Here is a 72,089-nt window from a genome sequence, read left to right as displayed (position 1 = left end):
TTGTATTCAAACAAATTAATGTGAAATATCATAATAAGTGTAATAATTTTAAATTACAAAAGTATTGAGAAAAATATTTAAAAACAGGTTAGCATGATAAAGAATAAACTTAAAGAAAATGCTAAAGTATGAATAAAATAAATAAATAAGTATAAAATATTAAATCATGAAAACGATTTCTAGAGTAAATTTCTTAGGGGTTGAAATTTAAAAAATACAGTAGAAATGAGAAGAGAATTTAGATCTCTTTCATATCATAAGTTTATTAAGCATTATATACCCTACACGGAGCACGCATTCCTTGAAACTGAAATATGGACATAGCGGCACAGAAAAATATTTTCTGAAAAGAACTATGTATTAATGCATAAATGAAAGAAATTAAAAAAAAACTATCAAAGAAAATATATAAGAATTATTACATCAAACACTCTCTTGACCGCAAGTGATAGAATTTTGTTTTCTCGTTTATCTTTCAGCAAAGCTTATACAATTAAATAATCACTTTCATTCGCGTAAAATTATAAACAAATGTAAATTATTATAGAAAACGCATAAACAGTATGAAACTTTGAATTCAGTATGAAATTAAAACAGTATGAAAGGAAAATTCTGGAATAAAAATGTTAAGAAAATTAGATGAGAAATAATTCATAATTTATTGATATCCATATAAACTCAATGCTTTTGGAAAAGGTTACACATAATTTGCAACGAGGTATCAGTCACCGAAACCAAGTTAATTTCTTTTCTTACTTTTTCTTATCAGAGGCATTTTTAAAAAGATAAGATAAGGTGAAAAATTTTGCAATATTTTTAAAGAATAAATTTTAAAAGTATTTTTACTTCATGAACTGAAATTTTTACTATACATTTTGACACAGTAAATAAGTACAAAAAAAGAAAGAGCTAGGGGATCACTGGGACTAGAAACTCGGGTCGAACTACCAATGTTTAGTGACTTTTCCGCTTGATCATAAGACCTTTTGAAATTAGGCTGAACAATATATTAAAGGAAATAGAAGATACAACACACGTAAGAACAAAAGTGGGCTGAATTAGAGATTTACATATTTAATGAATAAGTTAAACTTACCTGTATGCCATTGTGAAATATTAGGAAGTAGCATAAAAGCATGAGTGAAGAAGGCAATGGCAATCTAAATCATTGTAATCTAAATGCATAACATTATCAGTATCTGCTATTAATGTCAATACTGCTGAAAAATTATAGATGAATTATATTATAAATCGTATGAACTCGTTGCATTATAAATTACAACAGTTAGAAATATTATTAGCGTGATTTAGCGATTATCTTTGTTAAATAATTTCAAGTAACTAATTTTACAAATAATTCAGCCTGAAACTAGGTTAGAAAATAAGCTACATGCTGAAGATTAAGCTTTGCAAGGTGTTAGAATCATCTTCTGTTAACTAGAGCTATGAAGCAAGAATTTGTAAAAATTATCATTTAAATATAAATTGGCATAAATACAATACAAATTATATAAATTTTACATACATGAAAACTTGAGTACAGTGCAACAATATATTAAAAAGGAATGGATTAAAAGGGAGACTGAAAATCCCAGGATATGAATATAAGGGAGTTTGAATTTTTTTTGGGGGGGGGTTAATTATAAAATTTCTGATGACGCTCATAATTATCAATTTATTAATTAAATGTGTATTAGAAATTAAATGTATGCCAAAGTACATCAGGTGGAAAACAGAATAAATATTTAAACGTTTCTAGTATTAAAATATGGAATTTGTAACAAAGTTAAATAACCTTAAAATAACTTCAATGATTAAAAATGGAAAGCTTAATACGGGAATATATTGCAATAATATTAGTGTGAATTTAGAACGACTTGAGAAGTCCAATTTTTAGATTTAATGAAGAGAATTTTTTTAATTAAATTAGAACTGTTTACCTAAAATGGTAAATTTGAAAGTGAAAAACCATTCTGCTATCTAGAAGATTTGTTAATATTTATCTAGACAAGAAACTTATTTAAGGTGAGCTACAAATCCGATATTTGATATGTTGATTATGTATCAGTTTTGTGTATGTCATTAATCTATCAATTTTACTATTAAAACTGATATATATATATATATATATCAGCGACTAAAATCGGAAACGTCGCGCAGTTCGTGGATTAAAAAAGAGGGGGACGGGGATTTTCGATCAAATTTGGCGCAGTTCGTACCCTACCCCCTTTCTTTTACTTTTCGAATGCAACAGCAGTCTAACCTGGGGGGAACATTCTCGATGAAAAGACGGTTAAATACTCGATGGACTCAACCATTCTTATTCATGACATGAATTCTCTTGAAACTAGTGGATGGAGGACTGCAATAAACTTTAGACTTTGCTATAAACTCTTCTGGAGTATGAGCTTAACGAGTTCTTGATTAATGTATTATAAACTGAGACTGACCGCAGCGGATTGTAAGAAAGGCAGTATGTAGAAACTACAAGTATTGAGGAATAACGAACTGCCTTAATATAGAGAGACTCAGTTAGTCACCCCATAATTATGTCATTTGTTCAGACTGTAAAAAAAGTGATTTGGCTCAGTCGGAGAATATGTCGCACGCGGATTACAAGCAGAAACTTTCGACGAACTTCTGGAATTTTAATATCAGTGTGTTCTCAATGAAACTAACTTTATCAACGCCATTAAGCCTGGCACATCTAGTTATTCTAGAGGGCACTATTGGAAAAAAAATTTCCTTCTCTACAGTTAAGTAAAATAGCCATTAAACAGCTAGGATTTTTTTTTTTTTTTTTTTTTTAACTGGACTTATGTCGACAAGACTTATGTCGGTCATTTCTGAGAAGAATCATTGCCTCTTAAAGGAGACTTAAACCGTAAAAAAATACTCTGTGGGTGTGGGTGCGTCAGTTCCATTGTCCGACCCTGTTTTATCAGAAACGGTAGGGTACGAACTGTGCCAAATTTGATCGAAAATCCTCGTCCCCCTCTTTTCTAATCCACGAACTGCGCGACGTTTCCTGTCCCCCATTTCTTTCCAATAAGATTGGGTGCTACAAAAAGTCGTTTATCGCCATTAATGGGACATTGTATTGAGACTGCAAGCCTTTATTTTCGTTTATCAATATTGTAAAAATTGTGCATGTAAAACAAATATTAATTTAAAGTCTGGCGTGTGCTAAAAAATAAATTTCTTTTACACTCATTTTAAAGTTTTATGATGCTTAAAGGAATGATGAGGCATATCTTTTTTATTCTATATAAGAATTTAAAACTTTCCAAGTTGTAGATTTTAGTCGCTGATATATATATCAGTTTTGAATAGTAAAATTGATAGATTAATGACATACATAAAACTGATACATAATCAACGTATCAAATATTGGATTCGTAGCTCACCTTAAATAAGTTTCTTCTTTAGATAAATATTAACAAATCTTCTTAGATAGCAGAATGGTTTTAACTTTCAAATTTACCATTTTTGGTAAACAGTTCTAATTTAATTAAAAACATTCTCTTCATTAAATCTAAAAATTGGACTTCTCAAGTAGTTCTAAATTCACACTAATATTATTGCAATATATTCCCGTATTAAGCTTTCCATTTTTAATCATTGAAGTTATTTTAAGGTTATTTAACTTTGTTACAAATTCCATATTTTAATACTAGAAACGTTTAAATATTTATTCTGTTTTCCACCTGATGTACTTTGGAATACATTTAATTTCTAATACACATTTAATTAATAAATTAATAATTATGAGCGTCAGCAGAATTTTCATAATTAACAATAAATAAATAAATAAAATAAATAATAAACTCCCTTATATTCATATCCTGGGATTTTCAGTTCCCTTTTAATCCATTCCTTTTTCACATATTGTTGCACTGTACTAAAGTTTTCACGTACGTAGAATTTATACACTTTGTATTGTATTTATGCCAATTCATATTTAAATGATAATTTTTACAAATTCTTGCATCACAACTCTAGTTAACAGAAGATGTTTCTAACACCTTGGCAAAGCTTAATCTTCCGCATGTAGCTTATTTTCCAACCTAGCTTCAGGCTGAATTATTTGTAAAATTAATTACTTGAAATTATTTGTTAACAAAAATGGTCTCTAAATCACGCTAATAATTTTTCTAACTGCTGTAATTTATAATGCAAAGAGTTCATTTGATTTATAATATAATTCATTTATAATTTTTGAGCAGTATTGAAATTAATAGCAGATACTGATAATGATATACATTTAGATTACAATGATTTAGATTGCCATTGCCTTCTTCACTCATGCTTTTATGCTACATTCCTAATATTTCATAATGGCATACAGGTAAGTTTAACTCATTCACCAAACATGTAAATCTCAAATTCAGCCCACTTTTGTTCTTACGTGTGTTGTATCTTCTATTTTCTTTAATATATTGTTCAGCCTAATTTCAAAAGGTCTTGTGGAAAAGTCACTAAACATTGGTATTTCGAATCGAGTTTCTAGTCCCAGTGAACCTCAGTTCTTTCTTTTTTTGTACTTATTTACTGTATAAAAATGTAGCGTAAAAATTTCAGTTCATGAAGTAAAAATACTTTTTAAATTTATTCTTTAAAAATATTGCAAAAAATTTCACCTTAGCATATCTTTTTACAAATCCCTCTAATAAGAAAAAATAAGGAAAGAAATTAACTCAGTTTCGGTGATTGATACCTCGGTGCAAATTATATGTAACATTTTTCGAAAAGCATAGAGTTTATATGGATATCAATAAATTAAGGATTATTTCTCCATCTAACTTTCTTAACATGTTTGTTCCAGAATTTTCTTTTCACACTGTAGCGCTTAACTTTATGAGTTTTCTATAATCATTCAATTTCTCTAGCCATGGCAACTTTGTATACCTTCTGGCAAGTAGTTATATTTTTAACCACTGTATTTTAATTCCTGTTGACTATCAGTACATTATTCACTTGTTTCAGAAGTGCAACTTTTATTTTATACGCAAATCTACGTAAAACAGCATTAAAACTTCAGTTATGCGGAGCTCCTGATCGATTGCTTGTTTTAGATTGAATGAAATTAAGCTTAATGTTACTGTTAATTAGCTTGTTATTAATTTAATTATACTTTTCTAATTAATTACATGTTCAGATGTTTCCAAGTACATAACTCAAACTTTTGCATCCCAATTTTTAATTTTTGGTTAAAAAAATAAACTTTTATTTATTGAGAGGCCTGATTGATTATATTAATTTGCAGTACTGTTTATCTAATTCTTTTCTTCTTGATAAATTTTAGAAAAACTTCTTAGCATAATAATTTAAATTTATTTACAATTTATACGTCAGTGATCCAAACGCATAGTAATGTTGTTATAATAGATTTCATGCTAAGCTTTTTTTTTAAATTTAACTATTATTTTCTGCAAACATTTACATGATTGCTTTAATTAACGAAAAATATTTCTAGCACACTTTAACGCACTTTGATATGGAATAATTTTTTGCACTCTATTAAATTTTCCAGTCTAGTTCAGACATCTTGACTATTATTGATGTAATTTATTAAAAATATCATTTGTATGCTTTATAATTATTTAATTTATGATATTATTATCATAAATGAAAGGTGTTTGTAATGCTAATACGTATGTTTACCAATACCTTTTATTTTCTTTGATAGCTCTCGCATTTATTACTGTTATTCAAGTAATTAGCCTGCTTGTTAGATATTTTTTACTTGTTCTTATTTTTTACTTGTTATTCTAATAATAATAATAATTATGAACTGTATATTATGCATAAAATATTTTCTGAAATACCATAAAGAAATATAACAGAACTCGTCAAAAGGTTTTTCACAGTTAATCCAAGACTAGATTAATGTTTCCACTGTCATAGATGTGTATCGAGAACATTGTTTGTGAAAGCTAAGAAAAGACAAATTCAAAGCTTACATACAGCTTCCACAGGCTGAAAAACATGAAACTGAAAAATCGAATTATGGTGAATGAATTACGTTCAATTAAAGAAAGAATGAGAATTATTTTCAATTAAAATCAGCTTTCCGAGGTATCTAATGAAAATAAACGCACCTTAAAATTTATAATAATTCGACGTCTCCCAGCAGGCAAATTTATTGCCAAATTGGAAAAACTGACAATTCTGTTTTCAGCTAGAAGTTAACCAGTTGATTGTGCCATGACGCAGTATTTAACACGAAACGTATTGAACTTTCCAAAATCTCTTTCTACAATATTTTGTTTTTACTTTTCTTAAATGCATAAGAAATATCAACTGGAAGATATCCACCTGTTCAATCTTCATAACCAGCTGCGTAAATCCAGTGTGTATGCGACATACCCTCATAAGGGATTTTACTTCTAAGGCGTTGTTAAGAGCAGGTTGCATTGACTTTGATTAGACACACAAAATATAAAGTTTTATCAAGATCTCGACGATTATTCAGTTTTACCATGGAGAATTAAAAGAAACATTAATCATCAAGTGATCTTCGAAACGTACATTTGCTAATCAAAATAAACATACGTGCAAAAATGTTATAGAGTTTTTTATCTTTCGAACTTGTTTACATTATGATAATGAATCCACAGTGTCCTAATAAATTTATCAACTTACACAGACACTGAAATACAGAAAGAAATTTATGACGAATCCACGTCGACATTTAAGCGAACATAAACACAATTTAGAATTTCATGCAACACAAGCTTTCGTCCGCAATGCTCTATGACACTAAGTGCAGTTTACCACTAATTTCAACTCAGTAAAAACAAAAAAAGTGCCATTTATCTTGTTACATCTCCCTCACCAGCTGCCGAGCTATAAAATCGCTGACCATGATGGTTCGACATGGGTGCTACACCAGGCGAACCGGCTAGCTGTATAGGCGCTTTCGTGACTTGCCCACACGTAACGTAGATACGAGCCCAGTTTCCCTGATAAAGTCCTACACGAAGGCATCCCTTCTCTTAGGCAAATAACCCTCGCGCGCTTTGCCATAATCAAATAGACCAAACCAAACTTATTGCATCTATCACTTCTAGAAAGCGCGTTCGATTCAGTTCTCTATTTACGGAAATTAATTGCCATTGTATTCTAGATCAGCATAGTACAATACAAATATTACACTAGCCAGTATGTATAAAAATTTTGTAATAATGTCATGCTGCTAATAAAGAAACGAATGAAATATTTTAAGAGTATATTTTCACAAATTGTTATATTTTAATAAGTACCAAACAAGTAACTTTTTCCTTACGTTCCTACAACAAATTATAATTGTTATTCGAGATGAAATCTATGACACATTTTCGAAACTTTGTTTTCATTTGCTCTTCGTTTGAAGTACTAGACCAGGGGTTCTCAGCCACGGCAAATTTACCCTAGAGGCGACATAATTATTTTTTCCATATTGGCAGTTAAGTACTACTTTTTCTATATAGTAGAGTCTCGCAAACTCGACATAATGTGGACTAAGAGACTGTCGAGTTTTACGGAATAAGAAGTGGGCTTTTCAGAAATCTTAATATTTAACTGTGAATTACTCTAGGCATTTGTAGCACAATATTGGACACGGAAAAGTACAGCATACAATTAAATAATGTTGATTTTTTATGTCAAGTTCTAGCACAATAGGAGTTATAAAAAGAACAAATACCCTAAGATAATTGAGTAAAAATTCTTACCTACAAAAATAAAGAAAAATGATTAGTAATTCTAGGTAGAAAAATATCGTGTGATGGTAGATTGTCTCTCATACTTATTCCGTCGTCTTGCAGCTTCATCCCGTCGGCGGCGGAGGAAAAAATATCCATACCATATTTTGCACCTTGCTCCTCCATGTAAAGGAACATTCTTTCAGCGACCCTTCAGCCCTTCACTATGGATCATCATTTTAGCATTTCCGCTGTCCTCGGTCTCTTCGTTGCCTGAGTCATTTTCATTTTTATCCACATTTCTTTCACCAGTGCAAATATTTCTGCAGATCCTAAAATTTCACAATTTTCATCTTATCCCAGCCATTCTTCAACATCACCATCAGTAACTTCTTCGCAGTCTGGAATTTTCTGAAGTAAGTCAACTATTTCCGAATTTTCTGTCTCTTCCCTGCTTTCGTGAAATTCATTTCCTGAATGATCCAGCGACTTTCTACAGGAACAAACGATCTCCTCGATTTCATATCTTATCTCCTCGATTTCACTCCAAGAATGAGCTATCCATCCAACAATATCCAAGATATCTATTTTCTTCAGTTCCTCGATCATATCACACCCTTCCTCCATGGCTAGAACAAGAGATGAAAAGAACTGTATTTTTTCTGCCCGGTGCCCCCAAAAAGCAGTGATCCATCGGCTGACACACTGAAGTTACGTTAAAAGGGAAGATATATGGCTCTTATATCTTCGTCTCGTAACTGTTCCCTATCAGGATGGTATAAGCATTGTCTACAGTGAGAATCGCCTTCCTTGGTGGATTTTTTTATCTAAAAAACTCTTCCACCGATGGAACGAACTGCTGATGAAAGCAATTCATTAAATATTGCTCCGGTGTTCCATGCGTTTGACTGATTCCGGTACCAAGCAGGAAGATCATAGTTGGTTTCAGTCCCATTAGCGTACATTTTTACGCTTTTAAACGCCGGGGATTTTTTATTTGCCTATAAGCGCTAGTTTGAGCTTACAGCTGCCTGCTGCATTGCTGCATGGCAAGATTGTGACTCTCTCCTTGCTTCTTTTGTAACCAGGTGCCGATATTTCTTCCCTGGAATTCCTCCACTTTCTTATTATTATTCCCTGGATAATAATAAGAAAGGGGAGGAATATTCCCTGGATATTCCTCCACTTTCTTATTATTATTCCCTGGATAATAATAAGAAAGGGGAGGAATATTCCCTGGATATTCCTCCCCTTTCTTCTTTTGTTTCCAAAGGTAGCATTCGAAAATTCAAACCGGTCTCATTACAATTATATAAATTTGATCTCAGATATACCCTCCCTTTCAATTACACTGCTGGCTACCGTAAACGCAATACCCTGAAGAAAGAATGCAAATAACATTAAATTTACCACATGCATTAGCGGAGGTGAGATATGCAAATGGTTAGAATTTCAGCGCAGACGAACATCACGCGCGCCTGTGGCACCACTTCAAACCGCTATTTAAGGCTTGGAGTTTTCGACGATTTCAAGTTTGGTAATTGTGTTTTTCTTGTAGTAAAAAAAAAAAAAAAAAAAAAAAAAAATCAATTATGCCTCGTAGTAAACAGCGATCATCGTTTGATCAAGTATCCGAGTTCGACAGAGGAAGGATGGAAGGATAATGGCCTACCGAGAGTGTGGATTATCTTTCAAGGAAATCGGTAGTCGTGTTGGACGAAACCAAACAACTGTAATGCGGATATGTGACCGTTGGATGCAGGAGGGTACGACAGACCGACGTGTTCAATCGTATCCACCTCAGTGCACCACTTCATGTGCTGACAGGAACATTGTGCGCATGGCAGTAACGGATCGCTCAGTCACATCACGAACCATAGCACAGCACAATCATTCTGTAACGCATCATCCAGTGTCTGCGCGTACCATTCGACGCCGTTTACAGCAGAGTGGTCTGTCCGCAAGACGTCTATCGCTTCGTCTACCCTTGACGCAGAACATCAGACGTCTCCGCCGCCAATGGTGCGATGAAAGAAGGATGTGGACGGCAGAATGGAATGAAATTGCCTTTACTGACGAGTAACGCTTCTGTATGCAACACCACGATGGTCGGATTCGAGTCTGAAGACACCGTGGAGAGAGGATGCTGAACAGTTGCGTTAAGCACCGCCACAACTGGTCCTGCACCAAGTATTATGGTATGGGACGGTATTGGATATCACTTTCGCACTCCTCTAATACGCATTGCCAGTACTTTAAATAGCCAGCGCTACATCTCCGAGGTGTTGGAGCCAGTTGTCCTTCCCTACCTTCAGGGCTTGCCCACAGCCATATTTCAACAGGATAATGCGCGACCATACGTGGCACGCATTGTCCAAGGGTTCTTCGTCAATCGACAGATTGAATTGCTTCCCTGTCTGGCTCGCTCTCCGGATCTTTCGCCGATAGAAAACATGTGGTGCATGGTTGCTGAATGATTGACCCAGATAACATCCCAAGGTGCCACACCAGATTGACTTTGGCAACGTGTGGAAGCTGCTTGGTCTGTTGCACCCCAAGAACACATCCAAATTCTCTTTGAATCAATGCCAAGACGTGTGGCAGCGGTGATCTCCAACAATGGCGGCTACTCTGGCTACTGATTCTGAAAAAAACCACACTTCACAGAAGTCTGTAAATTTAATCATTTGATACTTAGTCAACATGCTATTTACTAAATAAATTTTGTTGTGATATCTGTTGTCTTTCTTGGTATTGCAATTTGCGTGGCCAGCAGTGTAGTTTGTGGAAATTATCCTTGAATACTGCAGCATTTTCTAAGTTAGCAGATAGCTTTTCCTCACAAATGTTTAACTGCCTGATGCCGTATCGCTTTTTCCATTCGTCGAGTCAGCCACCACTAACAGTAAAACCAGGCTCTCCTTCTTGAAATTCATCATAAAATTTTAGCGCTTTCTCTCGTAAAATTGGTCCTGAAATGAGTGTGCCCTGTTTCCTTTGCTTCCTGAACCGCAAATAAAGCGCCCCGCTCACTTTTTCTTATTTAACACGTTTCCTTTCTTTTAAACTATCCGCACATGCTCTTTTGCTCACCAAGACTCGAATTCGGTTATCTTCTTTTTCCACAATATCAAAGTAGTCCGTCCACCATTTAAATCATGGTAATTTCGTTTACACTTTCCACTTTGTCCAGTCTCTTAAGGCATCTAGTTTCATTTCCATTGTCAGGTTAATCTGTTTTCTTTTCTTTTCGAACGACATTTTCACTTCACAGAATATCAAAAGATACCACTTATAAGCCTGGACGTTAACTGAGGAACGATACCTGCGATGAATTGGTGTGAGTTAAGTTTGCAATAAGATACAGTTACAAAACTTCAGACAACTCTTCTAATGTTTCGCAAAAACAGAAAGAAATGCGAGCCAGAAGCCAGCTGTTACCTGACTTTCTTCGTATCCTAGAAAGAAGCAAATATCGTTGCCAAGTATTACAACATATCTTGAAATTTGTTAGGCAGTTCCAAGAATTAAAGGCACAATGCGAAAACGGCAAAAATTACAGAAAAAGAACACTCAAATGTTTAAAGAGAACAGGACAGACATACGCATAAATAATAATTATATGTACTATATGTAATATTTGCTTTGTTTGGCCTAGAAATATCTTAAAAAGTTCCTAAAAAGTTGTCGAGATATCGGGAGTCGAGTTTGCGGGGCTGTACTATAGTATCCATTTTATTCCCAGAGAATGTAATTAATCTTTTAATTTCAGACGTTTATATCGGAACATCTAGAAATTTCACGTTGCTTATAGAAATAACATTGCACATTGCTGTAGTACTAATTGCGTTTACCTTTATTTACATTAACGTCAACAGTCTATTTCTCTTCTTTGTTATCCGAATTAAGGTTTAAAAATTCTAACTCTTCCTCAGAGTCATGATTTAGTAATTTAATGTGTTTCTCTTTTTTGTTTATATTGATAGTTTCATTTTTTACTTTATTTCTTTTACACTGATTCGCGAAATGATTTGCCTTTCTACATTTATCACAGATTTTTTTTCCATACGCTGGACATTTTCGATATTCCACATTTAGAACAAACTTTTGTCGCTTGTTTCTCAGTCTTTTAATTTTGTGTATATATTCTTATTATTTTTACTTAGTTTTTCTTCACTAAGATTACAACAGTTTCATCTTTTTATTATTTTCATTTAATGTGCACTTACTTCTGCAGATCTGTATAGATCAAGAGCTTTTTATAATGATAATTATGTTTCATGTAATAATCTCGCTCTCACTACATCATCTTTAATACCACAAACAGTTTTATCCTTTATTAGATTATCCGTTAACTGTGTAAACTCGTATGTTCTAGCTTTATTTCGAAGGTCAGTTACATACTCATCTACGATTTTCGATGCGGTTTGATTTCTAGTAAAGAATAAATGTCTTTCATATGTTATATTTTTCTTAGGTGTACGATAGGCTTAGCGTTGTAAATATAATAAACCACTTTCTGCTGAAATGGAGCATTAATCAACTAAAACTGCACATAAAACAGAACATCAAATGTTGCGTTGTAAGAACAATATCTAAACTAAGAATGACTGTTGCCATTCCATGTAATATAATTTTAGTGCTGCCAATAATATTAAATATTATACCACATTCACTCTTCCCTAAGATTATTAATAAGTTACATAGTCTGCCAGATAATAAGGCTGACGTCTCTGCCTTTTGGAATGCAAGCATTCATTCTCATGCAAGTTATCATTTGAAGTCTTTTCAAAATCCTCATGTCTGCTAGAGCACGGTAAATCACTACCTTGGGGATTCTCTTTTGTCGATCTTCTTACAGTTTTCGATACGGGTTCAAGAGCTTCATTGGCCAAATCTTCACTCTATTGAGCAAAAGAATCTGAAAGTTGTTGGTTTACAGCCAACTCGATATCATGGGCGTGTATAGGAGTATATCCTCTGGGTGCTAAATATAGTATTGCAGAATTGGTTTCACAACCATCTGTAAGTTTAACGCAAGCGTAAATCTGGGTTAGCCTCAATGAGCTCCACTTCCTGCAAAATAGGCTCATATTTATTAGCTCGTTGTTTGTTTCTTCATTAATACCGTTACGGGTTGTGCTAACTACGTAGGTAAACAACGTCCATTATATGATATTCTAGCATGGATGAACATACGTTCATATGGTGTGGCATTTGTTGCTGTACATAAGAGTGACCGGATCGAATGCAAAACAGGCTGCAGAACACCTTCCCAACGTTCGATAGCCATTTTCTTTTATTTTAGTGCCAGCCGGATGGTTTTCCATATGATTCCATTACACCTCTCTACTTGGCCATTTCCTTGAGGATTATATGCAGTTGTGCGACTTGTTGCTATACCAAGTGAAGTTAAGAAGCATTTTAATTCACGAGACATAAATAAAGAACCTCTATCAGAATGTATGTAGACTGGCGTCTTCAAAATTGAGAAAATATTTTGCAGATGAACAATAACAGTAGCAGATGACATATGAGGGCAAGGTATTGAAAAAGGGAATCTTGAAAACTTGTCTACAATAGTAAGAAGGAAACGATTCCTGGAAGCCGTAGGCAAAGATCCTTTGAAATCTAGATTTAGTCTTTCAAAAGGTGCAGTTGCTTTAATTAAGTGACCTTCAGATCTATAGAAGCGAGGTTTTACATCACTGCAGCATACACATAAATTAAAAGTTCTTTTAATTTCTTCTAGTAAAAAAGGGCAAATGTTTAGATCTTATCCAGTAATACATTCGAGTTATTCCGGGATGACAAAGTTCATCATGTAGTGCCTTTAGATCTATTTGTAGTTTTATAGCTGCATTTATTCTTGATAAAGTGTCTGCAGTTTCATTTTTATTTCCAGGGCGATATATAATATCAAATTTGAAATAAGCAAGTTCAAACCGCCAACGCATAATTTTCTCATTTTTAAATTTACTGGAGTGCTGTTGATAAACATAAATGTCACGGATCTTTGATCGGTAAAAACTTGGAAGTGCCTTCCAATTAAATAGTGTATACAGTTTCGTAAAGATTCAACAATAGCATATACTTCTTCTGCAACAGAAGAGTGTTTTAATTCTGAAGAGTTTAATGTTCTAGACAAACAAGCTATAGGACGACCAGCTTGACTCAGGATTGCTCCTATTGCAAATTCAGAAGGGTCAATTTCAACTCTGAATGGCATATTATTCTCAATTGCAGCTAAAGAAGCTTTGGCGATATCTCTCTTAAGAGAACTGAAGGCTTTTGTGGCATATTTAATAAGAGGAAAAGATCCTTTAGACAAAAGAGTGCGAATCTTTTCAGAAAAATTGGGAATCCAAGGGCAATAATGAGCAAACGTTTCTAGTGCTCGCTGCAGAGATCCTAAATCTTTAGAAATTCGTAAATTCATTAACGATTTCAGTCTATCAGGATCAGGTTTTATTATATTAAGTCATTGTTCGGTAGCAAATGCCATCTTTTCTAGTGTATCTCTACCTGCCAATATCCACTCTTTAAATCACATGTGGAAAACCACTTGCTTCCTGAAACAGCGTCCAGATTTCTTCTATTCTAGGGAGGGAGTAGCTGTCTTTGTTCGTGCCGTCGTTTAACCGGCGATAGTCAACGCACAATCTAGTTGAACAGACTTTCTTTCTGACCAGGACAATGGGAGAAACCCAATCTCTTGCTGAAGGCTTGTTAACACCGCTTCCTTACATGTTTTTTTTAGAAGTTTTCCTGTTCAGCAAACGGTAGACATCTTGAATATTGCTTGACTAGCGTATGATCTTCCGTATCATTTCTATGCAGAGCCAAACTGGTTCGACTTGCGTTAAAAAATGTGCGGGAGAAAACAACTTTAAATCCTTGAATGACACGTTCTGTAGCACTCCTGTCTTCATCACTTAGTTGTGCATTCCGTAATAACTCCGACAAAGACACAGAGAATGAAGGATAAATGGTTTCTGGACTACATGCTGCAACCACTTCGCCTTAAGCAAATCTCACAGAAATGACGGTTCTCGGTAAGTCGACGAGTGCCCAGGATACTAGTACTGCTTTCGGGCTGTTACAGTTGGAACAGCCCGAAACAGCTTGGGAAATTCCTTTATGCCGTATCGGAATTTTTTTTGTATGGATATAGGCAGCGAAAATTATTTTCTTGCTCGTATTATGCATTAGCTATTTGTCTTGAGCTATTATTTGGTGGACGGATTTCACTCCTTTAATTTTGAACAAGTTTATATCCTCAGAGCCAAAATATAGTTTATTAAAGTTCAAGGAAAAATTGTATTTTCCTTATAAATTTTAATCCTAGTATGCAAGGGTCTGTAATATCTGCCACATATGCCGTGTGATGATAAATGACATTTCCAGATGTGATGTTAAACTTTCCATCGATGTCGATTTTATTACCGAATATAATCTGCAGGGTTACGCAGGGCGGCTTCCTGATGAACTTACCTTCAAGTATTTGAACTAATCTTTTCGGATGAAGGTAACATTGGCTGTATCCACGGTCATGGTACAATGAACTCCAGGTATAAAGTTTCCGTTCACCCACTAAGTGTACAAAAGCGCTGCCGACTTTTCAATAGTTTTGGAGCAATCTATGAATATAAAAATAAATGTGTATTGCATAATAAGATAACTTTGCATATTGTTGATTAGAATGTGCATGCCTGATCAGTCCAAGATGCGTCAGTAGCTCGTATATGAAGCGGGACCAGTCCTGCTAAGAACTATTGTTGCGTTGGTGAACATGGAAAGAACCTTTATACCTGGAAAGGACATCTCAAAGAACAGACTATTGTTTTTCAAGGTGAAGCATTAGCTATTACAACACACATCCAATATATAATTGAAATAGCATCAGGAAATGCAATTATCTACACCTATAGTATGTCCGTTTGACTCGCTGTATTTAGTCACAAGATACCTCTCCCTTAATTGCAAATATGCAGCATCTTTTACAATATAATAGTCAAGCCTATATACAACTTTTATGGGTTAAAGCCCATGTAACGAAGCATGGTAGACTAGGTAATGAAGCATGGAGAGGAGCTAAATGTCCCGCCACCTTCTAGTTACTTAGAACGAATTTTACACGAAAAAGCAGTACAACAACAGAATGGATTGTTAGAGAAAATGGCAGACGCACATTATAAGTTTCATTCATAAAGTCAGCACACATAGGCATCTCACAACTAAATTTTATTACGGGGCATGGTCCATTTCAAACTGCTTTCATCGCTTTGGCATATCAATTACACGCGTCTGTGCACTGCGTTCGCACATTTTCATTTACGAATTTTGCACGAAGAAGCAGTGCAACAACGGCAAACGGAATGGAATGTTAAAGAAACTGGCAGAGGCACATTATGTTTCATTCATAAAGTCAGCACACATAGGCATCTCACAACTACATTTTATTACGGGGCATAGTCCATTTCAAACTAATTTCATCGCTTTGGCATATCAATTACATGCGTCTGTGCACTGAAAGGCTCACCTAACATGCCTTTCATTGGCCATGTACACTTGCCACCCATTCATCTTAACTGACCTGCGAAACGTACTTTATACAGATTTATTATCAAAAACATGAATCAATTAATAATATCTGGAGTACAATCAACACGATTTCAGCTCTTGAGCAAGATACTTATCAAACAGAATGAAGACGCCAGTAAAGTTCACAAGTGATTGCAACAGAACAAGTGCTTGAGAATTATCCAAACAATAGTTTTGGAGCAATCTATGAATATAAAAATAAGTGTGTATTGCATAATAAGATAACTTTGCATATTGTTGATTAGAATGTGCATGCCTGATCAGTCCAAGATGCGTCAGTAGCTCGTATATGAAGCGGGACCAGTCCTGCTAAGAACTATTGTTGCGTTGGTCAACATGGAAAGAACCTTTATACCTGGAAAGGACATCTCAAAGAACAGACTATTGTTTTTCAAGGTGAAGCATTAGCTATTACAACACACATCCAATATATAATTGAAATAGCATCAGGAAATGCAATTATCTACACCTATAGTATGTCCGTTTGACTCGCTGTATTTAGTCACAAGATACCTCTCTCTTAATTGCAAATATGCAGCATCTTTTACAATATAATAGTCAAACCTATATACAACTTTTATGGGTTAAAGCCCATGTAACGAAGCATGGTAGACTAGGTAATGAAGCATGGAGAGGAGCTAAATGTCCCGCCACCTTCTAGTTACTTAGAACGAATTTTACACGAAAAAGCAGTACAACAACAGAATGGATTGTTAGAGAAAATGGCAGACGCACATTATAAGTTTCATTCATAAAGTCAGCACACATAGGCATCTCACAACTAAATTTTATTACGGGGCATGGTCCATTTCAAACTGCTTTCATCGCTTTGGCATATCAATTACACGCGTCTGTGCACTGCGTTCGCACATTTTCATTTACGAATTTTGCACGAAGAAGCAGTACAACAACGGCAAACGGAATGGAATGTTAAAGAAACTGGCAGAGGCACATTATGTTTCATTCATAAAGTCAGCACACATAGGCATCTCACAACTACATTTTATTACGGGGCATAGTCCATTTCAAACTAATTTCATCGCTTTGGCATATCAATTACATGCGTCTGTGCACTGAAAGGCTCACCTAACATGCCTTTCATTGGCCATGTACACTTGCCACCCATTCATCTTAACTGACCTGCGAAACGTACTTTTTACAGATTTATTATCAAAAACATGAATCAATTAATAATATCTGGAGTACAATCAACACGATTTCAGCTCTTGAGCAAGATACTTATCAAACAGAATGAAGACGCCGGTAAAGTTCACAAGTGATTGCAACAGAACAAGTGCTTGAGAATTATCCAAACAACTTTTAGTCAAATTCTTAAGAACTGGCAGATATTTAACTATTAAACGCTGTAATTGAAATTTTAAGTTATAGTAATTTTAAAATGTTCACTTTAAACATAATTTCCCTTGTAAATATACAACGGAAAGAACCGTTTGCACTGAAAACTTTAAACGGATTTGTATTTGTCTAAGCACTTAAGTTACTTTTTAAGTGAACGTAAATTTATATGTGTAAACTTATTTATAATATTGATTTTAATTCAATTAGTGCTGTTTTATAAGTTTTGCTATAAAACAGCATGTTTAGTTAGAAAATAAAACTCTGCGACACAAAATTGTTCATTGCGTTCTAAAAAAAGATTACCATCTGTAATGTACCGTATACTTTCGCCCTTGTAAAAATTATTTCTGTAGTAATAAAATCCTGATAGGAGGGTGGACACAATCATTGCTCACCTTTGGTAGCTACCAGGAGTCTCCACTCTCCGATTGTCACCAGCAAGGAATTCTATTTATATGCCCCATGATTGAAAGTTCATTACTTCTCCCACTCATTTCAGAAATCTACAGTGCTTTAAAAATGGGGCTTATTATTATCAGGCAACTTTAGCTCCACGAGATAGCCACTAAATATTTTTCTTATCCTCCTTGCTAGAAGAGGTCTTAGCTCTCGTGTTGTCTTGGTGGTTTTGTGATTCATCTTGATATTCGAAGTGTTCTACAATTTCTTCGGACGTGGCCTTTACCACCGCAGTTCTAGCACTTTAGAATCGGTTTGTTTGCAATCATATTCCGCCTTAAGGCACTGAATTGCCTGACTAAATCGTCTAGATGAGCTGTCAACTGATCCACTGGCTCCTGGACATGAGCAACTTTGGTTGGGTCATGGTCTTGAGAAGTTGCTTGGTGAGTTGCCTTGAATTCCATGGCGTAAAACGTTTCTTGGATCATTAAAATTTCTATTCGCAGAGCTTTCTCTATTTCAGGATCCTATTGAAGAAGTACTGCGATTTAACCCTTTGCACTCGAGAGAGGCGACTCCACTCACCGTGTGATTTAATGCCGCAACTCGAGAGGTGACTCTTGCTCACCACTTGGTTTGATGTGGAAACTCGATGCGCGGCAATAACTGTTTACGTTTACTTTCTTTGAAGCGGGTTCCTACGCTCTTTCTGTATAATCTAATGAAGTTTAAAATGATACCCCTTTAAACGGAGCTAAGATTTTTTAATCTGAAATCTTATCTATCACAAAGTCCGTTCTCAGACAAATGAACCCGGAAAAAGGTATTAAAAACGACATATTATTGTAATACTTGCCCCGACATGCCGGGCATGTATCTTGGGAATTCTTACATGAAATATCATACACAGAAAAATTACAGACTCATATTTAAGAAATTATGTTTGTAAAGGTGTAAAGATATATAAAATGTTAAAATATAAAAACTTTATTAATTTGCGTGTGTAATGATTTTAACTTACTGGTAAGAAATACGTCAAAAAGGCTGCAAAACATCTCGAGTTGCTGGTGCGCCGCACAAAAAAGGCACCGAGTGAAAAGGTTTAACTTGTTTCTAATGGGCAGTCCAAAAAGGCCAGACGACACAGCATTTCAACATCTGTAGCGAGCTCCTGGATTGTTTCTGCGGGCTTCTGTTGGCGAAATTTTAACTAAACCTGTTTTGGTCTTTTAAACACCTCTCGCCAAAGCGCATCTCCAACGCGCAGGGTAGACCTTCGCAGTCTACTCTCTGGTTTTCGGGCTGAGTTTGAAAGATATCCGCTGCGTTTACTCTCAGAGAAAACTCTGTAAACTTGCCAGGAAGTCTCTCCATCCTTACGGATTTCAGTTGTCAATTTTCCTGGCGACAGCAGTAGAAATTCTTTCATCAAGTTGTTGTATGAAAAACTCTCCAATTTTCATCTCTGTCCACAGTTTCGAATTTGTTTTCAGTTATGGCAACAACTTCTGTTTTCGTCTTTCTTTTCTTGTTCTGATTTTTCGACCCCTTGCATCTTTTGATGGCACACGTCACCTTTTTCTTCGCCCGCTTTTATCTCTTCTTTAAAGGACTTGCCGGCTCCATTTTTTCTTGGAATGCACCAAAGCTGTCCTAAGTGCATCTCCATCACTCTCATCATTGGCATTCAACCACGCACAACACCAAAAATTGTTACGTATGAAGGGGTTCATAATGGATTGAATGCATACAGAACCGATGGTAGCTTAATAAAATTTATTTTCTAAAAAGAAACACTTACAAACACTTTCTAGATATTTTCACAAAAGTACTCTATCATACTTCTCAGTATGTTGTGCTCTATCATACTTCTCAGTATGTTGTGCTCTATCATACTTCTCAGTATGATAGAGCACAATCAGTTGTTACTACTTCAAACTACTAAGAACTTCAAACACAAGCCAATATACACTTAAACTTGTCCTCATATGCATATTAAATCACTAGATTCACTTTTCATTAATTTAAAAAATAATGAAATGAATAGCTGCATAAAGTAGTTTTGTATCAATTCATTACATGAGCTTGTTGTTGTTTATTATCCCACTTGATCGACAGCAACATCTAGATCAAGTCCATGAACTCGTAGACTTTTCAAAGAATGAAGAACCATATCCGGACTTACAGCTGGCTCTTCAGGAAACCAATGCATAAGATATGGGCAGGAGTGACTTCGGTTAAACTGCATATCAGGCAAAAGGGATAAACTTAAAGGTCCGACACATGTCGTTGACCACGATAACGACAACGAAGCCTAGCGAGAGTTGTCTGTTCACATCTACTGTTTGGCCCGATCACAGCAGCACCAGAACTATTACATGAGCTTGAGTTGCTGTAGTACAATTTATTACAGTCAAAAGTCGTTAATCTGGACTTCGGCGATTCCGGATTATAGATCATCAGTTTAAATCTCGTAAGATGGCATGCAGAAATTCTAAAATTAAAAATATGAATCCGTAATTTATGAAATAAAGAACATTTATAATCTAAAAGGTATCAAAATTTACAAGAAAAAAAAAAAAAAAAAAAAAAAAAAAAGAGGAGCTTAATATTTATTTGTTTACTTTATTAAACATTTCTTTCAATGTAAGTTTAAGTTGCTTCGTTTTATGTGATAATACTTTCTCTTTAATTCTATAAACAGACATAATTTCTTGTTCAGTTACAAAGTTCCGCTGTTCAAGTCCCGTTAATTGCTGTGCCGAGAACACCGACTAACGTGTCAATCGAAATTTTTTCGTTTTCACTAACCTTTCTGTCACATTCTTCATGTCTTTATCCCTTTTTTGCAGCAATTCCACTTTTTGTTTGATGGACATCGAAACATACTTTCGTTTTGTACGATCCTTTAGGAGCTCCAGAATCGGAAATTCTATTTGACAAAATCGAAAGTTCAAGTTTACTTTTATAAAATTGTTCTTACAGTCTGCAAAAAATAATAATCCGGATCCAATTCGAAGATTAAGGAACAACGCAATCATCAACATTAACTGAAATAGATAATTAGATAATTTTAGCTTATACCGTCCATTATACATAAAACGCGCACGCGAAAACGTATTCTGCGCTTGCGCACACGCATATGCGCAGTCGTAAAAGATCTTACGCGCACGCGTAAACGCCTATGCGCATGGGTCTACGCGGCGCATGCGCAGAAAGTTTTTAGCTTTGAGGTCCGGATTATAGATCATTCCGGATTATGGGTGTCCGAATTAACGACTTTTGACTGTAATGCAAAATCATATTCCCTTTTGTATGACTCGTTATATATTTTAAATGTATACCACATTTTAGATAGAAATTTAAATTTGTCTTCGATACCTCGTTAATCTGTACCTATGGGCAACAAATTTTATACCTGAACTAATAAGTTATCATGCAGGGTGGGAACTGTCCCAAGTTACACATTTTAGTTGGTTATTATCAATTACCGTTTCAGTATCTTAATGGTTGAATTTCTTCTTTCAATGGCATCAGTCACCAACAGATAGATATATTTCTTTCTAATCAGGAACCAACCAATTAAAGGAAGGTCAACTGAATCCCGTTTATATTGTCTTTCAAAAATTGCACTCATATAAAAAAATTACCAATTATGAAAAAGGAACGATTTCAGACAATGCTATCAAAGTAGACTGTAGATGCAATCCAAAGCAAAAATGTGAGAAAAACAAAGCAAGTGAAATAATTAAGTGAATTACTGTTACATTACTGTTACATAAAAAAGAATTTAAACTCGAAAAAGAGGAACTTTAGAATTTAAGTAAGAGGTGACACTTTAGAAAAAAATAAAACAATTTTGAAAAAAAGAAAAAAGATGAATCCAAAGGGAGACGTAAGAACTAACATCTGCAGCCATTTATCCAAGACTGTTGGATTTAGAAATATTTCCTTAGTTCTACCATTACCGTTATTAAGCCACATAACCCAGAATATTTGTATATTACCAATGATGTTAGAAACACAAATGAAAGGGAGATGAGAGCAATAGTTAAGACTTTCTTACTTAGGGATGTTTGCATATATCATCTCATGATAATGCCAACGATGGCTCTTTGATCTGAATTATTATTCAATACAATTAATGCACAATTTCTTACAATGATCCAGTTATCTTGTGTGCTTATATTTAAACAATACAAATTATTATAAAATTTGATGAAAATCAGGTTATTAAAAAAGTGCTTGATGAAAATAGTCAGCGCCAGTTACAGGCTTTCAGTGTTTTAAAAAATGCCAAAATCCATACTAAATCATTTTATCAGTATATGCCTAGATATCCACAGAAATAAAAAATAAAAACAGTGCTTTAATTAATGCCAGATAATTGTTTATATATAATACCATAATATGGAAATACATGTGGGACAACAATAAAAAAATCCCCTAATATTATAAAGAAACTGCATTCCTTTGCACCTGGAAGAGCTATGTTTACGTTACTGTGAAAGACCGAAATTTGGAGAACGTCAACATTCACATAGTCACTTGGTGTATGTCCAAAATATTTGCCAAATATTCTTATTTCTGACTTAACCGGCAAATGTTGAATATATCGGAGATTTGCATTTTTGTTCTCCACATTTCAGGCGCGATAAAACTTCACAAGGGGGCCGTATTTTCGCCTGTCTTTACTAAGTGGAGAGTGGTGAGGAAAGTTTGTTTGTAACTCTGTAAAGGCATTTTCACTGCGGGATATGTAGCTTTTGATTCTAACACAAGAAGGGCTACTCGATATTACTTGCCTTCTTAATAATGACACCAGCTGTGTTTGGATAAATCTTAAGCATTTAGTTTCAAATTTAGCCAATAAAGACCTTTTTTTTTTTTTGGACTTTTGTATTTATACCGTATATGCCAAATACGAAAAAGCTTACGTAACAGCACATGTAAATTATCTTTTGAACTTTAACAGTACATTCTAAATGAGAAAAGAAAATAATACCCCCCCCAAAAAAACACACTTTATTATGTAATTGAAATCTTATTTATAGCAACAACTTAACTTTTATGACATTTTGAATTGCACAAGAGTTCCTTGCTTTTACAACTGCATTTAGTTGTGGAATACTTCCTCTTTCAATGACAGCGTGTATAACCTTGCTCTCCACTTCTCGAATCAGCTGCAGCTGCTTCTCTCAGCGACATTTCTTGAGAAGAAATCTCATCTATGGAAAATAACTTTTCTTTACAAGTTACGAATTGGTTACGGGTATAAAGCTGCTTGAAGGGGCTATTTTTACTTGCTAGTTTATAAAAGTTGGAATCTTCTATTCCAACAACTGAAAACACATTTCGGCCATCTGTACGACCCCCGTCGACATGAGGGACTTCGTACAGTATCACTAATTTGATCAGGAGTTTTTTTTTTTTTTTTTTTTTTTTGAGATTCGTAACATTTTCGTTGTTTGCCATAGAGGATTCTCTTTCAATTCGGCTGATCTTTATAGAAATAAACTCGTGTTGTTCAGTCAAAGATTCTTTCAAATATGGTTTTCGGTATGGCTACTGCTCAAATTTTCTTCAAGCTGTTCTTCGGTTTCAATATTTGCGATTTGTTCCCCAGGCAAAAAAAAGACGATGTTATGCCTCTTCTTGGTTTAATGCCAAACATGGCTTCATAAGGACTTTAGCGTATTCCTTCATGATATGCAGACTTCTTCGCAAATTGAACAAAGGGCAAAACATCTGACCCTTTATTTGTATAGTTATCGTTCATCCAAACAGTTAACATATTCTGATTAGCCCTTTCAACTGAATTTTGTGTTTAACTATGACGAGGCTATCAGCTATGAAGGCATGAAACTATCTTAACATTGTTCCACACAGCGCATAATTCGGATATGACTTGATTCTGAACTTCCTACCGTTATCAGAATGCAATATAGCTGCAGCACCAAATGTTAAAAATATTTGAAGATGATATGCTACTTCTTCTGCTGTCTTAGTTTTCAATGGTCGTAGCTGGACAAACTTAGTTAAATGATCCTGATACATCATTATGAACTTAATTCGCTATCCCTGTGTGACTGCAGGTCTATCAAATCAACTTGACACCTTGAGTTTAACTCAAAACTGCCTATTGGGCTCCACAACAGACCTTTCTGAGGTGTACTATGATTCATTTGACATTGTTTACATAAATTTAAGTACAACATTACAACTTCATATGTAATATTTTTGTATTTACCTTGCATACATGTTCTTCCTCCGTGGCCTATTCTAGTGCGAGTTCCAAATAATACGCTGAACAATTCATTATTAGTAACATAATACTGGATATTCTTTCTCCTGGTTTAAGGTTACTATTAATTTTTCTTCATCATTAATTTTTAAAATGTCAAAACGTTTTAATCGACTGTAATCCAAAGGTGTGCTGCACTTCGTTTTTGCAGAAAATATTTTAGAATACTTTTCTTGTGTGTGTGTGGGGGGGGGAAGTCTTCTCATTTACTCGCAATTAACTTTTCAAAAAGAAGTCCACGATTCACTGCAGTATCCATTCACTATAAATTTGGGTATCGGATAAAAAAAAAAAAAAAAAAAAAAATAAGAAAACCTTGCATAAAACTGACAGTGTTCTAGAGTATACCAAATACATGTCAAATAACTTCAGTCGCAGCAGAACAAAGGATTTGGCGATAAAATGTCGTCCCTCTGTTGACTTCGACTTCTCTTTTTCACCTCCATCACAATGTATCTGTGATTGTTTCCAATGTATAATAACTACATGCCGCATAACTTCAATCGCAGCAGAAAAAAGGATTTGGCGACAGACTGTTGCTCCTCGACCTCACCACAGCATATCTATGATTGTAAACATACACTGATCATTGTCCGAATGAACACTGCTCGTGAAAAAAGTCAGTTCTATAGCTTCCATTCTACTGATCTGATTGACGAAATTTAAATTGCGGTACTCATGTCTCGAAAGTGCGACTCCTCCGTGGCTTTTTCTGAAATGACATGATACATTTTTTCCATATTTTGATTGCACTACTCAAATTATGCCTAAATATTAAATTTTATAAAATCTGGTGTGAAATTTACGGAAAAATTAAAAAATTTATCTTGGTGTATTTTTTTTAGTTTGTGCCGAGAATAATTCACATTGCAAATTTTTCAATTTATAGCAACCTATTTTCCTTTCCTTTTTAGTTCCTTGAATGAAGCAAAAAGGAAGTACTGTAGCAAAAAATTTCGGGCATCATTATTTCAACTGGTATCGAATGCTGTTTAATGATTTTTGTGCGTAACACCTATACGTAAGGACATAATACAGGACTCTTTCTCCCACCAAAAATTATGAAACTGATTTAAAATGAATTCTAAAGAGATTTTTTTCGTGGTGTCTGTACGTATCTCGCATAACTCAAAAATGAGTAGCCTCAGAACGTTGAAATTTTGTATATAGTACTGTTGTAACATGAAGATATCAACCTCCCATTTTGGTTGCAATCAGACGTACCAAAAGTATATAAATATTTATATACAGTCAAAAGTCGTTAATTCGGACCTTAAAACTACAAACTTTCTGCGCATGCATCGTATTGTCGCATGCGCGCAAGACCTTTACGGCTGCGAATGTGCATATGCACATGCGCATAATACGTGTATGCATGCACGTTTAATGTATAACGGACGGTATAAGCTAAGCTAAAATTACCCAATTCAGTTAATGTTACAGATTGCGCTGTTTCTTAATCTTCGAATTGGATCCGGCTTATTATTTTTTGCTGACTGTTAGAGCAACTTTATAAAAGTAAGTTTGAAGTTTCAAGTATGTCAAATAGAATTTCCGATATATATTTACCAATATGTAAAGGATCTACAAAGCGAAAGTATGTTTCGATGTCCATTAAACAAAAAGTGGAATTGCTGCAAAAAATGGATAAAGGCATATCCTTCGTTTCTCTAACCATTCCGAAATCTGTTTATCAATTTCACGCTGCACTGGGGGGAGGGGGGAGCGGCGCGCAATGAATTGGAAGTTGATCTGTCAGCACTATCCTTATCTTCAGGTCAGATGTTTTTATTTTATTTGGCTTATAATTCCTTACTAAATGTAGTATTTCATCTCGATGTACTCCGTCTTTGATATGATTTAAATCAAATTCCTCGTCATTATAATTCACTTCTGATAGTGAAGAAAGTAACAGAGGTTATTGAAAACGAAAAAATTTCGATTGACAAATTAGTCAGCATTCTCGACACAGAAATTATAGGACTTGAACAGCGGAACTTTATAACTGAACAAGAAATTATGTCTGTTTATAGAATTAAAGAGAAAGTATTAACACATAAAACGAAGCAACTTAAACAACTTGCATTGAAAGAAATGTTTAATAAAGTAAAGAAATAAATATTAAGCTTTTTTTTTTGTAAATTTTGATACCCTTTAAATGATAATTGTTCTTTATTTCATAAATTACGGTTTCCTATTTTTAATTTTATAATTCCTGCATGCCATCTTACCAGATTTAAACTGATGATCTATAATCCGGAATCGCCGAAGTCCCGACAAGTCCGGATTAACCGACTTTTGACTGTATACGCATTCTGTTACTCAGCTGTTTCTTTACTCTTACATGTTTGTAAATTGTGTATTTCTTGCTTTAAAAATTATAGAATTATGTTGTTCTCATTAAGATTTTTATGCCATTAGTTAACCTGCATACAATAATTGTGGAACTATTAACGATTTAAAAGTTTTTTAAGTGCGGCTAAGCCTAATTTTTGATTACCATATAGCAGGCATGTTTGTTTACATTTCAAACTTGGCAGAATAGAAGAGTGAATTTGTTGCCAGTCTAGAGAAATAAGCTTAGTAACAGCAAAGTAACGTCTTCTTTTATTATTGAAAATTAAATTATACTTAATTTATTCTATAACTATCCCTCAAGTTATTAGCTTGTTTTTGCATAAAAACTGTAATTTTAATTGTAAAAAATGTTTTAACTGTATTTGGTGTTTTATGCTTTTCTGTATCTTTCAAATTTTAATGAAAATATTTTGAATTTCTATGTATTCTTGCCTTGCCGCAAAGTGAGAACTGAATTAATTAATAGCTCATGCTCATTAGGTAAGCGATGCTGAATCATCTGCGAAAAACTGGGTTTTTTTAGTCCAAAGGGGCATTGTCCCTGAAGGACTGTTGTTTTCGTTTTGTGATTTTAGGTTGGTTCACTATAAATGTCTGTTTCACTTTTCAAACTGTAGACACCAAATGTTAGAGTCTTGCATTATATTTGAAGAAATTTAATGAAAAATCTGCATAAATGTCTATTTCTCGCATTGTGCACGTATGGGCATGTGGAAGACCAAACTTGAAATTTTATTTTGTAAAACTTTAGCGAATTTTTGAGTAATAAACCCAACGATTTAAAAGCGAGCAATAGCAACACTCTATGGTGAGGAAAAAAACTTTTTTATCTCCAGCGGGCGTGGAACTGTGTATCGGAAATTCTGAAGATATGCTCATTTTAAAATTATTTTGCGACACTGCTACTGAACTTAATTTTATGGTTTAAGTGCAAAGAACATGATATTTAATAAATAAAGGTAACACAAAAAACGTTAAATAAACGCCCCTTTGAATTCTTTATGTGTTCTATATACTTTTTTTTTGGCGCAGTGTACAAGAAGACGTATTTGGCATGATCAACATTGTCCAATTTCGGTCTTTGACAGTAATAATATGCTATATAAGCTTTTATCATTAAAAGTAGTGACAACTTTGAATATCTTTCACTTTCAAAATCATAGCACCAGTGTCATATGTTCCTAAAAACTCAAGTAAGTGTAGTTTTGCTAATATTATGATGCTGTAACAGATAAAATGTTTCAATGTGTTGCTCAAAAACAAACACAAGCAGCAAAGTTGCTATGTTAAATGCAGAAATAACTCTTTTGTTAACTAAAACGCCGCATGAGCAATCAATTAATAGGTGTAGGCAATTTTTTCTAATAACATCTCTCATAAACTTCTACATAAAGGAAAATCAAACAATAGGGCAAATGACATAACTTTTAACTTCAGTAGTTCTAAGTATGAAATTCATAAAGACTGATCAAGTTCAATTTATTTTCAGCATGAGATCATTTATTTTCAGCATTAAAATAGAAGGGAAACCCTCCCAACTATGAAAGATCAGAAATTTATTTTAGAAAAGAAATAGTCTATTTTCAACTTTGAAAGAGATCAAGAAATATCGTTTCAAAGTAACAAAACTTTATTAATGTTAATTAAGATACTTTAATAACATTACATTCCTGATACATTTCAAGCATTAATGGCTAACACTCTGATTCTCATTAACCATCTCTTAGTCATATTATCAGTCAGGATGGTGCCCTTAAGTTCCTATTTGACATTGTAGTGTCAACTTTAATAATAAATTACTAGTTTACTTGATTAATTCACCATGATCAGGTTAATACACACCTTTGATCAGATGGTTCTCATTTATTTCCTACTGCAACTAAAAAGTACTTCTTTTAATCTTAAAATTTGATGATGAACTAACATATTGATTTGTTTGCGACACTGCCTAAGAAATACCATGATGGGAACATCAGTAATTCTTTATCATCTGCCTTTAATATGAACCTGTTCTTTCATTAGAATCTGCAAGAAATCATATTAATGCTCAGATCTGCCCTATGCTTAACATTCAAGCTTTTCGAAGTCTGTAAACTGAATACCATATTACCTAGAATTTGTTTCAGTGGACCTAACACAAGTAAGCATGGGTGAAAACAAAATGTTACGTTACTATTTTTCATTAATAACCACATTTTACAGTTCTGCCACCAAACAAGATATAAACGATTAAGTTTTTGCTCTTAACATTTGCAATAATTTCATTTACAATTACATCCAGGGTACCATTTAAAGAATTAAATAAATTAGCATTCTGAAAAGACAAAAATGTAAAGAGATGAAGTAAAACATTTCTCTTTTTCTGTGCTGTTCTATTCAATGAATTGCTTAGCATCAAAGAAACAGAAAATAGGATAAAAAATTTTGTTTTGCTGTAGAATAAATAAATAAAAGTTCTTTCATTTCTAAATAATACTAATATATAAGAATACATTAAGCAATATTATTTATATTTTGCTTAAAGTAAGCCATTGCACTGGGCTATTACTAATATAGTAGGGGCAGCAAATTTTTTAACAAGGCACAAGATGGCAGAATTTAGAAGCCCAGAAGATTGCACCAGGTGGCAAAATGCCTAGTGCCAGCCTGGTAATAGAATTACAAAGTATTTTAAAATTTCACTTGCACTTAAGCACTTTTAAGAATTACCATTTCAGAAAAAAATTATAAAAAGAGTAAAGCTACTGATTTAGAAAACAGAAATTTAAACATAACAGAGGTGGCCAACTTGTTTATTATTGAAAATGACCTTTTATATAAAAAACAGTCATAAGAGACCGTAAAATTCACAAAATCTAGCATAGTGGCCCTCTCTGAACAAATTCATAAAGTGGTATAGAATGAAACATCATTAAATCTTCTTATAAAACAGTCAAAAGTCGTTAATTCGGACACCCATAATCCGGAATGATCTATAATCCAGACCTCAAAGCTACAAACTTTCTGCGCATGCGTAAGACCTTTACGGCTGCGAATTTGCGTGTGTGCATGCGCAAAATACGTTTACGAATGCGCGTTTAATATATAACGGACGGTATAAGATAAGCTAAACTTATCTAATTGAGTTAATGTTGCATATGGCGTTGTTCCTTAATCTTCGAATTGGATTCGGCTTATTATTTTTTGCAGACTGTTACAGCAGTTTTTTAAAAGTAAGCTAGAACTTTCGATTATGTCAAATAGAATTTCTGATATATATTTATTAATATGTAAAAAGGATCTACAAAGCAAAAGTATGTTTCGAAGTAAATTAAACAAAAAGTAGAATTGCTGCAAAAAAATGGATAAAGGCATATCCTTTGTTTATCTTTAACGCCGCGGCACGGCACGCACGCAATGAATTGGAAGTTGATCTGTCAGCACTATCCTTATCTTCAGGGCAGATTTTTTTTTATTTTATTTGGCTTATAATTCCTTACTAAATGTAGTATTTCATCTCGATGTACTCCGTCTTTGGTATGATTTAAAACAAGTTCCTCGTCATTATATTTCGCTTCCGATATTTAAGAAAATGACAGAGGTTATTGAAAACGAAAAAATTTCGATTGACAAATTAGTCGGTATTCTCGACACAGCAATTATACTACTTGAACAGCGGAACTTTGTAACTAAACAAGAAATTATGTCTGTTTAATAGAATTAAAGAGAAAGTATTATCACATGAAACGAAGCAACTTAAACAACTTACATTGAAAGAAATGTTTAATAAAGTAAACAAATAAATATTAAGCTTTTTCTTTTTGTAAATTTTGATACCCTTTAGATCATAATTGTTCTTTATTTCATATTTTTAATTTTGTAATTTCTGCATGCCATCTCACCAGATTTAAACTCATGATCTATAATCCGGAATCGCCGAAGTCCCTACGAGTCCGGATTAACGACTTTTGACTGTATTATGCTTATGCTACATTGATTACATTTACATTTTCTGGTAAAAAATTACTGTTAAAATTAATAAGTATTATAATAATAAATAATAAAAATATTGTTAAGTTGATTTATGTGGACTATAATTGCTGCAATGTTCTACCAATCTGTTTTGCTTTTGAGAAAACATTTATGAAAAAAATGTTGATGTACTTCATGAATGTTAGTCAAACAAATAAAAAATTTACAGGGAAAAAAAAAAAAAAAAAAAAAAAAAAAATTATAAAATGACAAATTTATGTAAAAATGTAGTACGTCGTAATTGGACACAGTATATGAGGATAATAAGAATGGAAAATAGTTCCTTGTATGTGGAATCAGATTTTTCTAGTAGTCATGTAGTGTTGTTATATGAAAGTTGCCATGATTCAGTTTTGGCAAAAGTTTTAAATGTACAATTCATACATTTACTAAAACTGTGAAGATGAAATAAAATTTTTTACTAAAATTATCCACTATGAGTGTTTGTTGTCCACATATCTGATATTTAAAATTTAGATATTTGAATGGCATCTTGGTACCCAAGAGCATTCATTGTACTGCCAACCTCTGCTGATCCACTCTTCCAAGGAATATACCCAAACTTTTATTTCTTTTTATTTTGTAATGGATATCAATGAAGCTAAGCAAAGAATATACTTACAGACTTGTAGAACAGAATGTCTAACCTTTTTTTCTGAAGGACCATTAAAAAGTCTGCATGCAACTTGCAGAACAGAGGTTGCCAGAAAAAAGTTACAAAAAATGTTCCTCTAGATATTTGATACGATGAACTTATATTTATGTCCTTCAATACAAAATCTTTCGACTGAAAAGACAAATTCCTAATGATAATATGAAGTACATAATTTGGACAGAATTAATAGGCAATCTTTGCCAGACCGATGGAAAAAAATAAAAGTATTACAATTTTAAGATGCTTAAGCACCTTCCTTTTCTACAGGCTTTACTAAATTTTAAGTATGAATTAAAACTTTCAAAAAATTTTATACGATTAAAAGCCTTTGATTTCTCTATTTAAGGGCATTTTCCTAATTCAGAAATAAATAAATATATGGAAAGATTCATCTGGCTTTTTGATGAAATTTTCATTCTTTTGGTTGGTAACACTACCTTTAATGGGAAAAGAATTGTTCAAACATTTCTTGCAAGGTTTATTTATATTTTCAACCTTAACAATTTTTTAAGTACTGAATACTTAATTTTTTAAGTAACTTTTAGATTGAACCAAGAGGTTCAAACAAAAAGTTAATGGGCCAGAATGTTGCCTGCTGGCCAGATGTTTGGTAACCCTAGGCTGAATCTATTTTTAGACATCTGTTAACTGTAACTGCAAAGAAAGACAAAACAATACAGTATTAATAATACATTGTTAATGCAAAGTCCACCAATGTGTACATATATGTGTGTATATGTATGAGTATGTATATGTTTATATTATTTCATAGGCTTACCACAGATTTTAACACTCGTGCAAAACCTGTGTGTGTATGTTTATATTTTATTTTACAGACTTAAAATTTTCAATCCATTATATATACAGTAAAAAGTCTGAATGATCCAAAATCTGGAGCTTAAAGTAACCAACAACCTTTTTTTTTTCTTGTATGCTTTATGCATGTGCACTTGGTTTTTTCTGCCATAATAAAACATGTGGAGAGTTCCGATTCTTAATTTCCCGTCGGCACTAAATAAAATACCTCGTTATTGAAGAAACAATCATTTTAGCATAAATTTGTGTGATTAGTAATTTGGCTCCATAGCCAGTATCTGCTTGGCATGTATCTGAATTGAAACATTCTACATGGAAGCATCGTTGATTTTACAGCTACTAATATTTTATATACCTTATGCCAACATGTTGAATCATTATTTATTATATTTTGCTTTCATCACAGCATGTACACATGACAACTTGAGTAATGACTGGAACAGTAATGCCTAAACACTTTTTTAAAAATATTAGTACAGTACAAAGCAATGCCTAAACATTTTTAAAAAAAAATATTAGTACAGTACAAAGTCCATAATCCAGACTCGTCGGGACTTAGGCGATTCCGGATTAGGAGTTTTTTTGTGGATTATAGATCATCAATTTAAATCTGGTAAGATGGCATGCAGAAATTATACAATTAAAAATATGAAACTGTAATTTATGAAATAAAGAGCAATTATGATCTAAAGGGTATCAAAATTTACAAAAAAATCTTAATATTTATTTGTTTACTTTATTAAATACTTCTTTCAATGTAAGTTGTTTAAGATGCTTCCACAAAAAATTCAAAAATTTTCTTTTTTCTTGTATCACATACAGTTGACTTTCCAATGTCGTACTCCTCGCATAGTTTTGAGACTTGGTATGCCTTTATCCATTTCTTGCAGCAATTCCACTTTTTGTTTGATGGACATCAAAACATGCTTTCACGTTGTAGATCCTTTGACAGCTATAGAATTGGAAACTCTTTTTGACATAACTGAAAGTTCAAGCTTAATTTTTTAAAAGATTGCTCTAACAGTCTGCAAAAATTAATAAGCCAGATACAATTAGAAGATTAAAGAACAGCGCAATCTGCAACATTAACTGAAATGCCTTACAATCAGTAAAGATAATTTTAGCCTAGCTTATACTGTCCGTTATACATTAAATGCGTAATGCGTAAACACATTACATGCCTGCGTACAGCAGACCAAAAAAAAAAGTTTGTGGCTTTGAGGTCGGGATTACGGACTTTGTACTGTAATTAAATAACAAAGAGTACCGTAACATTTTTATGTTGACATTCTGCTTGGAGATGAGCCAAGATGCGATAAGAAATGTTGATGAGAAAAAATTTTAAAAAAATTTCCGTCCATACGCTAAAAATAGATTTTGTTAATGATACACATAGGCCAAAAGATTACATTTAATACTATTTGATTTAAGAGTTACTGATAAACCCAGAACCGGCACCAGAGTTGATATGGCTGCACCATGCGGCAGAATTTACACAAGACAAAATTTTTGGAATTCTACAGAAGCACTGAAGAACAAAATTAAGAGCTGACAAAATTTTAGAACTTAGGCAGGAGCTTGGTAGCAGAATTTAGGACCCGCATCAGGTGGTAAGATATCTAGCCCCAGCAGCCTTAATGTGGGAAATTATTTATTCAGGACTCAGATAATCCTCAAGCATGTACAAGAAATGGATGTAAATAATAATAAATAACTAAATAACAATTCAGGCTTATTTGTCTCAGTGCCCGATAGAAAGAAGAAAAAATTTAGCAGAGCAACTTGTCTTCTGTTGCCAGTCTCACAATAAATAGCCAATAATATATAGTGAATTCTATTAAGGAAGGCTAAAATTATACTTTACTGATTCCAAGGAATTTCCGTTAATATAGCAGATTGTGCTGTTAAACTTTCTAATTTGATCCAGCTTATGGTTTCTTGCAAGCTGTTATTATTACAGCAATTTTATGAAAATTAAAGTTTGAACTTTCGATTATGTCGAAAATAGTTTCTAATTCTGAAGGTGCAACAGGATATACAAAGAGAAAACATGTTTCAATGTCCATTAAACAAAAAGTGGGATTACTGCAAAAAACGGATAGAGGTATATCAGGCTCAGAATTATGCCAGGAGTAATAGCAATAGAAAGTAAACAGTATACTGACATAAAAAAGGGAACTTTTTAATTTTTTTTGTGGCTTCTGACATTCACTTGCAATGAATATAAAAAAACATTATTTGCTATGCTAAATGACGATCATGACAAAGTGATTGGTCAGACAGCGTTACTGCGAGGATGTGCCATTGATGGGTCCAGGGTTAATGGCTCAAGCGAAAATATTTCACGAAGAAATTAAAAACTGAGTGCACATATGCGACAGGTTAGTTAACCAAATTTAAAAACTGCCGTGGTATAAGGCAATTAAAAATTTCAGGTGAGAAAGCTTTAGCTGCTGAACTATTTCCATATGAATTCATTCAACTCATTAATAGCGAAACGTTATTTCCAGAAACAAATTTACAATGCTGATGAAACTGGTCTTTTCTGGCTATATGCACTGTGAAATACCTTGTAAACCTTCACAGAAAAGGTTCCTGGTGTCAAAGATTCCAAAGCGACACTAACAATTTTAGTACGCACAAATGCTGTGCAGGAATGCACAAGTGTAAACTTTTCATAATCAGAAACAATACATGACTTCAAGCATTTAAAGGAGTAAAGATTTTCCCTGTTATACATTGTGCAAATAAAATAGTATGGATGACACAAGCATTAATGAATGATTGATTAGAAAATCATTTCATACCCAACATTCAACATTTGAACTCGACTGGTTTACCTGATGACACAAAAATTGTCCTGAATGTACATAACTGTTCGGCTCATACTTCACTTAAAGTTTTAAAGAAAGATAATGTATCTGTATTATTCTTTCCTCGAAACTGGATGTCTATCATTCAGGGTATGGATATCGGAATAGCACTCCCACTGAATTGCATAAAGTAACATTTTTAAAATCTATGTTAAATTTCCTGAATAATGGCAAGACTATTCAAGAACTTTAAAAAATATTTTAGCATAAAATCTGCTGTGTGGAGCATTGCACGATCATAGGAGGGTGTGTCTCCAGATACTCCAGATAGAAAAAATGCTTAGCATAATTTATGGCCTGTTACCATATTTGATGGTGAGTATGACAGCTGTGAACTTGAAGGATTTTGGATATCACAAATCAAAGATGAAATTTTCTAATTAATGGATTTTGTAAAGAAATGTGTAGTAATAAATAATGATGATGATATAACAAAAGTTTTTCATTGTGATGACAATGCCCTTTCATCAATCAATTAACAGATGGGGAAATCTGTAGTGTCCAGAAAATACAGCTATCGATAGTGAAGAAAGTGACAGAGAGGTTACTGAAAACAAAAAATTTCTATTGAAAAGTTAGGAATTTTCGACGCAGCAATTACAGGACTTGAACAATGGAACTTTGTAACTGAACAAGAAATTATGTGTCTACAAAATTACAGAGAAAGTATTAGCACAAAAACGAAGCAACTTAAACAATTTACACTGAAAGAAATGTTTAATAAAGTAAACAAATAAACATTAAGGTTTTTTTTTGGCAAAATTTGATACCTTTTAGATAACAAATTCTTCATTATTTCATAAATCGAGGTTTCATATTCTTAATTTTATAATTTCTACACGCCATCTTACTAGATTTTAAATTGATGATCTAATATCCAGAAAAATCCCAAATCCAGAATCACCAAAGTCCCAACAAGCCTGGATCTGGGACTTTGTACTGTACATATTTATGTTTTACATTGTCAAAGTTCTGTTTCAGAAAATAATTTACATGCATATACCCCAGATTTTAACACTTGTGAAATATATTACCTTTACTTAATACTAATATATACTTACTTCAAATAATATTCGTCACACACCTGTGATAATACTAATGTATACTTATTTTGAATAATATACATCACATCATGTTTGAATTTTTCAAGACATATATAAAGAATGTCTGATGCAAGTGAGAAATAAAATGATAACAAAGAATTTTTAAATAATTTATCAAAATATGATCAGGAACTTTACATGTCATAGAACATCTTTTTGAAAATTTCAGCTACAATGGACTTGTAAGTAATAAATATGCGTGTATTCGTTTATAGTATACCAATGGCATGAATTTCATTAAAAGATAAGATGAAGCAATCAATAAACTGTAAAAGTGATGATCAGGATATTTACAAAAGTCAGGTCAAACTTCATATGAAGAAGCTAAAATATGATACATAATACATAAAAAAAATGTGTTCTTTGGTAGTTCAGAGTTCAACTTGAATTTCTTCGGTAAGCATTGCAAGTCCATTTGCCAAATGAGTAGCTCTATCACCATTGGTCAATGATATATTATCTTTGAATGATAAATCATTCAAATCACTTAATTTGTCACATAAAATATCCCTAATCACAACAGGAACTGTATCGTTCGAATACGATTCATCAGATTTTAAATCACAAATTTCATTAGCTGGTTGAGAGATAATTAGTTCTTCAGTGTCTGTACTAGGTCCAACAATGGAATCCATAAGGTCTTCAACTTCTACACTATCATCAGTTACCTTCATTGAATCATCCAGTTCTGAACTGCTTGTTAATGTACAGTCTTCAATATCTCCAGGTACAGGAGAACGTACAGCAATAGCATTTAGAGATGGGTCAGAATCTCTAAAAATTATATCAGATGTTGAATCATTAGTATTTTCTGTTGAGCCGACCACATTTTCAACCTTGGACTGCTCAGCAGGTTCAGCTGCTTCACTAGATGTAACACTATACATAGTTTTCTCATGCATGTTGACCAGACAATTTTCAACTCTTATTTTTACTACTAAACTTGGCTTTGAGTGACTTTTAGAGCTACTCTGTGACTTTTCATCATCATTTAAACTATCAGAACTAAACTTGGAATATTTTTTACTAGATGTGCTTGAGTTAGATAGTATATCAGAGCATTTTGAAATTTTTAGTTTAGGGATTTTAAGTTTTGGAGCCCACTTTTTCATGTCTTTATCATTTGCAAAAATATCTGATAAAACTACTACAGGCACTTTAGGATTGTTTGCAGTAGCTAAAGGACTTTGGGATATGGAATAATCATTTTCCAAAGGTTCATAAGATACCTTTGTAGTTTTCTGCTTCTTGCATCTTTGTTCTACTTCCTCATTACTTTCCTCAGAACAACTCTGCTTTTCTTCTGAGGACTGTTCATTGCTATTTATCTGTTCATCATCAAATAAAAGTGTTTCCTTTCCATCTTCCATACACCAGATTTTGAATGTCTGATACTTCATAAATGCTTGAGCTGGAAATAACTGATGAGGTTGTATATGCATTTTAAGATGGTTCTGCAAAAAACTATTTTGCATTGAACTGTAGTCACAGTATGGACATTTAAAACCATCTTGCAACCAATGACGTCTCTGATGACTTTGAACAGCATCTTTTCTTGTCTGAAAATATGGACATCGATCACAAATAAATGTTGTTCTCTTTTCTTCTGTTTCTAGAATATTTGTATTTTCTGTTAAAGGCTTTGATAACTGAGAAACAGAGTTAAAGTTATTATTGCTGCCAGTAGGAGATTTAACAGAATCTGCATTTTCTGTGTCTTTCTTTGCTGCATGTAATGCTTTGTGCTTGAACAAATTGGCAGCAAAACGAACAGAATAATCACATTGATCACATGCAAACTTATAATTACCACCATGAAGATTAGAGTGCCTTTCAAATCTATCTAATTTATAAAAGATAGCAGGACATTTTGGACAAGGGAATGTACGAAGTGTACGCTTTGGGGGGGTCTTCTTTGGATGTACCTGAGAATGATTTGAAAGATTAGAGGGTCTGCTAACAGCATAATCACACTGTGAGCATTTAAATTCACCATCACTACCATGCAAAGATATATGGTAAGACAGAGTAGATGTTTTAAAGAAGGCAGCAGGACAGAAACCACATTTCTGAAGATTACTAGCAGCATTTCCTACTTTTTTCATAGCTGCTTTTACTTCAGATGCTTCAAGAAGTAGCATCTGGTCAATCTTTTTAGGCCCTGACACAATTTTTGTTGCTTCCGAGGGATCTAAAAACTCAGACGCATTTTTATTTTCAACAGATGCAAGAGGTGCTTGGGAAGCATTACGTTTTAATCCATATTCAGGTGTATGTACTAGTAAGTGCTTAAACAGATGAGGTTTATGCCGTGCTCTGTAATCACAATGAGTACATGGAAATGGAAATGATGATCCATGAAATTTTTTGTGATTCTCCAAATCATTACCATTCTTAAACACAGCAGGGCATTTTTTGCAGCAGTAACTAAAAACTTTTTTGCCCTTCTGAGGCACATTTTCCCCATTTGCATCTAAAGATGATTTCTTATCAGGAGTTGGTGTATTCTGTTGAGGATAAGCCTGCTTTTCTGGGACTTTCTGGTGGACTTTTATATGATTAGTCAAACCTCCTTGATTCAGACACTGGTAATTACAATATGTACAAGCAAATTTTCCATCATTAACAATTACACCATGCATTTTTTGATGAACGCGAACATTAGCTTTTTTCTTATTCATCATAGGGCAATATTGGCATTTAAACATTTTTACAATTAAATCTCCCCGTTTCACATATATAACAGACATCTTTTCCGGAACTTCAGTTTCAATTACATCTGGAGATTTTTCTGGCGAAGATCTGCGACTTCTTGTTGACTCTTTCTGATGATCTTGTTCCGATTCATTTTCTGAATGCACTTTCATGTGCTGTGTCAATAGATGTTGCATTGTTGCCCAATAAGAGCACACTGTACATTTAAATGGAGCTGAAGGGTTTGGCCGATGAAACTGTTTATGATATAAGTACTGAGTTTTGTTATCAGTTTTATATGGACAATTTTCACATATATGTCGTTTTATTTTTGGAGGCGAAACAGGCTCAACATCAGTATACTGGTTAAGTTTATCAAAGGATATAGGTATAGAATCATCTGCTGAATCATTGCCTTGATCATAAAACTCATAAACATCATTCTGATATGGGTTAACTTCAGAGTGTGCCGTATTATCATAACCATTGGTATCCATTAGCACTTGATTATCATCAACAGGTACAGTTTCCACAGAAGGTGGATTGTGGAGTTTCATGTGTCTAACCAACGTTTTCTTAAATTTAACAAAATAAGGACAGAAGTCGCATCTGTATATTGCACCTTCACGAGGTCTATGCTGCTTCATATGGAACTTGATGTAAAATTCCTTGTCACATTTATATGGACAAATCTTGCAACCAAACTGCTGGGCAGATTTCCCTGCACTGCCATTTTCTTTTGTACCTGAATTGACAGAAGTAAGACGCAATGCATAACCTTCTTGTACATAATTGATTCTATCTTCAACTTCATTCATATAACCATTATGAGCATCTTTAACATGCCTAACTATTACATGTCTCCAGTTAGAACTAATACCACAAGCTCGACATCGGAATGGCTTCAGACCAGCATGAATGGACAAGTGACTAACAACTACTCTCTTTGTGGAATGTTTGAAATTACAATGTTTACAATAAAAGAGTTTTGTTGAGTCACTTAATTTCTCAAGGTCTTCTGGAGGTTGGTTATCAAAAACATACTCATCAGACCTTTCCATGATTTCAGTTTCATCTGGTAAGTTTATATCTGGTGTGACAACAATATTTACAGGAGCTTCTTCAAAATTGGAACCTATATTCCTGAAATCATAGCTACAATTCTTTGCAGGCGGTTCAGTAAAATTTGGTCTATTAGTGTTAAATCTTGGTTCACTACTTTCAGAAAGGCTGCTCACTTCAGTTATAATAGGCAATGAATTTGAAGGCAGCGGCTTAGGTTTATCAATATCAACTAGGTATTTTTCATACTTTTCATAATTTCGCCTTCCTGTTTCATCAGTCAAGAGAACACAAGCTTTATTGTGGGATTTATCTCGACAGCCTTTGAGACGAATATGTTTGGTAATATCCCATTCCCAATTTGAATTATAACCACACACCGAGCACATGAAAGGACGTCGATTATAGTGTTGAACAATGTGCACATGAAAACGTGATGCTGTGGTAGTTCCGAAAGTACAAAATGGGCACTGGTACTTGCGTTTCAGACCACCTGGTGATTCTTCACCACCGTTAGGAGAAGGCTCTCTCATATGCTGCAAAGGCTGTTGTCTGAATGAAGAATATGAATCAACTGTCTCAACATCAATTGGTTCTTCTGAGCCTAGACCAGATGACAAGTTCTCAATATCATACGGGTCATAAACATCATTTTGAGGGTAAGGATGTGGGAAAGTTTCCTTGGTCAATGTCAAGTCCAATGGTGAATCCTGATCAGAATTTCGAACAGGTGCAGAAGCCCTAAGTTGGTTCCTTTTAGCTTCTTGATTAACCTGCCAATCACTAACAGGATCAACAGAGCTAGATTTTTTCAGTTTTAATTTAGGTATTCCATACTTTTTGGTAGATGATGTAGGCATTTTAATCCCATGATATTTCATCAAATGACGATTTAGATCACCTTTCCACTTGCAATGATATTTACATTTGTGACAATGAAAAGGTTTTTCCTGTGAGTGCACTCTCATATGTCTTTGCAACTCTGATATCCACCTAGTTTTGTAACCACATACAGAACAAGTGGGGACAACTTTAGATTTAGAGGACTCAGATGCGTCTCCTGATGAAGCTCTATCAAAATAATGTGTCATTCTTAACTGACGTGACATGCTACTATTATTACTATTACTGCTACTACTACCGGGAGGCACACCAAAGTTTTTTTGCTTATATGAAGAATTAAATTTATTCACAGCCGGAGGCATAAATGGCTGTAACGGTTTCTTCAATAATGATGACAGCATTGAGTTCTTGTTGCTTTCAGGTGGTGGTGGAGGTTTGTTACTTGACGAATTGTTCTGTTTTAAAACTTCTTGAAACATTGGTAATACTGTATCACTTGCATATTCTTTTCCAGGTCGCCTTCGACTCGGCTTTAAAAGATCAAAAGCAGCAGCTATATTTCTGGCTTCCGAATCTTCTCTATGAACTCGCCGTAAATGTTTAGTCAACCAAGCAATGTGTTCAAAACGCATTCCACAGAGGGGGCATGGATGTTTTTTCTGACTTTTATGAGTTTCTTCATGCTTTTTCAATTCAAAAGGCCAAGCAGCTCTAAAATCACAAGTTCTACATTTCAGAGTTTTTTGATAAACTTTGCCATCCTTCCAAACCATGTCAGCATTTTCTCGTGATGATGGAAAATCATATGGTTCATTAGATTCAACTTCATCCAAAGGCAATATACTTTCCTCCTCTCCCTGAAAGTAATCAATATCCTCCCATTCTGATGATTCATTTGGGTTACTGAGTTCATCTTCCTGCTCAAAACATTCGTCATCAGCAGTAGGATCATGGTGGTTTGTCACATGAGACTTAAAAGATTGTTTAGTAGAAGTGGTGAAATTACACGTGGTACATCGGAATTCTCCTTCAGCACCAACCTCATGATTTTTCATATGTCTGTCCATATTCCATTTATAGGGTGTTTTAAAGAAACAGAATTCGCACTGCATTTTTGGCAAACTGTGGTATTTTATGTGCTTTGTATAACGACCTCTTTCATTCGTTACATAACCACACTGAAGACAACGATAAAACCTTTTTTTCAAATGAGCAGTCTTTTCATGATGAAACATGAGCGATCTATTACGTGTATGATAAGCACAGAGAGAACACTTTAATAGACCTTTATTTCTTTGAAGATTTCGTTTAGATGCATTAGCAGAATTTTTGTACGATTCACTATTAGATGAAAAGTGCATTCCAAGTGTGATCATACTCGACTTCGACTTTTTCTCTTTAGATGCCTCGAGTTCTTTCAAGTACTCGGGATCTTTTGCGATTAATTGACGATGAACTAATTTAATATGTCTAGTTAACTTCTGTATATGTTTAGAAGCATAAATACAATATTTGCATTCATGTATGTTAATTTTTTCACCATGAATATTTTGAAGATGGTATAAGTACTCTCGAGGATTGCTAGTTAACAAACCACAGTCACTGCAATTATAACTTCGTTTAACTTTTAAAGGTCGTAATTTATCAGGTGAAGATACAGAATCAGTCATTGCCACAGATTGTGGAGATACTTCATTGACACCATTGCTACTCACTGTAGTTCCATCAGCACCTGGTAGTCCAAGTGAAGGCAGAGAAAATGTTACAGAATCGGCATTTGTAGTCTTCTCCTCAGGACAGATGATTTCCTCAACATAATTGTTTATATCATAAACATCCTTCTCATCAGGCTGCAGACTCGTAACCTCTTCCTCCACGAGAGTGACTTCGGGCACTATGTCATCTTGTATGGGTTCCTCTGCTCCTAGTCTTGCTTTCTCTTTTGCATATTTATCCTCATACTTCTCAAGCTGGAGGAGTTCAGGATGCTCTGCTTCTATGTGCTGGGCAAGCTCGGCAGTGCTGTTTGCAAAAAAACCACATGCTTCACAAGTTGTTATTTTATTAAGTCCGTGAAGATCCCGTTTATGCCGATACCAATTAGCGGCATATCGGGTAATAAAAGGACATAGAGGACACTTGAATACTTTTTCAGAATGAATTAAAACAGCATGCCTAGCTAACATGCGGCGGTTACCAGCAACGTAATGACATGAAGTACATGGATATCTTCCTAAACCTGGCATATTTGGCAAGACAGCATGCTCTTCACATATATCATTAGTTGACAGATCAATATATTATATAGATGCTCACACAAAACATGCAGTTATTTCTGAAAAAACCAAGGAAAATATAAATTTAGTGGTATGAAGGACACAGAAGAAGAACCAACAGTTATGTCTTAATTGTAATATTTAATTCTGTCATCTATAAATAGCAATGTTTAGACATGATGAATTTTGTTGACAATCATATTTCCCCATGTTAATTTATGAAAATGCTTTAGGTGCTCTGCAAAAGCTGAAGTAATACTGCTAAAATTTAAAATTTCATATTTTGCAATAAGAAGTACTATTCTGATTAACATGGTGAAATAAACCTGTATGTTTTAATAAGTTTTCATTACTTAAAAATACTTCTAGTTAAATAGTTTTAAATAGTTTGTTGTAACAGAATTTTTACTCAACTTGTGTTTTAATAGTTATTTAAAACAAATGGGACAGACAAAGTGTTTATCTGATCGCACTATGGTCATTTGTTACTTTCAGGTACAATGTAGCACATAATGATACCATTCTGGCAACCAAATAATTCCAGATGGACCAAATAAAGGTTTTTTTTTTTTTTTTTTTTTAAATTTTTTTATGAGGAAATACAGATGATACAAACTGGTACCACGATGCAGATAAGTAAGTGGAGTTTATGACTAAAGAGAATTAATTATCTTTAAACTACCAATAGTACCGGACAGAACTACCAATGTTCAGCGTCTTTACCGCTTGGTCGCTGGTGGGCCTAACATACCTTTGCCTCCTATCTCTGTTCCTCTTAAACAATCCCTAAAAAGATAAAGATTCAACTATTCTGTGAAAAGGATCATCTCAGTGTCTTTTGTGCAGCATATTAGTATAGCACCTTTAATTTGGCTCAGCTATTAGACTGGAGTACTTAATCCTGGATGAAATACAAAACAGAATCACTACAGCCAACAGATGCTTGCTTCAATGGAATATGAAAATATATGAAATCAAGTTATAATTCAAAGAAAAACAAAGGTTTTTAAAGATCAGTTTTGACATATGCATGTGGTACTTGGACCAAGATGCACTTGAATGCGGATATGGTGGGCATTTTTGAAAGGAAGGTTTTGAGAAATATTTTTATAGAGTACAAAAAAATGAAATGGTGTGTGGCTTAGAAGATCAAATTTGGAATATTTCCCCATGTTAATTTATGAAAATGCTTTAGGTGCTCTGCAAAAGCTGAAGTAATACTCCTAAAATTTAAAATTTCATATTTTGCAATAAGAAGTACTATTCTGATTAACATGGTGAAATAAACCTGTATGTTTTAATAAGTTTTCATTACTTAAAAATACTTCTAGTTAAATAGTTTTAAATAGTTTGTTGTAACAGAATTTTTACTCAACTTGTGTTTTAATAGTTATTTAAAACAAATGGGACAGACAAAGTGTTTATCTGATCGCACTATGGTCATTTGTTACTTTCAGGTACAATGTAGCACATAATGATACCATTCTGGCAACCAAATAATTCCAGATGGACCAAATAAAGGGTTTTTTTTTTTTTTTTTAAATTTTTTTATGAGAAAATACAGATGATACAAACTGGTACCACGATGCAGATAAGTAAGTGGAGTTTATGACTAAAGAGAATTAATTATCTTTAAACTTCTGAAAACGTGTCACTCATGCATAGCATTTTCATATGTCACTAGGATCTTGGAACCCTTACATAAGTCAACTACAGTGCATATCACTTAACATACTTTTGTGATTGTGATTATTCAATTATGGCAAAGCACACGAGGGCTATCTGCCTAAAGGGAGGGCTGCCTTCGTGAAGGACTTTCTAAGGGAAACTGGCTCATATACACGTTACACATGGGGAAAACCACGAAAACGCCCATGCAGCCAGCCCGTTTGCGGGATTCGAACCTCGGACAGAACTACCAATGTTCAGCGTCTTTACCGCTTGGTCGCTGGTGGGCCTAACATACCTTTGCCTCCTATCTCTGTTCCTCTTAAACAATCCCTAAAAAGATAAAGATTCAACTATTCTGTGAAAAGGATCATCTCAGTGTCTTTTGTGCAGCATATTAGTATAGCACCTTTAATTTGGCTCAGCTATTAGACTGGAGTACTTAATCCTGGATGAAATACAAAACAGAATCACTACAGCCAACAGATGCTTGCTTCAATGGAATATGAAAATATATGAAATCAAGTTATAATTCAAAGAAAAACAAAGGTTTTTAAAGATCAGTTTTGACATATGCATGTGGTACTTGGACCAAGATGCACTTGAATGCGGATATGGTGGGCATTTTTGAAAGGAAGGTTTTGAGAAATATTTTTATAGAGTACAAAAAAATGAAATGGTGTGTGGCTTAGAAGATCAAATTTGGAGCTACATTGCTCATATAATGAACCTGACATCATGAATTTCATTAAATGCCATAGAATAAAATGGGCAGGCCATGTTATCAGAATGGATGAAGACTGTGGAACAAAAAAAGTTTTCAACTCCAGACTAACAGGCACACGGAAAAAAACCAAATCTAAGATGGTTAGACTGCCTAGAAAAAGACCAACTGGTCTTAAAAACCAAAATTGGAAAATGCTAGCAGGGAGAAGATTGGCCTAGAAAAAGCTTCTTGAGAAGGCCAGGGTTCACCCTGAACTGCCAGGCCTTTAAGGAAGGAAGGACTTAATCCAGGAAAAGCACAGGAAGGCCATCTGCTGAATATATCTCTCTAAGTTTTGATTGACAGTATCTCAAGCATGGAATCATATTTTCTCTTACTATTCTTTTCCCTGGTATCAACTTCTCTAAGAAGGGTCTGTCAATGAAACAAATATAATGCAATTTATTCAAAACAGCATGAAGATGACAATATAAACCTCAAACAGAAACGTTTAAATCATTCTTTGTGATTTTAAATTATTCTGAAGCTGCAGTATTTACATAATTTTATAAAACAATGTTCTCTGATTGCAGTTATTTTACAGAAAAAAATATCATTCAATTTATTTTCCTTGTGTTTATTAAAATATGTCAAGTACGAAAATAACTGGTACAAAAGCAGAACAATTAAAAAGCTTTTTATCATTTTTAGAATTATGACTGAATCAACTTGGACTAATTTTAATTTGTTACCAATATTCTTACTTGCTCAATGTTTTAATATTTATTCGTAAGTGGCTTAGAATGTTCTAATTGTTTGTATTAGTTACAACTACTAACTCTAAAGCTCTCAATAACTGATTAAGGTCTCAGTTTACTAGTGGGATTCAAGTTTTCTTATTCATTATTAATACAAAATAATCACAAACTATAAAATAATCCAACCCACAAATTGAATTTTTTCACACCTGCTAGGAAATTTGAATTAAATTTCATATATGACAGTTAACAAAACTTTCTGCAGAATCAAATATGTAAAAACACCCAATGCAAATAAATGACAAAAAACAGGAGGCAAAACTGTAGCATGGAAAACAAAGACAAATTGGAACACATGAGTGTCGGACAGAAAATACATTTCACACATTAGGATGTTTATAATGCTCTTATCATATGCCACTTCAGACAAAAAATATGCACATTATAGAAAATTCCATTGATTAGACTGCAGCAAATCACATTAGGACTACCTTCCTGATAGAGATGCTTCCAGAAAGGATCTTACAAGGAAAACTGGCTCATATTCATGTGAAACCTGAGAAAAATACGAAAACACTCAAGACAGTTAGCCTGTTCACTTAGATATGAATCTGGGTCAAACTACCAGCATATACTGATCTGATTTCTTTGGCTGTTGGTGGGTTAGATAAAATTGAGGAAATTGACAATAAATTAAAATCTTAAATGTAAGATAATTAGTATGTTTCCATTCAATAACATTAGAAACACATATACAACACACAGGAAGGCCATGTGATTAGAAAGATATCTGCAGTACAAAGAACTGAATGTGAAAGCATGGCTCACTTACTAAAAGCACCACTGGTATCAAACATGTTAATAAAGCAACTGTTACTCCCAGTGACATCCTAAAGCATACCAATAAACTTCTTCATGTCAGCACAGGTGTGAAACAGAAGTTTAGACACTTGAGAATATGTCTTAGGCTTAAGGTTAAATCTATTACCATGCAATTTTTAATGTTTGGCTAAAGATAAAGTCTTTGAAAGGGCAGAATTTCCAGTCAGAAAACAATACAGAAAGTACGGAAAACACACAAAAAACATGTTGTGGAAAATTTATTCTCTCGCAAAAAAGAAGTGTATCTCAGCAGCAATAAAGTTAACAATAATAAACCTCAAATTTAAGATCTAGACTCTAAACCAATAACTTCAAACAAATGAATTATTAAAGATGAATGAAAACAATGATAGTATTTAATTAGGCCATTTTATTTTTCTTTGATCAGAAGTACTCAAATATTAATTTTCAGCTAACCTTAAATTATGAAGTTTTATTTTAAAAGGAAAGTGCTGCAGAATTATAACAACAGTTATAATTCTGCAGCACAGAATGACAGATTATAAAACAGATACTATTACCAAATTATGAAACAGATACTATTATGTAAAATGATTCATTGATGTTTTTTAAATTCCAAACTTAAAAATAACATGATACACAGTTTTTACATACACATTATTTTTCTCACTCCTCTGTTTTATTTTATAGCATATATATCGAGAGAACTGCTAGAATAAAGTTATGTGGAAATTCAAACAATGAACATAGGATTCATTGGGAATAAATGAACAAGGTGCTTCAATGAAAATGAAATTATTTATATAAGAAAGAGAAAGGATTTTTCTATTTTTTTTTTTTTTTTTAAACGTAGTTGCTGTGTGTTTGATTAAGAATCTAATACCCCCCAACGAACTGAAAGGAAGGAATACTTCTTGGCTTGCTTAATACTCTAAATAAGTTCCTTTGTCTATCCCATTTAATTTGGTAAAATACAGACAGACTTTTAAATTACTTTATAAACGAAGGACTAACTGATGACACATAAAGAACCACAAAGGCTCTCAATATGCATTTCAAACCCTGCATAAAATGAGAGATGAATCAGCTCTTGCATCAAAATTCCTTATTTTCAGTTCAACTACAAGATCAGTTGTTATATGGATAAAAAACATAGAAACTAACAAAAATTTAATACTGCTTATTAGATTTATTTACATAAAAATATCTCTTTACAGTTCTAGATTTTATAGTTTAAAAGCTCTCAACAAAAGTAATCTCAAGTCAAACAAATTTATTTTGAGGAAAATAGAAGAAGATAAGACACAAGGGCAGAAAACTTGGCTGAGGAAATATTCAAAATGCAGCATTAAACCACTAGAATTAGACGCAAATTGAAAGTGTTAAACAACATCATGGTATGCAAAGAATAATAGCAACGTATAAGAAAGTTTGTATTTTCCAAGATATGAGGCTGCGAAAAAATGCCACTCATAAAAATGTCTAAGATTGGGGCTAAAGGACAAAACAGTACGAGCATGTATTAACCAAAAGAAAGAATGATTTTGCAGATTGCCATCTTCGCCCATGACACTATTTGACAATACACATTATTTTTCTCACTCCTCTGTTTTATTTTATAGCATATATATCGAGAGAACTGCTAGAATAAAGTTATGTGGAAGTTCAAACAATGAACATAGGATTCATTGGGAATAAATGAACAAGGTGCTTCAATGAAAATGAAATTATTTATATAAGAAAGAGAAAGGATTTTTCTATTTTTTTTTAAACGTAGTTGCTGTGTGTTTGATTAAGAATCTAATACCCCCCAACGAACTGAAAGGAAGGAATACTTCTTGGCTTGCTTAATACTCTAAATAAGTTCCTTTGTCTATCCCATTTAATTTGGTAAAATACAGACAGACTTTTAAATTACTTTATAAACGAAGGACTAACTGATGACACATCAAGAACCACAAAGGCTCTCAATATGCATTTCAAACCCTGCACAAAATGAGAGATGAATCAGCTCTTGCATCAAAATTCCTTATTTTCAGTTCAACTACAAGATCAGTTGTTATATGGATAAAAAACATAGAAACTAACAAAAATTTAATACTGCTTATTAGATTTATTTACATAAAAATATCTCTTTACAGTTCTAGATTTTATAGTTTAAAAGCTCTCAACAAAAGTAAGCTCAAGTCAAACAAATTTATTTTGAGGAAAATAGAAGAAGATAAGACACAAGGGCAGAAAACTTGGCTGAGGAAATATTCAAAATGCAGCATTAAACCACTAGAATTAGACGCAAAATTGAAAGTGTTAAACAACATCATGGTATGCAAAGAATAATAGCAACGTATAAGAAAGTTTGTATTTTCCAAGATATGAGGCTGCGAAAAAATGTCTAAGATTGGGGCTAAAGGACAAAACAGTAAGAGCATGTATTAACCAAAAGAATCATTTTGCAGATTGCCATCTTCGCCCATGACACTATTTGAATACACTTTATCATAGACACCACAACAAGAGTAAGAATACTTCTTACTCTGTATGACACAAACTGATTTGGATATATTTCTGAAGCAGAAAATAAGATGCAAAACTTCAGTAACATCATAAATTTCTTTATCAAACAGAATGCAAAGCTTTTTACTTTCTTCAACATTTTAATTAGAAAAACAAACATAATTAAGACTAGCATCTTAGTCAGTTATTTTTCCTGATCGCTCTTTATACATTTACATAAATGCAGGTTAGACTAGAAGAGAAACACGCTAATGTGACAATCAAAATTGTAAAAAACAACCTTATATTTAGCGTAGGTATAATGAAACACTCAATCGATTTCGAGGGCAGCTAAAGGTCCCTCCTCATCAGGAGAAAGAAATACATAGAAAGAAGAAAATAGGAGAAGGAGTCACAGAAACACGTGGTGCTTATTAGCACTGCACGTGGTTAGAACTAGATTTTTAATCAGAGTTGCACTGGCCGCCTACTTTTACTGAGCCAGGCTGTCTGATCACGCATAAAGAAATATTAGCGAAGTTAAAATAGGGAGCGAGGGGCAAATGCACCTTACGCTCAAAATCTGAACTTCAAATAATGGAAAGCAACCACTGAACGAATTTTTATACCCTCTGGTAGTACCAAGCGAGAGGAGGTAACGCCATCTATCGGCAAAAATAATTGAATTAAGATAGTAGAATTTTAAAGGCATTAGGAAGGACTGGATTGGACATCAAATCATTAACTAAACTTTCTAAATCTTTGTGAATGTGAAAAGCCTCAAGAAAATCCAATTCACCTATGGAAGAAGCCTTTTGGATGATTTTTGCAGACCCAAAATCAAAATTATGGTTAAAAGTCCAGCTATGATATGCTATTGAAGACTTGTTAATTTCGCCTTTTTTGACATAAGATTCATGTTCCTTGATACGAAACTTCAACGCTCTTTTTGTTTGGCCAATATATCTTAAACCACACTGACATGATATACTATAAATTCCCCAAGAATTCAAGACAGAAACGCAATCTTTTAGAATCGAAGGGTGAATTTTATTAATAGGGGAGAAACCGACTTGAAAATTGAATTTCTGGAGAATCCGTGCAATTTTATAGCTAACAGAAGGATAAAATGGAAGCACGACAAGGTCATTAATATTATTTCTAACAGTGGAATGTCTTCTTTGATGGGAATCTGAAAATTTTTTGACGGCTTTATCAATAATCACGGGAGAAAATCCACGGTCAATCGCAACTGCTCTCAAATAATTAAGTTCACTGGTAAGCAAAGATTCAGAGGAACAAACTTTTAGCGCGCGGAAAACATAATAGTAAAAAGAAGCCATTTTTTGCTTAACAGGGTGGCATGACTTGGCATGGGGTGGTAAACAAACTGCAAAGGGTTTACGGTACACAGTGGTGCTAAAATCGGTTTCATTGCGGATTATAAGAATATCGAGGAAGGGGAGGGAATTGTTGGATTCAATTTCAAGAGTGAATTGGATGGCTGGATCAATTGAATTCATAATAGATAGAATCTCGGATAAATCCTCTTTATAACCGTCAAAAAGTGCGAAAGTGTCGTCAACATACCGAATCCAAAGACGAAAAGATAATTTATCAAATAATTTCATCTCAAAATAGTGCATATAAATGTCAGCAAGTACCGGACTGAGAGGATTACCCATAGCCAATCCTTCAACTTGACGAAAATATGCATTTTGGAAAACAAAGTGGGTTTGACTTAGAGAAACTTTAGTAAGCGAAACCAACTCATTAATTTCAGTATGTGTGAAGTGAAATTCCCGAAGCCTAGTTTCAAGACAATTTAGTGCTCCTTCGACCGGAACATTAGTAAACAATGATTTGACATCAAATGAAACCATAATGGAACGAAGTGGGGAAATATTTTTAAGTTTATCAATGACTTCAACAGAATTTTTTACAGTGTGAATATTGTTAGCAAGTAGAGGAGAAAATCTGAAAACTAAATATTTGGCCAAAGGATATGAAGCAGTACCTATGTTGGAAACAATTGGTCGAAAAGGAATACCGGTTTTGTGGACTTTTGGAAGAGCATAAAGTCTAGCGCAATTAGTAATAGGCGGAATAAGTGATTTCTTCAACTGAGTTGGCAGAATGTGGGAAGATTTAATAGCACTTTTTACTTTCATGAGGTCCGAAGTTGAAGGATCTTTAGGGATCGGATCGAGCAGTATGGGCCTTCATTTATCAATTTAGAGACTCCAGTAATATGTGTGTTTGTCCATAACAACGATCTGTCCGCCCTTATCAGCTTTAGAGATAATGATATTAGTATCAGAATGAATTTCACGTAAGATCTCATTTTCCTTTTTGCTAAGATTAGAACCCAAAGATTTATTGTTAAAATTAACGTTATGAGTAATTAGGTGGCGGATTGTATCCTTCTGCGTTTCCGAAATTTTGGAGAATTTAAAGGCTTTCTCTATAGGGGCGATGATTTGAAGAATTGAAGGTTTAGATGTCTTTGAAAAGTTGAAATTATATTTTAATACTTTTAACTGATCCTCCGAAAGATTCCTATTGGAGATATTAACGATGGAGTTAACGTTTACAGTGGGAAGATCAGCTAGATAATTGGGACTATCCGACTGGTGTGTGAGTTTTAGGAATTTAGAAATGAGCACATTTTTATGCCGTTGACAAACGGTATCGGTTCTAGGCATAAACGGAATAAAAATGTGCTCATTTCTAAATTCTGTAAACGTTAACTCCATCGTTAATATCTCCAATAGGAATCTTTCGGAGGATCAGTTAAAAGTATTAAAATATAATTTCAACTTTTCAAAGACATCTAAACCTTCAATTCCTCAAATCATCGCCCCTATAGAGAAAGCCTTTAAATTCTCCAAAATTTCGGAAACGCAGAAGGATACAATCCGCCACCTAATTACTCATAACGTTAATTTTAACAATAAATCTTTGGGTTCTAATCTTAGCAAAAAGGAAAATGAGATCTTACGTGAAATTCATTCTGATACTAATATCATTATCTCTAAAGCTGATAAGGGCGGACAGATCGTTGTTATGGACAAACACACATATATTACTGGAGTCTCTAAATTGATAAATGAAGGCCCATACTGCTCGATCCCTAAAGATCCTTCAACTTCGGACCTCATGAAAGTAAAAAGTGCTATTAAATCTTCCCACATTCTGCCAACTCAGTTGAAGAAATCACTTATTCCGCCTATTACTAATTGCGCTAGACTTTATGCTCTTCCAAAAGTCCACAAAACCGGTATTCCTTTTCGACCAATTGTTTCCAACATAGGTACTGCTTCATATCCTTTGGCCAAATATTTAGTTTCCAGATTTTCTCCTCTACTTGCTAACAATATTCACACTGTAAAAAATTCTGTTGAAGTCATTGATAAACTTAAAAATATTTCCCCACTTCGTTCCATTATGGTTTCATTTGATGTCAAATCATTGTTTACTAATGTTCCGGTCGAAGGAGCACTAAATTGTCTTGAAACTAGGCTTCGGGAATTTCACTTCACACATACTGAAATTAATGAGTTGGTTTCGCTTACTAAAGTTTCTCTAAGTCAAACCCACTTTGTTTTCCAAAATGCATATTTTCGTCAAGTTGAAGGATTGGCTATGGGTAATCCTCTCAGTCCGGTTACTTGCTGACATTTATATGCACTATTTTGAGATGAAATTATTTGATAAATTATCTTTTCGTCTTTGGATTCGGTATGTTGACGACACTTTCGCACTTTTTGACGGTTATAAAGAGGATTTATCCGAGATTCTATCTATTATGAATTCAATTGATCCAGCCATCCAATTCACTCTTGAAATTGAATCCAACAATTCCCTCCCCTTCCTCGATATTCTTATAATCCGCAATGAAACCGATTTTAGCACCTTTGTGTACCGTAAACCCTTTGCAGTTTGTTTACCACCCCATGCCACCCTGTTAAGCAAAAAATGGCTTCTTTTTACTATTATGTTTTCCGTGCGCTAAAAGTTTGTTCCTCTGAATCTTTGCTTACCAATGAACTTAATTATTTGAGAGCAGTTGCGATTGACCGTGGATTTTCTCCCGTGATTATTGATAAAGCCGTCAAAAAATTTTCAGATTCCCATCAAAGAAGACATTCCACTGTTAGAAATAATATTAATGACCTTGTCGTGCTTCCATTTTATCCTTCTGTTAGCTATAAAATTGCACGGATTCTCCAGAAATTCAATTTTCAAGTCGGTTTCTCCCCTATTAATAAAATTCACCCTTCGATTCTAAAAGATTGCGTTTCTGTCTTGAATTCTTGGGGAATTTATAGTATATCATGTCAGTGTGGTTTAAGATATATTGGCCAAACAAAAAGAGCGTTGAAGTTTCGTATCAAGGAACATGAATCTTATGTCAAAAAAGGCGAAATTAACAAGTCTTCAATAGCATATCATAGCTGGACTTTTAACCATAATTTTGATTTTGGGTCTGCAAAAATCATCCAAAAGGCTTCTTCCATAGGTGAATTGGATTTTCTTGAGGCTTTTCACATTCACAAAGATTTAGAAAGTTTAGTTAATGATTTGAAGTCCAATCCAGTCCTTCCTAATGCCTTTAAAATTCTACTATCTTAATTCAATTATTTTTGCCGATAGATGGCGTTACCTCCTCGCGCTTGGTACTACCAGAGGGTATAAAAATTCGTTCAGTGGTTGCTTTCCATTATTTGAAGTTCAGATTTTGAGCGTAAGGTGCATTTGCCCCTTGCTCCCTATTTTAACTTCGCTAATATTTCTTTATGCATGATCAGACAGCCTGGCTCAGTAAAAGTAGGCGGCCAGTGCAACTCTGATTAAAAATCTAGTTCTAACCACGTGCAGTGCTGATAAGCACCACGTGTTTCTGTGACTCTTTCTCCTATTTTCTTCTTTCTGTGTATTTCTTTTTCCTGATGAGGAGGGACCTTTAACTGCCCTCGAAATCGATTGAGTGTTTCATTATACCTACGCTAAATATAAGGTTGTTTTTTATGATTTTGATTAAATGCAGGTTATTTGAATAGGGCAAAGAACATGAAGGCTATATATCTAAATGGTAGGGATGTCATCATGGAGAATCAGGGAATCAGGCTTATATTCATCTTACACATGGAAAAGAAAACCTACTGTACAGATAGCCTGTTTGCTTAGGTTTAAACTACTAGTATTCAACAGTTCCAGTTCCTAATCATCTGGTCACTAGTAAGATTATTCATATAAAAAATGACTATTTTCAGACTGTACAAAATAAGCACGAGGCCAAGATTTTACCTAATTACAAAAAATTTAAACTTCATTTACTAATTTAATACTGCCAACTAAATAAAATCTCTATAAGTAGCATTCCGAATTACAAAAATTAGGAAACTACATATTGCATATAAAATGCAAACTGCGCAGGTAAACTACTGTATTTTCTCCACCATAACATCTTGTTAAAATAAATCAATCTTTGCCAAACATGGACTCGCAGAATGCGATATTGCGTACACCCATTATCATAACTGTCTCCATTTAATTCGTCCAATGCAAGTATTTCAGTTATATGCAGTATGCTGCAAAGTGTTGCCCACATTGCATTAGTCCTTTTGAATGACTGGTTTTAAATTTCCTGAAGAAGGTAACATTGCTTAGAACAGTAACACATGAATTAAATTTTCAAAAATGCTCCAAGATATGATACTGAAGCCATGGTGGTCCACGAAGGATATGGTACCCAACATCGCACCCAAATGTAGGTTTTATTCTTTCCACCGAACACCATTTCCTAACTCTTTTATATAGGTACAGGCCATTCCGAAACCAATGAGCCATGCGCTAACGTGATGGGGAAAAGTACCAAAGGATTTTCATCAACTGAAAATGAGAGCAAAGAAATAGACAAATTGTAGAAGCAGTAGGTGGTGAAGAATTTTCAGATAATGGAAGAAGGAGAAATCAAGGAATTAGAGAAGAATATTGATCATGAAATGGTAAATGAAGAATTAGATGATCTTATAACACCAACAGGCGGTGAAAGCAGCAATAGTAAAGAAGATGAAGAGCCTTTAACATACAAGAATTAGTTTAAAAAGGCACAGGAACTGTTTCATTTCTGCAATGGATTAACCAAATGAAGAAAATGAGAAGTAATGAAAAACTTCACACTTCTTACTGTGAAATATTTAATGAATTGCATCAGACATCGTCCCAAACAAAACTCATCAGCTATTTAAAACAATTATTTCATCATGGATCTGCTTATTAAGCAGCAAAAGAAATTTCTCCAATCAATAGTTACATTTTCCTCTTTTAAGTACAATATTTTAGGTTTGTATAAACTGAACTATACCTAACTCCCTTTTCCTCATAGAAAGCTAAGCTACAGAATTGAACACGATTTTGCTACACATGTAATGTTTTAATGAGATAACTCCTGCATTCAACAAGAGTATATTGTGAATAAAACTATACATTAAATTACATATTTTGAATTGTGGCTTGCTCCCACACACACTCTGAAGCCATTCTAATAATTAATATTTAGTGAGAAAGAGAATTAATTAGAATTTATATATCAGAAAACTTATTTCTGACAGGCAAAGAACATGTTCTAAAATGTTCATAGACAATTCAAAAGCTAAACTGCAGTTATTACCAGTACCTGGAAGAACTACAAAATAAGAGTGGACATGCACAACATAGAGTTCATGTCCACACTTTTCTATGGAGATAGTCCCATTGTAATACATAGAAGTTACATTACAGAGATAAGAGATACATTATAGAGCTGAACATGAATTTACAGGAGTTTCGTGTCTATGCCTTTCTACAGACATTTGCCTTGAAGTGGTCGACACACGTGCATCATAGTAGAGACACAAAACGGCACAATTTAATTTTAGTAGCAGTAAGAGATACATTATACAGATGTGTAAGAATGGCACATGTACAGAATAGTTTCATGTCTGTGCCTTTTTATAGATTTTCTTAGCAGTAGCAGAAAGAAGTGCATCATACTATGGAAACAAAATGGCACATAAAGCTCACAGAACACATTGTGTCGAAAGTTCACAAAATGATGAGCAGCAATCATGCAATGACTGTCTCAAATATTACACAAGAGCTGAGTATTTCAAAAGGCGATACTTATATTTTACTGTCTGAGCTCATCTTAATTATCAAAACTGTGTTTATGATAATTTCTTATTTATATATTTTTGAATATAAAGTAGCAAAGTTTCTGTCTTCTCTGTAGACTTCCTTCAACAGCATTTTATGGAAGGCAATGATATCTTAAGCTGTATGATTCTATCCCCCTCAAAGAAGAAAAATATGAAATGGAATGAAAAAAATGAAATGGAGACACATACAAGACATATACTTTCACTGTGGAACATTGAGTAAAAGGGTTAATACCCAAAATAGTTTGATAGCTTTTGGTGCATAGTTTGAACTTATCACCAAAGAATTTCCATATATCTGGCAAACTGAGAGACAATTTATTTGGATGGACATTTACCTGATAACAAAGAGGCAAACCATCAGTAAACAATGATTCTACAATCACTTTACCGGCAAGAAGCAGATTTGTATCACCATGAAATTTGATGTTTGAATAAATATTTCAACAAGTATTTCTACAGAATGGGTCATGTTGAAAACCAGTGTGTTATATCCATCTCAAATATTAGTTTGTCATTTAATTCAATTTTTACCCATAATATCGAGTGTAAATTAGATTTTGAATCATCTTTAACCACATTATTAGTTTCTTTCAGATTACAGAACTTGGCACATATGCGAAAATTAGACGATAACTTATACAGACAACAGAATTGCTAGGTATCACGTTCATAATTATTACTATTTACTGTACAAATAAACTTATATGTGGAAGTTATAAGAAATTTTTTTACCTATTCCCACCAAATTCCAGCTGCTTTACAATATATTACACTAGATTATATTAATATGATAAAGGACAGTAAGGATATCTGAAGTTCAAAAGGGATGCCTTTGCAGAAAACTTTAAATGAGAAACGACAGACTTTTTAGCTACACACTAAAAATTTGTGCATTCTGTCAACATACTTTCACTTGTTAGTATTTAGAAGTGATTCAATATTCATTAAATGTTGCTTTTACAAACACTGAGGAAAAAGTTTATAATGAATTTTAGTCTTCACATTTTAAATAATAATACATTATTTCTGCACGTATTTTAAAAATACCTAACTGAATTACTTATGATAAAAAAATTTATGGTCACAAATAAAAATAATAACTTTCCACCAATAAAATTTATAACTGTGTAACAATACCAGTGACATTATATGTCAGATTAAAGAACAGATTATACACAAGCTGGATACATTTTAATCCATATCATTTTTACAAAAAGAATAGATCTAAAAATATTAACAAACCACTCAACGCAGTCAACTTTAAAATTAGAAGGAATGAAAATGCCCATCTCTTAAAAATGAACATCAACACTTTGACACACTGACAAAACATTGCCAATTTTAAACCTATCCACAAATGTAACCCTCACACAAAGAATGAGAATTCCACTTTTATAAACAATGCAGCAAGCTTGGTGTATTTTAGGTTCATAAAAGAATGTTGAATTTAAATGAAAGAATTATATATTGATAACTTATGTTTGTGTGAGAGATAAAGTTGGATCTTTTTCTGTATACAACTGGGACAGGTATGAAAGGCATGCTTACAACTTGCATAGCAATTCATGCAAATCTAACATGCACTTAGAACACTCATGCAATAAAGAGAATGAGCTACAATAAGCGTAATACTTACCATGCAAGCTTTTAAAACCATTTACTTTCTTTGCAAAACAGCAAATAAATTATGTTGAAAAGGAAAACCTAGAATAAAAGTAATATTGAAAATAAGGTAAAAAATTCACAGAAAATGTGATACATTACAACAATTCTCAAGTTCTAACATATATCATACCTCATTGTTATACACATTCAGCTTCAAGGGACATGAAAGCAACTTCACAGGAAATACAAACAGTTTTTTACATATCAGTTCCAGGGATACGAGAATGACTTGAGGAAATGTAAAAAAATAGCAACAAATATAACATAGCAATCGTGATAATAAATTATTTTATTTCGGTTCAATATATTTAAACACTAGAACGAATGACAGTTGTTGAACATTCATATCACTAGAGGCATTCCACAAGAATTTATGATAAATTATGAAAATCTGCAGTCTTGCACACGACCGAAATTCTGAAAAAAATTACTAGTTTTAAATTACAAATTTTAAAAGCAAAATTTAGTTAATAAGACCAGTAACTGCAAAAAGTTTCTCTCCAAATCCACTTTCATAAATCAGTGATACAACTTAAAATCTTATTCACTTTTTATAGTCACAAGAGGAGATGAATTTTCTGAATTAAATGTCAGTCAAATAAAGGTGAACTTAAAAGAACTGCATTTTTATGCAGAGAAATTACAATTTGCTTTTTTGGGTTATGGCAGAATACATGACAGCCACCTACCTATGGAAAGAGATGCTTTCATAGAAGACTTAAAGGGAATTGGCTCGTATTCACATTACACATGAAGAAAACCACTAAACTGACCTACTCTCATGCTCCTGTCAGCTGGGATTTGAACATGGGTCAAATTAACAACGTTCAGAAACCCTACCCACTCAGCTACTAGTAAGCCACAATATGAAAAATGAAATCTTACAAGAAATGGACGATGGGCATGATGACAAATTTAAATGACGATTACTAATGAAAGAATAATTATGAAATCAATGATATCTCCTAAATTAAGTCTCTTAAAGAACATTTGCTCACAATAATGTAGACAACACTAAATAAATAATATTTGATAAAAATTTGAAGTTTGAATAATAATATGGTGTACAGAAAGTGATGATTATAAGTACTATCTTCAAACTACAAAATTCTAAAGTTTTAAAAACAAACCAACAGAAAACAAATGCTTGAAAAATGTAAAAAATAATTTCATTAGTCTTTTCCTACTTTTAATGTACAAATTTTTATTTTATGACCATAAATCCACATAACTTTGGACTAACTCAACAATCTACATTGCAGTGATTTAAATGTAACACAATTATTTCCAATTTCTACAGCTTTGTGTCCACCTACACAAAGATAAGTACACTACTACTATAATTAATTCAGTATATTGAGATTATACAAAATTTGTAGATTTTTTTACATTTGAAATTCTATTTTTATTTCACATATTTTTTTTTTCAGTGAATTAAAATTATTCTAAAAAATCCTGGTTCAATCACAGCAAAAAAGTAATAATTCAAAAAAAATGCATGACACTTTTAGTCATTTTTTAGACTAAAGAGTGCAATCTAAAAAAATATTTGAAAACCAATGCTTTAAAATATAACAGACTTACTTAAGATTATTAAATATGAAGTAACACTTACATAGACAAACAAATATACAACATCAAAAGATTGTCGAATACACGTTTCTTGTTTAAACTGAAGAAATCAGGTTCTGATCTTCTTTTCTAAAATGAATAAGATAAGAAATATAAGTAAACAAGCATTTAAGGGCTACATTATTTTAAGCATTTAAGGGCTACATTATTTTAAGCATCTAAGCTTCAGCTAACTTGAACAGAATAAAAACAAATACATTTATAACAACATGGCTCCTGAAAATAATCTTCCTTCGGATGGATAACTATCATATTTTTATATCATATATGTGCAGAATGAATTCTCAAGAAGCTAGGAATTAAACACAGAATGAAATATCAGCATTGAAAATTTGATCCATATGACTATTGGCAGCTTTCGCTACCTCTCCAAATCATGCAGTGATATTGCATATGTATACTTATTTATTTAAACAAAACTATACCGAAATACAAGTCTTGTCAATGATAATGAAAATAAAACTGTAATTCATTCTTTTTAATAACCTGATAACTTTTAAAAATTAATGCTACTTAATTACTAATGCTTTATTATAACAAAAATGTATTTTATAAATGGCTTTCTTTTTAGGAATAGTTTTTCATTTACAGTGAAATCAATGTGTTTACAGACACCAAACAATATTAAAAAAAATTAATGACAACAAGTATTATAAAGAAAAAATCTAAAATCAATAAAGAATGATTTACCATTGGGATGAAATATGATAGTAGTCTATAACAAATACAACCATAAAGTTTAAACTGAATTAAAAGTAAAATTTAAAATCAAACAATATGTGCAATATACAGTATGCTGAATGTACAAATTACAACTATATGTAAAAATAAAATCTTGCATTTTAATGGTAAAGTTCAAACGAATTAATTAAAAGTATTACTGCATGTCCCATAATCTGAGTGTAATAACAGAATATGGAAAACGAAAATAGCTTTGAATATGTATTATTGAAATATAAAACATTTAATACATCAATCAATAATGTGAAAAAATAAGTTAGCCAGATGTCTTTTAAATTATTTTAAATAATTAATCCATATAGTGTAAATACGCCTTATATTAAAAAAAAAAAAAAAAAAAACAGTGAGTTTAAAATGCTAACACAAAAATCAATATCGGAATCAACTGTAAACACCAGAAGTTAGCTCAGATCATTAAACTTGCAAACAATTTTCATATAAACATTCAGCAACATCAAATTTCCACACGTTGTAGTTAAAATCTCCGACAATTCTCAGAAGTATTCATTGTTTCACAAACCATCTGCATCCACTTCAAGAATTTAATTATTTTTAACGGGATAGTTGAAGTTGCAACAGATCGAAGTGCCAACTAAGTTAGCAACCGATCACAGCTTGTGCAAAAAGGGAACGCCATGAACCGAACAATCGCCGACGCGGAACTTGTTTTTAAGTTCCAAACAGCTGGAATAGGCATAACAACAACAACTATTGCTTCCACGATGAACTCAGTACTTTAAGATTAATCATCGTAATCCTTGAACTGTTGATTAAAAATATCAAGTACCTAAAAAACACTTACCAATTAACACCCTCCACCAGCGCAACAGCAGCTTGCCGACGTCTTCAGCGAATTCCGGGCAACTGAGATACCACCACTACGGCTGATTCAAGCCATCCGCCTATCTGTGCAGGGGGAAGCCATCACGTGACCCGAATTACGGGTGTACCATTCATTCTTCCAACTCTGGAGATTATCCTCGTTCCAGAGGAATTCTCGAACGTTTCATGGTAGACGCGTTGAACATGTTTAACTTATATCCTCTAGGTCTCGTTAGTTCAAATGGCATCGAAAAAATTAGTAGGTCTTTCTTTCTGCATTCGTAAATGCGACAGACGTTTGACTGTACCTCCAGCACAAAATGTCGATGGCGGTTTCACCTGCGAGGGAAAGCGCAATGGCTGGCTGCTCATCGATTCTCTGCGGGGGGGAAAAGTTCTATCCGCCTGCCATTTCTTGCTGATGGCTAACAGCAGTTCGAGGAAAATGGCGTTTGCCTGACTTGCTTTTGCAATAACTGGATTGTTTTCTTTCGTTTCGGTACATATTAAATGAAAGAAACAACATGTCAATTAATGTCATAAAATCCAATTATATGAGCATAAGAATGGCTAATACGATGGACCAGCACATTAAATTACAAGATGGACTGATACATCTTGATATACATAGAGCATACGAATTTTATGAAAAAAATCTGTTTTTTGCATCATAAAAGCAGTATTTTGAATACTGCGTTGATATGAAATACCGAGATAAAATATGTAGATAAACTGTATGTAGTTTGAATTAGGATTCTTTACAGACGATTTCAGCAATGACCTTTGGTGTTTTTCATCAGAAGGAAGATGGGAAAGACGTCTTTACTTTTATTTTTTACTTTTTTTCCCATTTTTCTTGTATCCAAAGGCTTCATTATTAGATATTGGAATACTTAAATTACATATGAAGTCTGCCGCGATATTTTCTTCATTGTCACCCTATCCCCCCTTTTCTCTTCCAGCAGACAACTACATTTACGGTATTTCTGCATACAGATCATACAGGTAATTCTTTATCTGCAGCAAATATTGAAAAGTGTCCTAATCAGTGAAAAAGGAATAAAAAATGTCGAAGGTAAAAAAAAAAAAAAAAAACTGCTTTTAAGCTGAAAAATGCGGCTGAACTATACTAACCCTTATGCTTCCAAATTTCCTCATTCAGTGTGAAGGGGGTTTCCGCCTAGCAGACGGTGGGTAGTGCTGGGCAACTCTTTTGTGTATGAACGTAAGCTAAAGAGATAAACATAAATATAATGTTTTCTGATGTGTAAAAATATAGTAGGTGAGTAAAGTATTTTGGGAGAGGAAAGACAGGAACGATTTTACTGTGGGAGAAAGCAGAATAAAAACATTTAGTTTCTGGTAGTAAGCAATGCCGCCTCACCTTAAATCATACTGTTAAGAATTTAGAAGACTAAATAAGAATTTTGGAAGTAATCGATCCTTTTTATTATGGAACAGTTTTAATGTTGCATGTAGAAATCTTAACTTGAAATCTTTACTGCTGTTCTCATGAAAAGTTTTGCGAAATCAGGAATTTATTTTCAGTATGCCGTAAGAATTAATTATTCATTTAATGAAACAGTTGCTCTTGTTTCAAGGCGGGCAGTAGTTTATTAATTAAAATATACTGTTTCTGACGGTGTAGCTCTTATTAGATACTCAAGATTAGATTATTAGATCATCGTACAACTTTAAATCAAGAAGTTTGAAAATTTACTATTGTTAACAATGTAAAATCCACCCCCTCTCCTGTAATCTTACATCGCAAACATAGCAAACAGCGATGACGCTTTATTCTATCTTGCATACAAAACTGAGCTCTTAAACAAAACACTAAAAATAAAATGTTTAAATAGACAGTTTACATGATGTGGATGTAATGCATGCATGTGCGGGTTTTCTTATGTCAAAGAAGCTACTGTATTTCATTAACTATGATTTTAATAAGTTTATTTGAAGATGACGAAGAATACAAGGGCTATTTGCCTAAAGTGAGAGATGCCTTCGGGGAGGACTTTTAAGGGAAACTTGCTTGTATTCATGCTACACATAGAGAAAATCAACCATGCTGCCAGCCCATTTGCCTGGGTTCGAACCCGGGTCGAACTGTCAACATTCAGCGTTCTTAATTACTCTGCCACTGATAGAGCATCATTTCAATAAAATATTATTAATCAAATTATCCATTTTAATAAAATACAATGGCACTTTTTTATTAAAGTGGATACTGTTGTTAGTTAACAAAACTGGCAAACTTTATCGCTAAAATTATAAACTGCACCTCTAAATGCCCCCTCCCCATCTCAATGGTTGAATACTTGCTCCATAAATATTTGTCGCGAATGGCTAAACCCATCGGTCATATCGTGTCCACGCTTTTTCGCCCAAATGATGTTTCGTCTTAAAATTCTTTCCTACATCTACGGGTAACAATTTTATTTCTCTTTGATGGTTTCCTCTTCCCCTCTGATACCAATTCGCCCAAATTACTTCTAACCCCTTCCTCTTTCCAGAGATGGGGTTAGAGTTAGAAGCAATCCGAATGCAATCGCTTCTCCCTCGTTCTGAAGATTATTTTGCGTTTTTCTGCGGGTTAAGATGCGTTCTACTTAAATTTTACCTATAGTTTCTTTACGTAAAATATTCTACATAACCATACAACGTAAATATGCAATGCAGCATATTAATATTATAGTAGTATATGTATTTATATGGTTATCAAATTAATTCTAAAATTTTAAGTTGTTTGATTATCAATTATCTATTTAAAGCACTTTCACAATTTTTCAAAATAAACTGGCATTATACAATGCTTGTTTAATGTAGTTATTAACAATTTACTCATCAAATTTATGATGATAAATTTTCTGAAAATGTCAACGTACCTTTCTATCGAGACAAAATTCAAATAGATTTTGCACTTTGAGTAGTCGTAGTCTTTTAGGCAAGCCACTTGTGTTTCTAATTAATTTTACATTATATAGCTGAAGAGATTTCCATTACAGTTCTGAATAATTTCCAATACCGGTGTTCCAGTTTTAAGGCACATTCCGTGACTGGCGAATTATGAGTTAAATTTATTGCATAATTATGTATTTATTATATAGGTTTTTAATTCAACAAACTTAGCGTCAAGAGACTTTTTCGATGATCTTCTAATTATGATCATAATTTGTAAAAGCTAATGATTAATCTAAGTGGAGCATCTGGCTCGCTCTCGCAGATTATTGTAGGGTTACTACGACATGAATAAATATAATCTCCTACTAATGTAATAACGTTTTATCACTCACATACCTGTTGTTGTAAAATGAATTATAGAAAATATTCTTGAGGTCATTTTTAAAAGTACACATTCAGTTAATTTAACAACTGTTTTGAAGAATTTTGCGATCAAACTAGCATATTGGCACTTCATTTCCCAAATTAAGAACTATGGATTTTCCACTTTGCTAGAATTTTTAAGATTCAGTAATGTTGTGCTGTTGTCTTATTAAGTTTTCATTTAAGTATTTAAGGAATTGCAACATCTCCCTGTGCGTGCATTTGTGGTTTAAGTGGTTAAAGCAGCTAGCAGTTTGAATATATAAGCTTCCATCCCTATGGGCCATAATAATTTCTCAGGATTCCAGTTCCAAAAAAAGTCTAATAGTCTGTGCAGTAGTGATCTAATTAAAATGCTGTGGACGATTATGTGTCACCACCTGTTTGATCAAAGGAGTTTGTTTCTTTCTTTTAGTCACCCTTTATTTGGGGAAGAATGTAAGAACTTAGTTCAGCCCCCCCCCCTCGCCGCATAAGCTGTCGTTGTGTATGCAGTAAGTACGCCAGGATGAGAATTGAAAGATTCGTGGTTCGAATTCCGGTGAAGGTCCAATTGATTTTGCATATTTCCTAGTCCGAAATGTTTGACAGTCTCTGTAAGCATACTATAATGATTAATTCCTGAAACTAGATGTACTAACATAAATTTTATTCATACACTTGATCGAAATAAGTTACCTAAAAGATAACTGTCATTAAAAATGAGAATTTGATGTCGTTGAAATTTCACATTATCAATCTTTTAAACTACGGCGCTAATTAATGAAAATTTTCATTTGTTATTTTAATTGATATTCATTTTCACAAAGCATTGAAGTTCACAAATTTGATGATTATAATCTGAAAATAATTATGACATTATTTCTCAAATATATATTTTGAACATTACTGGGAACTTGAAGTTAAATATATTACATTTTAAATTCAGAATTTGAAATTAAATTTGCTCCTTGAAAATGTGGAAGCGATTAAAGCGTTATAACATCTCATAGGCTAAAAAAGTAAAAAAAAAAAAAAAAAAAAAAAAAAAAAAAAAAAAAAAATTGGCATATTTTATTAAGATCCCTTTTATGGAGCTACTATATTAAACTTGAATTAATTCATGGCCAATAGCATGCAATAATTATTCGTAATATGTTGTTTTAAACTTGTTGCTATTAGCTTACAAATCCCATCCAAAGTGTTCGGAACAGCCGAATTGTTTCACTTTTAAGGCAACTTATAGCTATAGCATTATTTATCACGTCACTTAAGAAATTATGATTTGAATTTATTATATAACCATGTATTTATTATACCGATGTTTAATATCAATTTAAAAGAAAAATATTTTTATGTAAGTTACCAAAAACGTTGTGGTCACATACCGGTAGCTCATGATCGAAGTTTGATAGCTCTTGTTGTATCTATTACCTAGCATAACTGGAACAGACAAGCGTTTGCTAATTACATATTTCGGCGATAAAGAAATAATACGATAATTATTGAGAAGATGAACGCGGATCTGATTCAATACGTAATTTAAAACTGAATTTTAATAAAAGTATCGTAGTATTTTCAACTAGGCCTCCGCCTCTGAAGAAGACTGACTTTTGATTAATTGTAGGGACACGAAAACTATCAGTCTAGTGGAAGAGATGTCTTCATGGAATGCCTTTTACTAAAAATTAATTTTGATACTTTTGTGTCATAATGGTCCACAACAGAAGATTTATCCTGCTCTTACCAGCTCCTTAATGAGTCTCAAACGGGCCTGGCGGAGGTGAAAAGCATGAAGTTTTCTCCATGGGAAGCAGAAATAGAAGGAAAAAATTAACTTGTCTCCATGTTATATATATATGAAACACCAACCCCAAGTAGCGAGTCTTTTCGTTAAGAAGTTAATTTGCAAGATAATACGCATTTTTTTTTTTTTTTTTTAAATCAAGGATTTCAAAGATATGATTGCTTGGAATAGATATTTAAGACGTACAGGATTCGCAAAAAGATATCACCAACTATTTTTGGCGAGATAGTCGCCTTTTTGCAGACATGGAAATATGCATTTTTTCAGAACCAAGGATTTCAAAAATATTGTTGCTTTAAACTCAGACAAACGAAAAGAAATTCTTAACGTCCTAATTCATTATTAAGAGTTTTAAATAAAATCATAATATGTGTTTAGTAAAAAGCTTATTTTTGAATAAGTGATTAAATTATGATATTAAAAAATATCACATTGGGTTATTCAAATGGTTCATTTTACCCCTTCAGTAAGTACCGTATATTCCGGCGTATAAAGCGCACTTAAATAAGATCAAAAGGTATATAGATAAATTTAAATAAATTAAAGAAAAGAAGATCAAAATTTAGAGGTGTGCGTTATATTTCTTATATAAAAAGGATAGATTTACAAATATAAAAGGAAAAGATAAGCATGCAAAAATAAATACTTGTACCTAACTACGTAACTACATGTACCTAAATGCTGTTTCTGGCGATTTAATAGAACCCACTTCGCAACACTTCCTTCTAGGATACGCCATTTCGTTTCTTCTTTACACAAAGCATATTTATTCTTTGACATATTAATTACAGTGTTTTCATTTTTCTTCAATTCACGTACTGAGCTTCACCAAAACCAAACATTCTTGCTGCAGCACAATTTCCCTTTTCTTTCGCAAAATGAAGAATGATTTAGCAATTGAAACCAACACTATATTTCGTTTGGCAGAAGCCATATTTACTACTAAAACGGAGCACTAGATCAACTGTATTTTCAACTACAACAAATGCGATTTACTAGAGCTTTCATTTGAAAATCACACTTTTAAATGACTACAGAAAGAGAAAACATCAGACTCCTAATTCCGCATCTTCATTCGGGTCGGAAGTACATTCATATCCCAAATTCATCTTCCTTTTCTCGTAACCCTAGAATAACATTCTTGTGCACATCTGCGTTGAATATAACCCTCCCTCCTTGCAGATATATTTACTCTCTCAAGCATTTCACCCCACACATATTGTTCCTCTTATCGCTTGTCATTTCAGTATGTCATTGTTCGAAAGCCTGGAAAAAAATCTTCGAATGAATGACTTCAAAAGATTTGAGCATTGCGCATTTTCTCTGTCAGGTTTCTTCACAAAGAAAAGGGTGCGCGTTATATGGCGAATATACATAAAAATAAAAAAATGTAGTTTGAATTTATAGGTGCGCGTTTTACGTCGCAGTATCTAAAACATCGGTTTTCGAAATGTTGTTCTGTACTATCACATTTAAGATTAAAAAGAGAAATGATACCAATAATGAAAAATAATGCCTTAAAAGTAACTGCATAAAATTAAGGAATATTTTACATATGTAGAATGACGTTATTACACTTATTTAACTATGCTTTTATTACACTTATTTAACTATCATAAGGATATAATCAGTTTCTTTGTTATTGCTTATGTTCTAGAATCGTGTAAAAGTGTAAATCAATAAATGTAAAAATGTAGCTTAAAATTGTTATTTTAAAAGTATTAAAAATATTTATATCAAAAAAGGATTTTTCAGCTATAACACATTATACAAAATTAAGCAAAGTTTAAAAAATAGGTATGCAATGATATGATATCAAACTAAAAAAACACAATTAATTTTTATTTACGTATCTTGTCATTGTTACATTTTAATATACATGCTTCTAAATGAGCATGATAGCTAACAACCATCGATATAATTTTCTAACATAAATGTCATCATTTGAGAACTTTTTAAAATATTTTTAATCTTTCATTTTTTACTTTGCATTTCCGTTTGATGTATGGTCCATTGTCACAAATTAGCATCAGCATCAACTGATTAATTTTCTAATAATTCTTGCTTTAGAAGCTTGTTTTTATTGGTTTAATCAGGGTTTTCCCTATCGTGTTTTAAATATAACACAAATTAAAAAAATAAAAGAAACTTATAAGGTGCTTTAAGAATTAGGAATCGAAATTTGTTTAAAAAATAATTTACTAATAACTGTAGATATTAACATACATCAATGATATGATAGCGGGCTCCGTTAACTCCACACTGAAAAGCTCAACGCAAGTTTTAAATGTCGCCAAAGGCTGTTGTACTAAGGGGGCTGCTTTAGTAAGAAAGAAGACACCAGTATCAATATATCTGAATTCAGTATAAATTATTTTTGTTCAATTTATGTTATGCAAATGAAAGCTCAGGTTAGTCTTATTATGCATGATCATTAGCCATTAACACAGTAATAAATAGGCTGTAATGAAATTCAAACTGCCTAAATTCTTTCTTTTATATTTTAATCTATTTATTTTATTCGGATTTGTGCATCTTTATGTTTTTTGATTTCTTCAGACAAAAACTCCCACTAGAGCTTCTACATTTTATTTCAATAGTTTAATCTCTTCCGAATAAATTTTTTATACATTTGATTTACAGTATTTTTTGTGTTTCATTGTTTATTTCCTGTTTATTTTCAAATCTCTTTAAAGACATGAACACCAAAGATAAAAAAATATTATTACATTCAGAAATAAGTTTGGTGTCCAGAAAGATTAATGTTATTATAAACGGAATCATTACATTTTTAATTGAACAAAAATCTTAGCTTTCTGGCCTTTTCGAAATGACTCATAAATGTCAAAGCTATTCTATTCGTCAGATTTTTTGTGAAGGACTAAACGATCTCATCTTGTCTCATCAAGGAAATTAACTTTGTATAATAAAATTAAAGGTTTTATTAAAAAAGTTCAATATTTGGAAGAATGGGATGGAAAATGATTCATTTAAAATGTTTTCGACTCTCGACAATTTTATAATTGAAAAAAAAAAAAAAATTGTAATACTTTAATTGCAAAAATTATTATAGATCACTCGAAACCTTATAAACACAGTACACGGGATTCGATTTTGATAACGATTTCATGAAATTTTGCTGTCAAAAATGTTATCTTGATTTCAAAAACTACTTTTGGTTGCCATTAATAAGATTAGACTATCGCATAAAGCCCAAGAAGAATTTGCTCAGCTATCGAGTGACTCAAACTTCAAACCTAAGTTTCCTCAAAAATCCTTGACTGAATTCTGGATCAGAGCAATGATATAACTAAATTTTCGACGAATTCTGAAAGCCACAGAATGATTTTAAGCCATTTAACACTGCGTACTTAATTTGGAATATATTTTTCAGCTTTGACGCTTGCTAAATCCAAATATTGTTCAATGCTGAAATTCTCGCATTTCATTTACTCCAGATGTTCTTGACCAAGAATGAAATGGATCCCGGCAAAATTCATATTATCATCAGTAACTAAGATTCCTATTATAATCTAAATTGTATCACCAATTCTTGGAGTTCTTCTGTTCTATCTTCACAGGTATTGATTAACTAGAATTGTTTAAGGCGATTTCTTAGGAAGACTACTTGCCAGCCATTAAATTTCGGCAAAATTTAACCCTAGACTGTTTCTGATATTACTTTAGAGAGACGCTATGATTCTACAAGAAGAATGAAGCAGGAAAAATATTTCGACATTTTGACGAAAGTACATCACTTAAATACATTAAATAATAAAATACAAATATTAAGAAGGAAAAAATGATTACAGCGTTATCTGCTAAGTACAATTCTACAAAATCAATATTGTAAGATAATGCTTTTAAACACTGTAGAAAGAATAGGGTTAGAATTGATCACTAACTAAACTGACAAATTTTGATGTACATGGAAGCATTAAAGTAATTCTTATTCTTCAACTGAAGAAGCTTTCTCTATCGCTTTAGCAGAACAACACTTATTAGGGATTGCAAGTTTATTAATTGCGCCTTTTCCGACATAAAATTCGCCTCATTAATGGGAATTTTCAATTCTCTGTCAATTTTATACGCACACCAACAAAGATTGCTTTAAATTCATGAAAAAAGTTTTCGAATTTTCAAAGTCACCCAACTAAAAAAATTTTTAAAATTTTCAAAGTTCCACAAAAAATGCGCCCGATTAAATAATGAAATCACCCAGTTAACCGGCAACATAAAAAAGAAAAAAAAAAAAAAGTTTTACTGAAGGTCTAAATTTATATCCGAAATTTAGGCCTATGAGATAAAAAAATATATAATATTAACCCTCTGAATATTTAAATGTGGAAAACATTTATGCTAAGTTTTTGTCGCCAACATAACACGTCAACAATCCAACCAATAGACCAAATAATTATCTAGAATGTAAAGATGAATTACCGATCCTTTTTTATGCTTCAATGTATGAACTTTGAAAGTAGTCTTCATGATTTTCAGAAAAAAGTCGCATTGAAAGACATCAGATTTACTTTACCCATGGCTTGGAAAGATCTAAAGAAAATTACTTAAGATCGCTGTTTGGTAAAATTTGGCCTATGATCATGCTCACAGATGACGAATCGAATGACGAAGGCTCTGTTGGTTTTAAAACACGTTCGACGCCAGTGACTGACATCATGGATTTATTTACTTATTTCGAAAAAGAAGTAAAAGTGAAGAAGAGGTGCAGGTTTGGGTGGATGCAGACTATTCTGTTTCAGTCATGTTCTCTCAAGATGACGACAGAATAATCCGACATGTACTGCAAAAGAGAAGAGAGGAAAAGAAGGAGGGGAAGGAAGACGACGATATGCAGAACAAAAAAGTGACGTCGAAGAAAGCTGGAGAAAATCTGCAAACTTTCATAAGACTTGCAAAGAAATGTTCATCTAGTATGTCACTCAATACATGATATTATGGAGTGTTTGTACAAGCAGCACATTTTCAAAACTGCAGTTATAATCTTGTAAACAGGCAGACGTTCGTTTAAATAAGCTGTAATAATTTCGATATTATTTATTTAATTGAGACCGACTGATCTGTAAAACATGAATGGTGGATTAACGCAACGTGTTATCTCTGACAAATTTCTTACTAAGATACCAAACGACTGAAAATATTGTTACGTTGTTTCTTATTCTTCTGACACCAGTTGTTGCGTTATTTCCTTCCTTCACGTTCGTACGGGGTTTGTGTAGATTTGGAGTGAATAATGACGACACTTTATGAAGTATCGAAACACACTTTATTTAGCCAATACTAATCAGGACAGCTCCAATAACACTTTTTACAGTCGTCGAAGATCTACTATAAACACGCTGACACAATCAGCGACACAGCCTTCACACTATCAGGCTAT

General features: G+C 33.2%; 1 protein-coding gene across 1 annotated transcript; it reads right to left on the bottom strand.

The window, feature by feature from the left end:
- Window positions 1-36,266: 36,266 nt before the first annotated feature.
- LOC118184439 (uncharacterized) lies at window positions 36,267-61,909 on the bottom strand. Its single transcript, XM_035354106.2, has 4 exons — window positions 61,559-61,909; window positions 59,999-60,084; window positions 58,355-58,422; window positions 36,267-43,104 (listed from the first exon to the last, which is right to left on the bottom strand). Exon 4 carries the CDS (start codon window positions 43,013-43,015, stop codon window positions 36,542-36,544), a length of 6,474 nt encoding a protein of 2,157 aa, XP_035209997.1. The 5' UTR covers window positions 43,016-43,104; window positions 58,355-58,422; window positions 59,999-60,084; window positions 61,559-61,909; the 3' UTR covers window positions 36,267-36,541.
- Window positions 61,910-72,089: the final 10,180 nt, after the last annotated feature.

The sequence above is a fragment of the Stegodyphus dumicola genome, chromosome 7 (genome assembly GCF_044657685.1).
Source record: "Stegodyphus dumicola isolate Sdum_Otavi_A_Nest chromosome 7, ASM4465768v1".
NCBI lineage: Eukaryota > Metazoa > Arthropoda > Arachnida > Araneae > Eresidae > Stegodyphus > Stegodyphus dumicola.
This window is presented reverse-complemented; position numbering and strand designations above follow the sequence as displayed.

Bases quoted from the DNA above. Each gene is read 5' to 3' on its own strand.
- LOC118184439 (XM_035354106.2), bottom strand. From the start codon at position 43,015: ATGCCAGGTTTAGGAAGATATCCATGTACTTCATGTCATTACGTTGCT.